Raw genomic sequence first — 72,089 nt, 5'->3', positions numbered from 1 at the left:
ATGCTATCATCAAAATAAATTTTCCCATCAAAACTTGGGGGACAAAAAATATTATCTTCATCAAACATAGCATCCCCAAGCTTGTGGCTTTGCATATCATTAGCATCATGGATATTCAAGTAATTCATACTAACAACATTGCAATCATGCTCATCATTCAAATATTTAGTGCCAAACATTCTAATGCATTCTTCTTCTAGCACTTGAGCACAATTATCGGAATCCTTATTCTCACAAAAGACATTAAAAATATGAAGCATATGAGGCATCCTTAATTCCATTTTTTTGTAGTTTTCTTTTATAAACTAAACTAGTGATAAAACAAGAAACAAAAAGATTCGATTGCAAGATCTAAAGATATACCTTCAAGCGCTAACCTCCCCGGCAACGGCGCCAGAAAAGAGCTTGATGTCTACTACACAACCTTCTTCTTGTAGACGTTGTTGGGCCTCCAAGTGCAGAGGTTTGTAGGACAGTAGCAAATTTCCCTCAAGTGGATGACCTAAGGTTTATCAATCCGTAGGAGGCGTAGGATGAAGATGGTCTCTCTCAAGCAACCCTGCAACCAAATAACAAAGAGTCTCTTGTGTCCCCAACACACCCAATACAATGGTAAATTGTGTAGGTGCACTAGTTCGGCGAAGAGATGGTGATACAAGTGGTATATGGATGGTAGATAAAGGTTTTTGTAATCTGAAAATATAAAACAGCAAGGTAACTAATGATAAAAGTGAGCACAAATGGTATTGCAATGCGTTGAAACAAGGCCAAGGGTTCATACTTTCGCTAGTGAGAGTTCCCTCAACAATAATAACATAATTGGATCACATAACTATCCCTCAACATGCAACAAAGAGTCACTCCAAAGTCACTAATAGCGGAGAACAAATGAAGAGATTATGGTAGGGTACGAAACCACCTCAAAGTTATTCTTTCCAATCAATCCGTTGGGCTATTCCTATAAGTGTCACAAACAGCCCTAGAGTTCATACTAGAATAACACCTTAAGACACAAATCAACCAAAACCCTAATGTCACCTAGATACTCCAATGTCACCTCAAGTATCCGTGGGTATGATTATACAATATGCATCACACAATCTTAGATTCATCTATTCAAACCAACACAAAGTACTTCAAAGAGTGCCCCAAAGTTTCTACCGGAGAGTCAAGACGAAGACGTGTGCCAACCCCTATGCATAGATTCATGGGCGGAACCCGCAAGTTGATCACCAAAACATACATCAAGTGGATCACGTGATATCCCATTGTCACCACAGATAAGCACGGCAAGACATACATCAAGTGTTCTCAAATCCTTAAAGACTCAATCCGATAAGATAACTTTAAAGGGAAAACTCAATCCATTACAAGAGAGTAGAGGGGGAGAAACATCATAAGATCCAACTATAATAGCAAAGCTCGCGATACATCAAGATCGTATCACCTCAAGAACACGAGAGAGAGAGAGAGAGAGAGAGAGATCAAACACATAGCTACTGGTACATACCCTCGGCCCTGAGGGAGAACTACTCCCTCCTCGTCATGGAGAGCACCGGGATGATGAAGATGGCCACCGGAGAGGGATTACCCCTCCGGCAGGGTGCCGGAATGGTTCTAGATTGGTTTTTGGTGGCTACGGAGGCTTCTGGCGGCGGAACTCCCGATCTATTGTGCTCTCCGATGGTTTTAGGGTATATTGGTATATATAGGAGGAAGAAATACATCAGGGGAGCCACGAGGGGCCCATGAGGGTGGAGGGCGCGCCCAGGGGGGTGGGCGTGCCCCCCTGCCTCGGGCCTTCCTCGATGCTTCCCTTACATACACCCCAAGTCTTCGGGATTGCTTCCTTTCCAAAAATAAGTTCCGTGAAGTTTCAGGTCAATTGGACTCCGTTTGATTTTCCTTTTCTGCGATACTCTAAAACAAGGAAAAAAACAGAAACTGGCACTGGGCTCTAGGTTAATAGGTTAGTCCCAAAAATCATATAAAATAGCATATAAATGCATATAAAACATCTAAGGTTGATAATATAATAGCATGGAACAATCAAAAATTATAGATACATTGGAGACGTATCATCCATCACCACAGGTGTCGCCCGCATTGCGCAGGCTTCGCAAAGGCCCCAGGCCACAGGTCACCATGTCGAGCATTCCAGAAGGGGAAGTGTACCAAAGCTCAGTAGCACGTCAAGTGTTTCCTGAAGCCACCCCTACTGTGAATGTCTTGGAGTCTGAAGCCAAAGCCGCTGAAGACATTCCGGCTGCATCAGCCAATGAAGATCAAGAAGAGAAGAAGAACGAGTTGCCACACCCCCAGCTGTTGATCCAGTCATTCTCGAGGAGAATGTGATAGTGCCCGACCCTCCTGTTGTTGAACAAATGGAGGTTGAAACCACTGAGGCTGCCACAATGACTGCAACTGAAGCCAATGACATTGTCATGGCCGAAGACAATGTGGAGCCTAAAGCAAATGTGGTGCCTGAAGCTCATATGCAACCTGAAGCCAATATAAATGCTGAAGCCACTGTTCCACATCCTAGGCCTCACACCATTGAACAGGCCTTTGATCATGGCCAGGTGGTCACCGTGAAATGGCCTATCCTAGTTCCTCCAACTGTTCCAGGACCACAGTATGACTACCATGTGGAGCAGAGGCCTCGGGTTCAGAGGCCAAAGCCAAGGCTGCCAAAGCTTCTAAGTGCTACAACTTCGCCAGGATCTTTCAGCGTGAACAGCTTCAGAGCCCACAACACCTTATTTGATAGTGCTAAGAATCCATACTCGAGCCAAAGATCTCTTCTAATCACTTCTGGAGCCATCAGCAGCGAAGCTATTACTCCTGCATTATATACAATCAAGAGCAAATCTTTCCGCACATGCGTCTTGATTGTGAAGATATTACTGGGCTAGCATGTCTGGAAGAAGCTCTTGACTGCTTCTGGGAGGTTGGTCTTCTGTCGTTCGTTATGGATAAGGAGCACTGGAATGAAGAACTGCTGCTAAAATTCTATGCCACACTTCATATTCGCGGCTACAACAGGGATCTGAAGACATGGATTCTTGAGTGGATGACAGGAGATGTGTGTCATGAAGCCAAAGCTCAAGACATCATCGAGCTTACTTCCCTGCCCACTCCACGCGAGTTCCATGAGCCTGGTTGTCAGCGTCATTGCGATGAACTGCAGAGTATCTTCCAGAGGCCAGAGCCAAATATGAGTGAGATGCTCAGCATGATGAAGCCACTGCCCCAAGATGATGAATACCCCAAAGAGTTCTTCGTTAAAGACCTCGAGTACCTGCCCCACACTGTTTATCATATTCTGAGGCGTACTCTCTGTCCAATCAAAGGACACTCTTATGAAGCCAAACTGGAAGGAGCCATGAAGACTTTGGTATTCTATATCATCCATGGCATCAGATTCAATACCCAGGACTTCTTCATCAGACAACTTGTTGCATCCGGGATTGATCTGTTTGGCTTGAAGCTCTATGCTCCATGGGTGATGCACCTGATCAAGCTCCATTTTTTCGTTGATTATTAGCCCTCAGCGAGCAACCATCTTGTCTTCCTGCCTGAGGTTGAGCTATCCATTTAAGCCACCTACCCAGAGCCTGCCAAGCAACCTCTACATCTTCACAACACTACGAGAGAAACCCCTAGCAGTAGCGCGGGTATTTTCCCTATCAGTAGCGCGGGACGACGCGCTACTGATAAGGCACTACAACTAACATGTAGCAGTAGCGCCTATCGTCCCACACTATTGCTATACATGGCTAGCAGTAGCGCGCTTTAGTGCAGAGCGCTGCTGCTAATATCTGTAGCGCTTTTTAGCAGGAAGCGCTACTGGTAAGGGAGCGCTACTGCTAACTTTGTTCCCCTCGCTACTGCTAGTTTTATTAGTTTCTAGTTTTTTTCTGCATATTTGTTTTGTATTTGAATAGGCTTTATACAATAATATTTAGCATATCATACACATGCAAATGTAATCATAGCATATACATACAAATAGTCTCATCAAATCATGTCATCATCATAATCATCATCCAACACAAAGTGGTCTCTCGTCATCATCTCGAAAATAGCGATACAAGTCTTGGTTACTTGCAACTACATCATCATCCATCTAAACAATGATATATGCGAGAAGAGCTATCACTTTGAGTGAGAGTGGAACTATGCAGTACATGAGTTCGTATCCCTCTCTCGCATTAGCGTGAACCTAAACTAACTACTGCTGTCGCTCGGAAACCAGAAACCGGTACACCTGGGCCTGACATTCCGGCCACTCGTCGTATACTCCTGGCATAGCACTTCTTCGCCATCGATGATCTATACACCCGCATCGTCACATGAGTCGATCATATGCAACATATATAGTTGAGCAACAAAAAGAGACAGACTTGGCAAAAATAGAAGCAACATATCATAAGCATAAACAACAAAGTTCATCGTACCCAAAATGCCCTAACTAGAGTGATCTTCGCTAGTCGAGGAGGACAGTTTAATTACATCACAAATAAAGTTTCGTCGTGCATAATTCAAAGTTTTGTCATACAGATAGTATGGACTAAACAGACACATTGACATATATCGACAATCACTCCATGTCGCGCCATCCATCCAAGTCAGGGAGATAGTCCCCGAGCTTAGTGAAAGGCTTCAGGTCGAGACGCCGAGCGGCTATGCGTGTCGGACATCTTGCCGTGACATTTGTCCTTCTTCATAGAACATCCCTATTTTTCTGACGACCTCCTTCATGATGATTTGGGCAAGTTCGCGATGGATGTGATAGAACTCAGCTCGAAGTCGATGATCCTCGATATCTCCTAAGTTCTTTGCCCATTGCAGAATATGGGCATCACCAGATCTAGGTGACATGTGAAGGTTCTGGTGATCCCATCTGTACTCCAGCATGTGGTGTAGGACATAGAATCCATCATTAAGAGAATCACTCGGTTGCTGGATGCAGCAGAAGACGGTCTTATGGCTGAAGGCGGGCCTGTCGTCCCTTTTCTTCTTGTTCTTGACCTCTCCACCCCGTGCGCGTAGTAAAACATAGCACTGTCGAGAACAGACTTGATGTGGGTGTAATCCTTTTTGTTAATGTTCTTCGACGAGTCCAAGTAAAGAGCGTGGGAGTATCGGGGGTAGAGGATGATGAGGACGGCGCGCCCGCCGTTGTGCAAAATAAGTACACCTCAAATTAATTAGCCTCCACCATGCAAATGAATGATTGAAATCAAAGGAAGGATATCCACGCGGATGACTTACAGGGGATGAAAAGGCACGAGAATCGCCTCCTTGTCCTTATTGGCGAGCATGAAATTGGCGATGTATTCCCTCGCGTATTCACGGTGCTCTGCGCAGACTCCCAAGAAGCCCTCGTGCATGAAGTACGGGTCAGCGACATAGATATGAGGTATCTGCTCAACCCCGATGAGGTAGTTCATGTGCAAGGCATAAAGGCGGGCAAACGTAAAATCCAACTTCTTCAAGTGAAACATGTCGAAGATGTAATCGAATCAAAGGAAGAACTTCTCCACGGGGAATGTGTCAACGTACGATAATTGCCGCGGCACGTTAACCACGTAGAGTGGGTATCCTGGATTTTTTGAGGCGATGAGGCCGTTCTCTATCCGCAGCACATCGTCATGAAGTCTCCTTAAATCGCCGAATCTGGCCCCTAGCGCTCCTTCAGATAGGATTGGTTGACCGAGGATATGCCATTTTGCCGCACCGGGGATATATATACGGTCTTGAACCCGAGGCTGCTGAGGCGGTTGGATCATAGAAGTAGCTTTTTTGCCTTTCCTCGGTCTCTTCCTAGACTTCTTTACTACCGGAAGGTTGTCCATAATACGTTCACACTCTGGAGACGGCAATTCAGGCACTGACTCATGACGCTCAAACCCTAAGTAGGCGCCAGTATTGACATACTCTTGAGTGTCATCGTCATCCTCATCTATGGTAATGTCACTAGCGACTAATGGAGCCTCTTCCTCACCCCCTCCGCTATCACCCAGCATGACAACCGATGCTAATTGGGTAGGTGAGGTGTTGATGTTCATACCTAACTGCGTGCTCGTGGTTGTGCTCCCGGCCGCCTCCAGATGAAGCAGACTCTTTGGCCACAACAAGACCCACCCATTGCAACAATCACCAAGCCGCCGCGGGGTCTCGTTGTCATCCCCCACTAGTACCGGTGGAGCCAAATTCTTGTGGCCCGGTTTGACACTGGCCACGAAAACCTTGAAGACGTCCAGGGGGATCGGCCGGCTATGGAACAAATCGAGAACCTGAAATTTGCTAGAACAGAAATGAATCAACATTCCGGCAAAACATAGGCCACTCGGCTTCATTCCCTGGAAACAACAAAGCCACTTCGGCACAATCGAAACATGTGCAAACACAATTAAGGAATTTTCATATATCCTGACCACTTCAAATTTGCATCTCCTAGCGTTTGACACTTCAAGAAAATCTACACAAATCTCATGCTCTCTCAAACTAAATTCAAAAACCAAATATAGATTATATTTAGTTAACTACTGAACTAAACTTTACTCTAAACTAAACCCTACTGCCCTAATTAACATCTAGTTTGACAAACTCAGTTCAAAAACTAAACCCTACTGAACTAATTAACATCTACATTATCTACTACTTAACATCTAGTATTACCCTAACTAAAAAATATCTACTATTAACCATACTGCCCTAGTTAACTAGTACCATCACTACTACTAATTAACATCTACTACTACTAAAAATCATTATCTATGAACCCTAGTACTAATTAACATCTACTACTGCGGCTAATTAACATGGCAGAGGAAGAAAAAGCAGAGAGGGGGTGGGGGAGGGGTGGGGGCTTATAGAGAGGGGAGAGACGATGGTGGGGAGGTGCTCGGCGACGGAGGTAGGGTCAGCGAGGGCGGGCTCGGGATCGGGAGACGGCGGTCCTGGGCGGGCTCGGGCAGCGGCGGTGAGGTCGAGAGTAGCGGCGGTGAGGGCAGGCTCGGGCTCGGGCGGCGGCGGTGAGGGCAGACTTGGGCTCGGGCGGCGGCGACAGAGGAGTTAGGGGAACAAGGGGGAGAGGGGGGAAAGGAGGACTTAGCAAAATTTTGAGCCCGCGCGTGGTTAAGTCGAACTAGCAGTAGTGCTGTTTCGGAAACGCGCTAGCTAAGTTAGCTATAACGCGTTTAGCAAAACATGCTACTGCTATAGGAAGCAGTTATTTCTTTTGTTTATCCTTATATTTTCTTTTTTTTCATTTCTCTCTTTCCTACTTCTTTCATTTTCATTTACTTTCCTATTTTTTTTCATTTTTCTTTTCTTTCTTAGCAATAGCGCTCTACGTAGGAAACACACTGCAACAACGACCATAGTGGTAGCGCGCTTTGCGCGGAACCGCTACTACTATTCCTAGCCTACTGCCAACACGGTGGGATTTATAGTGGTAGCGCTTTTTGCTGCACACGCGCTACTGCTATAGTTGTAGCTATAGCGCGCTTTCCTGGAACGCGCTACTACAAAGTAGCAGTAGCGCCCTATTTTAACCAGCGCTACTGCTATACCTGTGTGTATAGGCTTTTCCGTAGTAGTGCAATGTTGATCATCAAAGCTTCTCTCAACCAATGGAGGGAATTCTTGTCCCCAATGCTGCAACTCCAACTTATCCTCTTGCTGGCAATATCCGTATGCCCCATCGTGCAAACACCGAAGCCACTGACAGTATAATTGCTCAAAGGCCTCAGAAGCATTCTCGTGTACTCAATGACCGAGAGCTTCTTGTGGCCCTGAACCAGAAACAAGATAAGCATCATGACTGGCTTAAGCGTCAGATGCAGAGTATCTTGGTGGGTGTCAATCACATTCGAAACTTGGCCACCAAGAACTCATCCGTTGCCCATGAAGCCTATCGGCGGTCCTGGAAGAGTCTCACACTGCTATGCTCTGAAGACGATCTTCGCGAAGATGGCTTCACTGAGGGCTTCAAGTTTGATTCCAGGCCTCCACAAAATGCAAGCTAGTGTCGCACACCCTCAATTGAAGATTCTGAGCGTTCATCTTCGGCTGCAACTGTTGTTGCGAGAGTCGTCGATGAAGAAGACGATGCCACTTCACCAACCATGGCTTCACTGCATCTCGACACTGCACTAGGCCCGTCTGCACCATCGAACTCCAACGTTGACCCTGCTCCTTCATCTACTCCTGGTGGGAACGAGTAGATACTCTATGTCTTCGAACCTTTTTGGTCATTACTGACAAAAAGGGGAGAAGCATATGAATTGATAGTCTTCAAGCGGGTCCTTATGAGTGGTTGCTTTATTTTGCTAAGTCTTTACAACTCTCGTCTTTTGAAACATTTGCTTCTTTGAGTTGTAACACTTAAACTCGATGGTCCTCTGCTACTTTATTCTGCTACCTTGTGATGCGATGATAAATTCCTCATGAAGCCATTCCGCAGACGTCCATTTTTCATTATGCATATCATTATCTTCGTTATCTCTTTATATGCATGATGAATTGTCTTCATAAGTTGAAGAGGATCTCCACAAAGTAAAACCTGCCATGTGCATTTGCATTCAAAAGCAAACTACTTATATGCACATCTTCAGGGGGAGCCTTTGCTACTTATGAAGACAATACCTCAATCCTTAAACTTTCACATACTTTTATCCCCGTTGAAAACTTCAACCGGTTTGTCATCAATCACCAAAAAGGGGGAGATTGTAAGTGCATCTAGTGCCACCCTTAGTTGGTTTTGGAGTATTGACGACAAACTTGGTTGAGGTACTAATGTGTTTGTGAGAATTGCAGGATAACACAGGTAGTAGTCCCATATTGATTCAGTTTACCTACCAGAGATGACCCCTAAAATGTGTGAAGACATTGAAGACAATGGTGGTCTGTGAAGATATTCATAGTGAAGATTATGACATGAGAAGACATCGCATGAAGACTATGGAGTGCGAAGACATAGTTGTTTCGTAGTTTCCTTTTCTTCTTTGTTGAGTCATAGGAACCACCGTACTGTTAAGTGGGGTCCAAGTGAACAAAGTCAGAGTGACTGATGTGATGCTCAACCAAATCCTATGTCTTCGAGCGAAGACAATGAGAGCAAATCTTATGCAGAGCTGGATGAGTCAGCTTTACTTGTATCCCAAGTCAAGTTGTCGCGTGTGTTTAAAATCTAACCGTTGGACACATGTCAGTTCCTTAGTGACCTAGGGTCATTTTGGAAAAATCAGGCCGGGTTGCCTCCTGGCTATAAATAGCCCACCCCCTATACCATAAATCGGTGGCTGCTCAGAGTTAGTGCACGGCTTTTGTCGTTTGAGAGCAACCCACCTCCGAAACTTTTGAGAGAGAGAGATCCTTGCAAGGACAAATCCCTATACCCAAAGCCAAAGACTGTTAGGCATCACTGAAGTCTTTCTGTCCGCGTGATCTGAAGACTTGTTACACTTGAGGACTGTGAATCCTCCAGACGGTTAGGCGTCACGTTCTGAGCATCCAAGAGTCATTGTGGATTGCCGATGAACGAAGTCTATGAAGGTTTGGAAGTCTACCTTGAAGACTTACCAGAGTGATTGGGTGAGGACTGTGTGTCCTTAACTCAAGGGGAATAAGGTGAAGACACAGTCTTCTGAGTTAAATCTCAGCCTCCCTAACCAGACGTACAGTTGTCACAGCAACTAGAACTGGTCTACCAAATCCTTGTCTTCACCAAGCTGTTGGTTCTATTCTTCACTTCCCTTTACTTTACAGTTTGTCTTCGTGAAGTCATTGCTTGCATGTATGATCTAGTTGACTTCACTGGGTGAAGACTGTTTACTGTTTGGCTTCATACTGTCTTCCATCCTGATCCTTACTACCTAGCTGCTGATAATCTTCGTGCTTTCACTTCATTACTCACCTGACTATGGCATGTCTAGTGTAGTCTACCTTCCGCTGCATATCAATAGGTTCATTTCTATCGTTTGCCTTCAAAGCCCCCGTGTTTTCAAGACTTTCATAAAAATCGCCTATTCACCCCCCTCTAGTCGATAACTAGCACTTTCAGATAGCAATCTACTCTGCAATGTAGATGATAATCTTTTGAGTTTATAGCAAAATCCTCATAACTCTAGGGACCTAATTTCTCTGCATGCACTAGCAACATATTAGTTCCTTATTATTTATGTCAACAATCTCCAAAACACAAGGAGACAAATTATTGCACCAACAGTTAGTCTGACCGCCATGTCATAGGAATATGCAAATTGTCTGCACATGCGCTTGCCGGTCAACTTGTAACACCCCGGATATGATTTTCCCAATATGTAATCCAACTCTTGCCGTTTCCGGCGTTAAGTTATTTTATTTTCTCGGGTTTGGGTTTTTGTCTCCGTGTGTTGTTGTCATTGTCATGCATCTCATATCATGTCATCATGTGCATTGCATTTGCATACGTGTTCGTCTCATGCATTCGAGCATTTTCCCCGTTGTCCGTTTTGCATTCCGGCGCTCCGTTCTCCTCCGGTGGTCATTTCTACCTTTCTTTCATGTGTGGGGTTTAAACATTTCCGGATTGGACCGAGACTTGCCAAGCGGCCTTGATTTACTACCGGTAGACCGCCTGTCAAGTTTCGTACCATTTGAACTTCGTTTGATGCTCCAACGGTTAACCGAGGGACCGAAAAGGCCTCGTGTGTGTTGCAGCCCAACACCCCTCCAAGTTGGCCCAAAACCCACCAAAACCCTCTCCATCATCTAGAGCGTTCGATCATGATTGCGTGGTCGAAAACCGCACCTCATTTAGACTCTCCTAGCTCCCTCTATGCCTATATAAAGACCCCTCCTCGAAAATCCCGGATCCCCTCTTCCAAACCCTAGCCCCGCTCCATCCGCACGGCCGGACAACGTCCGGATCGCACCGGACATCCCGCCGCCGCCTACCAGCGACCGCCACGTGGCGGCTGCGCGCCCACATCGCCGCCACACCGCCGTGGCCTGCCTGGCCCGCGGGAGGCCCTCCCGGGCCCAGCTGCCCCGCGCCTCGTCTTCTACCTCCGCCGCCGTCCGACGACGCTTCGCCGCCTCGCCGTCCCATCGCTGGCGGCCGCCACGCACCATCGCCGGCCGCTGCCACCGAACCTCGCCGCCGCCACGGGAGCTTGCCGGAGCCGCCTCCCCGCGCCGAGTTGCCTCCCCTCCGACCGGATCCGGGCAGGGACCGGCCTGATCCGGCCATCCCTCGATGACCCCGGCCACCACCTGCCTCGCCGGAGTGCGTGCGCCACCGCCTCGGTTCGCTTGCACACCGAACCCTAGATCTGGATCCTATTCACTCGGTTGACTTCTCCCTCTCTCCTATTTTTTTGCATTATTCACAGCATCGTAACTCCGCATCCGTAGCTCCATTTTGGGCATATAGCATATCAAAATGTTCGTCTTAGAGAGCACATAATTTCATCCCATTACATCATTTTCATTTGAGTTCATCTTGATGCCCGAAATGCTATTAGAAGAATGCTATTTGAGATAATTATCAGATCTGCTGCTCCAATTAGATATTTGTCATTTTTGCCACGATTATTGTGTGCATGATATGCCCCTGAGCTCTACATGTGTTTTGTTATATGCTTTGCCATCTTTCCAAAGATGCAACCCATGTATTTTTGTGATGTGTGTGGTGACTAGCACAAGCTTGCAAAGTGAAGCATTCGTTAATGCTGATTTCAGGGACTTAGCATTTCCACTAAGTCCTTGACCTGTTTATCTCAATATGCCATATGTTCATGTTGTTTCCTAGTGATCCGTGCCTCTTTTGAGGATGATCAGTAAGGATGTTTTGTTAATCTTGTAGTGCTCTATCCATCCATGTCTTTGTTTGAAATTATGGAGCACCCTAGCTTGAGTCAATCGATCTCTACTTTTGTCATTTCGTGAATCTGGGCAGATTGTCTACTTGTTAGCGATTTTGCCGAGGTTGTTGTAGTTGATCCGTGCATGCTATGTTATTGTTCTTGCCATGTCTAGCTTGTATTTTGTGTATTCTTGATGGGTGTATGCTTAGATTGTCATGACTTGCTCTGTAGTGAGTGCATCGAGCTCGTAAACATGCCTACTTGATATCTGATTTTGCATGCTCCAGTTTTCACTAAGTCTGAGAACTGATTATGTTTTTGCCATGTTCACATGCTTGCAAATGTATTTTCTGATCCCTTTTGGCTCAAGGTCATTGAGGGACTTTTGTTAAGCTCTTTGATTAGCTCCATGACATGCTTTACTTTGCCATGTTCAGGTCCTGTAGCATATAGTTTTCATGCTCCATAATGGGCTACCTGATCTGAAATTCCAGACAAGTGTTTCACTAAGAGGGGCTGAGCAAAGCGGTAACATAGCCAAGAGTCTGAAATCTGTTTACCAAATGCATTTTTGCCATGCTTGTTTGAACCTGTTAATGGATGAATTGGCCATAACTCAGTGCTAGTATTTTGTTAAGCATCATGAATGGATCCCTTCCATGTATTTTGATGCCATGTTTGGGTGCTGTAGCATGTTCATCTTGTTGCATTTAGTTGGCTACTTGCTGTAAATCGCAGACCGGTGCCATATTTGAATTGCTTGCCATTTCCAAACCGTAACTCCGATTCCGGTGTTCTTTATATCATTTTCAAGCGATTTCATCTCACCTTTTCAGTGGCACACTTGGATTTCCAAGTTGAGGCCAGGTTCATGCATTCCTTGTCAAATCTTGCATATGCATCACATATTGCATCCCAAATAGCATATCATCTTTGCATCATATTGTTTGAGCCTTGCACGTGGTTGATTGTGTCCTTGTTGCTTGTTTGTCTTGTTTGGGTAGAGCCGGGAGACGAGTTCGCTAACGAGGAGCCCATTGAGTTTGCTTTCGAGGATCCAGTCAACTCTGACAACTTTGCAGGCAAGATGATCATACCCTCGAAATCACTACTATCTTTGCTTTGCTAGATGCTCACTCTTTTTGCTATGCCTATGCTACGATGCCTACCACTTGCTTATCATGCCTCCCAAATTGTCATGTTCTACCTCTAACCCACCATGTCCTAGCAAACCGTTCATTGGCTATGTTATCGCTTTGCTCAGCCCCTCTTATAGCGTTGCTAGTTGCAGGTGAAGATTGGAGACCGTTCCTTGTTGGAACATTATTTACTTGTTGGGATATCATTATATTATCTTGTTATCTTAATGCATCTATATACTTGGTAAAGGGTGGAAGGCTCGGCCTCTCGCCTAGTGTTTTGTTCCACTCTTGCCGCCCTAGTTTCCGTCATATCGGTGTTATGTTCCCGGATTTTTGCGTTCCTTACGCGGTTGGGTGATAATGGGAACCCCTTGATAGTTCGCCTTGATTAAAGCTTTTCCAGCAATGCCCAACCTTGGTTTTACCATTTGCCACCTAGCCTCTTTTTCCCTTGGGTTTCCGGAGCCCGAGGGTCATCTTATTTAAACCCCCCCGGGCCAGTGCTCCTCTGAGTGTTGGTCCAACCGAGCGATGTCCGGGGCTACCAGGGGCAACTCTGGGCTGGCCTACCCGACGTCTAGCTCATCTGAGTGTGCCCTGAGAACGAGATATGTGCAGCTCCTATCGGGATTTGTCGGCACATTCGGGCGGTGTTGCTGGACTTGTTTTAACTTGTCGAGGTGTCTTGTAGAACCGGGATACCGAGTCTGATCGGAATGTCTCGGGAGGAGGTCTATTGCTTCGTTGACCGTGAGAGCTTGTCATGGGCTAAGTTGGGACTCCCCTGCAGGGATTTGAACTTTCGAAGGTCGTGCCCGCGGTTATGGGCAGATGGGAATTTGTTAATGTCCGGTTGTAGATAACTTCAACCTTAACTTAATTAAAATGAATCCACAGTGTGAGTTACCGTGATGGTCTCTTCTCGGCGGAGTCCGGGAAGCGAACACGGTGTTGGAGTAATGCTTGCCGCAGGATGCCCTCTAGATACTCGATCGCGCTTTGCCTCCTCTTCTCGCTCTCTTTTGCGAACAGGATAGCCACCATATTATGCTAGTCGCTTGCTGCAGCTCCACATAATTACCTTGCCTTACCTATAAGCTTGAATAGTCTTGATCGCGAGGGTGCGAGATTGCTGAGTCCCTGTGGCTCACAGATTACTTCCAAACCAGATGCAGGGCCTGATGATTCCGTTTCAAATGACGCGCTTGAGCTCAAGTAGGAGTTCGACGAGGACTCACGCCGTTACTACGTGTCTTTCCCTGATGATCAGTAGTGGTGCCCAGTTGGGGTGATCGGGACCGTGTCGCATGTTGGGTTGTTCTTTTATTTTGGCGCCGTAGTCGGGCCATGAGTGTTTGATTGATGTAATGTTATTTATGTACTTTGATTGACGTGGCGAGTGTAAGCCAACTTTGTATCTCCCCTTTTATTATCTATATTACATGGGATGTTGTGAAGATTGCCTAACTTGCGACATTGCTTTCAATGCAGTTATGTCTCTAAGTCGTGTCTCGACACGTCAGAGCTATAGACGCATCGAGGGCGTTACACAACTATCCGCATTCATGGCATGGAGAACGGTGCTTCGTCCAAGGAACCTGCACTCGAAGATTTATGCCGAATGGAAATGGCCAAATCTTATCCTCCTACTCCTCATTTTTCCTCCCGTCAGCACCGTCCTAATCCCATCCACACCGTTGTTGTCCCCATCCCCGTGCAGTCCCATCCACCATGGTCCGCCAGAAGATCACCTACTATAAAATGCTCACTCGGAGCGGCGGGCGAAGATCGCAATGGATATGTGAGTCATCGAGGCACGGCTTGAGGCCCGCATTGCGGAGACATTCAATTGGATAAATAGGAAGGACAAACTACAACCGACGAAGAAGGTGGCCAGCCGTCGCGTGAGGTGCCAATAGTTCTTCCCATCGTTGCGTGCCTATATATAAACATCCACTCAAAATTAAGTAAACATCATGTTGTAAATTGTCATGTCATGAACTAGGACCATACTTTTCATATAATTCATGAAAAAATGTCTTTTCACTTGTTCACCTAACTTCCCCGCTGCAATTGGTTTTTGCATCATGAATACAACAGAGTCCACTAGTTTACAAGCCAGAAGCCATACATAAACTAGACTGTCAGGCAAACATCTGTAGCTAACAAAGAAAATATAGGCATTACTTCCAGTTGACCTATGTTTTGGTAAGATTAATAGAAAAAATTGTAACCTTTTTTTAACACAATACAATCGCAGATAACTCACATATATGCACATACACTCATCCGTATAAACATATGCACACACACTCTATCTTTATGAGCACCTCCGGGATCCGGCACAACATCTTATGATTGTCGAAGTCATCATAGGCATCTCGTAATTGAGGGGAACGTCTCCTTTCATAGAACTTGAATTTTGGTGGGTCAGTTCTACCACAAAAAACCTAACTATCTGACAAATGTAAAAATTATCGCATAGCCTGGAACATATAAAAAAAGAGATCGGAGGTACGACCAACTAGCAATGGTGGCGTGTATGACACCTAAGTACCAACGTCAGTTTTTTTTTTGCGAGAAACCTTTCAATCTACTCCCTCTGTCCCAAAATAAGTGATGGAGGATGGAGGAAGTATTCATCTCCAATTATAACAGGAAACTTTGTACTATTGAGGCACTTATTTTAGATAGGAAGAAGTATTCATCTTCAATGATAATAGTACAACGAACGTCCGAAGTAATAAACTTTACAGTAACTTTAATATAAAATTAGTATAAAGTTGAGACACTTATTTTAGTACACAGGAAGTATTCATCTTCAAATCGTAACAGTACAGCGACCATCAGAAATAATAAAAATTACACCTCGATCTTTAGTACACAGAAGTACAACCCCAGCCCGGCCTGGTCGGCCCGACCCGGCCCGGTCCGACCTTGTCCACGGGCCAGGCTCAGGCCTAGGTTTTGAGCCCGATGGCCAGGCTGGGCCCGGGCCCGTCATTTTTGTCGTTTAAGGAAGAGGCCCGGCCCGTGGCCTGAGGCCCGACAGGCTTTTAGTATGATGGGCCGGGCTCGGGCACGATTTTTAGACCGGACAACTGGGCTCGGGCCTAGGTTTTTTGCATCGGGCTTTGGTTAGCCCGGCCTGGCCCGAGGGATGGCCAGGTATAGTTGTCATCGATGAAGAAAAGAAAAGTACATATTCATAAGAAAAAAATGAATAAGGACAAAAGAAAATACATATATGAACAATTAGGCAAAAAAGGTATAAATACGAACGATAAGAAAAAATCGAATGAGAAAAAAAGAATACAAATACGAACGATAAGAAAAAAATAAAAGAGAAAAAAATATAAATACAAATGATAAGAAAAAAATGAATGAGAAAAAAAATACAGATACAAACGATAAGAAAAGAAATCGCATAGCCTGGGACACCAGAAACCTAACTATCTGACAAATGTAAAAATTACCGCATAGCCTGGAACACATAAAAAAAGAGATTGAAGGTACGACCAACTAGCAATGATGGCGTGTATGACACCTAAGTACCAACGTCAGTTTTTTTTTTCTTTTGCGAGAAACCTTTCAATCTACTCTCTCTATTCTAAAATAAGTGACGAAAGACGGAGAAAGTATTCATCTCCAATTATAACAGGAAACTTTGTACTATAAAGGCACTTATTCTAGGTAGGAAGAAATATTCATCTCCAATTATAATAGTACAACGAACATAAAAAATAATAAACTTTACAGTAACTTTAATATAAAGTTAGTATAAAGTTGAAACACTTATTTTAGTACATAAAAAGTATTCATTTTCAATCATAATAATACAAAAAACATCAGAAATAATAAAAATTACACCTCGATCTTTAGTGCACATAAGTACAACACCTGGACATCAGTTGTTGTCACCAATGGAGAAAAGAAAAGTACAGATTCGACAAATAAGAAAAAAAATTGAATAAGGACAAAAGAAAGTACATATACGAACAATAAGGCAAAAAAAGGTACAAACACGAACGATAAGAAAAAAATCGAATGAGAAAAAAAAAGTACAGATACAAACGATAAGGGAAAAATGAAAGAGAAAAAAAAGTACAGATACGAACGAGTAAAAGGTGCTCCCGGCGGGGCTCGAACCCGCGACCTTCGGCTCATAAGACCAACGCTCTAACCAACTGAGCTACGGGGGCTGTTATGCTGAAGTTACTGATTAACCTTAGTTATTTATAATTTACACCTGTATATATACACCTCCAATAACACTCCCTCCGTTCCTAAATATTTGTCTTTCTAGGCATTTCAACAAATGACTACATACGGAGCAAAATGAGTGAATCTACATTCTAAAGTATGTCTACATACATCCGTATATAGTAGTCATTTAAAATGTCTAAAAAACAATTATTTAGGAACGGATGGAGTAATTTTGAAGGATCACGATTTTCATAGCTCCTTTTATACTATCTGTTTCCTTCACGCGCTTAATTTACACTATAACTCATTTGAATACTTTTGTTGACTCAAATCTCTTGAAAACTAATCTTTGTTTAACTTTGCCATAGTTGGACAATCTTCCACGCAAGTTCATGCAGTATTCAATAGTATACCATTTGATTTAAGATGACATGACTTGCAATACCATGCTTGTTCTATTTGTGCAATTTCGCCAACCTAAGAGGTCATATGCATGTTTTCAACATCCTTTACTTTTCTTTTAGTGAGAGTACATCTTATTACTTTTCAAATACATCCACTCCTTTTAATTTTATAATTTTTCTTATAAACTGGAAACCGCGTAATCCATTTAGCCATCTCTTTGTACAGTATGTCATTCAACTTGAGGTCATCAAAATTTTGGAATCGAATTCTAGGACACCCAACGAAGCAATGTATTCGGTCCTTAGAGTTAGCATTCCCATTGAACTAGCCATCCTTTGCATAGAGATTTAGCGTCAATTCCATTTTTACCTTCAAGTTTCAAGTTTCTTGACAAAACTTACTCCATTTAATTAACTACTCCTTTTGTCCGGAAAAACTTGTCATCAAAATGAATAAAAGGAGATGTATCTAGACGTATTTTAGTTCTAGATGCATCCCTTTTATGCATTTTGATTACAAGTATTTTCGGACGGAGGGAGTATTTGCTAGTTTTATCTTCATAAAAATAATTAGCTTTCTCACAAGGAATAAAAACCGGCAAATAATTGGCATAAAATGAATGAATTTATCTTAAATGAGGTAAATCCTGTGAAAAGCGTGAAACTTAAGGGTAAAATTGTCGGTAAAAAAAAGGGAGAGATCGTGATGTCCAACCGACGTCATGAAATCCCTGGCCTCCTGAATCAAGTTCCTTGGGCGGCCCGTTCCAGCCTCAACCGGTTCGTGCACGCCAAGTCGTCAATCAAGGCCCACGTGACAGTGTGCCAGGATAAACCCTAGTCCTCCTTCCATCCGCAGCCTCCTCCTCCCCCGTCTCCGTCGCCGTCGCATTCTGCTGGCTCCCGGTTTGCTCCCCACCCTGCGGCTGCTGCGGCTCCCTGCCTCGCGCGCCTTCGTCAGGTACCCATCCTGTTCCGCCCCCCTGTCCATCCGCGCGATTGATTGCTAGGACAGTAGAAAAGTGCCGCCGCGGAGTCGACGGGTTAGTGATGCGATGACGAATTTCGTACTGGTTGAGTGCACGGGGAAACTGTGAGCTTTAGCTGTCCTGTGATTTAGCTTCGGGGCAGGCAGATCGATGTTGATTCTTATGTTTTGTACTATAATCTGGCGGCGTTCTTCTAGTTTGTGGGTTCGTAGTTGGCCCAAGTGATGCGTAGCTTCTGTTCCTGGCTCTGCAAGTCCTGCAATCCAGCTTCATAATCCGGCCTGCAAAATTTAACAGAAATAAGGTCATGAATATCAATCTTTCTAGCACAGGGCGAATTTCGAGGGACTTTTGGTTTCTAACTGGTCAGCACAGTCAGCACTTTGCTGAATTTTAAGCTTACGTTCCTTTCGATTATGTTTCGATCCTTACATATTGTCTCCAGACATATTATCTGCAGAAAGTGAATTCAGTTAGCCAGCGTTGTCCAGGGTGACAAAGGACAGAAATGTACCAAATGCACAAAAGCAAATTAATTATACTAACCCACAAACTGTCTGTGCCGTGACTGTATTATGTTAACTTTCATCCACGTGAATCAATTTTAGCTCAAGATACTTAATAGGAAAGGTCAAAGAACCATGTCCACTGTGATTTCAAATGTTAATTGCCTTGCAGTTCTCTCCAGCCATCTCCATTAGCATATATCTTCTTTCTCTTGTGCTGTCTGTTGCATCAAATATACCAACCTACACAGTACACACAATATCAGTGTCAGAAGAAACATTACATTGTTAGAAGACTATGCAACATAACACCAGCTTACCTGATCCTCCATAATTAGCTTGTTAGAAGGCCAATTTTGTTTGATATCTTGATGATGTTTGCTTATGGCTTATTATGATTCTGTTACATAATTAGCTTCATCACATGGCTTTCCTATCCATGAGTTTGTCAGCTATGTTTGAAAAGAGATATTCAAGGAGATTGCACTACTACAATTCGTCCAAAAACAATGTTTCGTCGATGTATCTAAGATATTTATTAATTTATTCCTGAGTTAGATTAAATTCAGATGCTTGCCCTTTTGACACCTTTTCTTTTTGTTGATCATTCAGGAAAATGTCGTCAAATACTGAAGGACCCAAGAGTCATGCACGTAGAGACCTTTTGCTCAAGATCCAATCAGATGCTCAAACTTGCTGGGAGGAGAGCAAGGTTTTTCAGGCTGAACCTGGCAATGGACCTCCTGGCCCTGGTGAAAAATTCTTTGGCAATTTTCCGTACCCTTACATGAATGGATTGCTACATCTGGGTCACGCCTTCTCACTGTCCAAGCTTGAGTTCGGTGCTGCATACCACAGACTCCGTGGCTCGAATGTCCTTTTGCCGTTTGCTTTTCATTGTACTGGGATGCCCATCAAGGCCTCAGCTGATAAACTTGCTAGGGAGATTCAACAGTATGGAAATCCTCCAGTGTTCCCTGCAGCAGAGGATGATTCAAGTGCTGAAGTGGCAGATGATAGCCAGGCTGACCAGGCTGCTCTTGCCCCAGGGCAATTTAAGAGTAAGAAATCTAAGGCTGCTGCAAAGACCGGCATGCAGAAGTTCCAGTGGGAGATCATGAAGGGCTTTGAACTGACAGATGAAAAAATCGCCAAATTTCAGGATCCGTCTCACTGGTTGACCCACTTCCCTCCGCTGGCAAAGGAGGATCTTAAGGAGTTTGGCCTGGGTTGTGATTGGAGGCGCTCATTCATAACCACTGATATGAATCCTTTCTATGATGCTTTTGTTCGCTGGCAGATGAGGAAGCTGAAGAAAATGGGCAAAGTTGTCAAGGATATGAGGTACACGATCTACTCACCACTGGATGGCCAACCTTGTGCTGATCATGATAGGGCATCAGGTGAAGGTGTGCAGCCACAAGAATATGTGTTGATTAAAATGATGGTGATCCCACCTTTTCCCCCCAAGTTGAAGGTCTTGGAAGGAAAGAATGTTTATCTGGCAGCTGCTACATTAAGACCTGAGACAATGTATGGGCAAACAAACTGTTGGGTATTGCCTGATGGGAATTATGGGGCTTTTGAGATCAATGAAACTGATGTCTTCATTGTGACAGCAAGGTCAGCCCTTAATCTTGCATATCAGCATCTATCCAGGGTCCCAGAAAAGCCCACCTGCTTAGCTGAGCTTACTGGCAATGATTTGATTGGGTTGCCATTAAAGTCTCCTCTTTCATTCAATGAAATCATATATGCACTTCCCATGCTCACTATCTTGACAGATAAAGGTACTGGCATCGTGACTAGTGTGCCAAGTGATTCCCCAGATGATTACATGGCACTGCAAGATTTAATCACAAAGCCTGCTTTGAGACAGAAGTATGGGGTCCAAGATGAGTGGGTTCTTCCATTTAATATCATACCAATAATCAACATACCTGAGTTTGGGGATAAATCAGCTGAGAAGGTGTGCCTTGATCTTAAGATTAAGAGCCAGAATGACAAGGAGAAGCTTGCTGAAGCAAAAAGGATGACATACCTTAAAGGATTTACTGATGGAGTGATGATTGCAGGGGAGTTTGATGGTAGAAAGGTTCAAGAAGCGAAGCCACTGATAAAGAACAAGCTTGTTGGAGAAGGCTCTGCTGTGTTGTATAGTGAGCCTGAGAAGAAAGTCATGTCAAGATCCGGCGATGAGTGTGTCGTTGCTCTTACAGATCAGTGGTACATAACTTACGGTGAAACTGAATGGAAGCAGAAGGCAGTCAAATGTTTGGAAAATATGAATACATTCTCAGCTGAAACCCGTAACGGATTCGAACACACGTTGGGCTGGCTGAACCAGTGGGCATGTTCTCGCTCTTTTGGCCTAGGTACTCGCATTCCATGGGACGAGCAGTTCCTGGTAGAATCTCTTTCAGATTCAACCCTGTACATGGCTTATTACACCATTGCACATCATTTACAAAATGGTAACATGTATGGAGAAGAAATATCTTCTATCAAACCTGAAGAAATGACAGATGAAGTATGGGAATATGTGTTCTGTGATGGTCCAGCACCCAATAGCAGCATCTCTCCTGCCCTCTTGAGCAAAATGAAGCAAGAGTTCAAGTATTGGTACCCCTTTGATATTCGGGTATCTGGGAAGGACCTTATCCAGAACCACCTGACATTCAGCATCTACAATCATACAGCACTTCTTCCAGAGCATCATTGGCCTCGTGGTTTTCGTTGCAATGGGCATCTTATGCTTAACTCTGAGAAGATGTCCAAGTCCACAGGGAACTTCCTGACTCTCAAGGAGGCTATTCTAAGATATTCCTCGGATGCCACTAGGTTTGCCCTTGCTGATGCTGGTGATGGTATGGACGATGCAAACTTTGTTACTGAAACTGCAAATGCTGCTATTTTGAGGCTTACAAAGGAAATCGCATGGATGGAAGAAGTTATAGCTGCTGAATCTTCTTTGAGAGGCGGTCCTCCCTCTACTTATGCTGACCATGTGTTTGCTAATGAGATCAACATTGCTGTAAAAGAAACTGAGAAGAGCTACAATGCCTTCATGTTCAGAGATGCCCTGAAGTCTGGTTTCTATGACCTACAACTGGCTAGAGATGAGTACAGACTCTCTTGTGGAGCGGCGGGCATGAACCGTGAGTTGTTGGGGCGGTTTATGGAAATCCAGACCAAGCTTATCACCCCGATCTGTCCCCACTATGCTGAGCATGTGTGGCAAAAGATTCTGAAGAAGGAAGGTTTTGCAATAAAAGCTGGCTGGCCAGTTGCAGGCACCCCGGATCCTACTCTAAGAAGTGCAAACAAATACTTGCAGGACTCCATTGTTTTAATGAGGAAGTTGCTTCAGAAGCAGGAGTCTGGTTCCAAGAAACCCAAGAAGGGAGCTGCACCTACTCCATCAGCAGAAAACAAGCTCACAGTTGGTCTGATATATGTCAATGAGCACTATGATGGATGGAAAGAGCAATGTTTGAGGGTGCTTCAATCAAATTTTGATAGCCAAGCACGCTCCTTTGCCCCTGACGAGGAGATTAGCGAAGCATTGAGGAACTGCTTCATCGACCGCGAAACAAGTTTCAAACAAGTACAGAAGCTCTGCATGCCTTTCATCAGGTTCAAGAAAGATGAAGCAAGGAATGTTGGTCCCCAGGCTCTAAATTTGAAGCTTCCTTTTGGTGAAATAAATGTGCTTGAGGAGAACCTGGAGCTGATCAGAAGGCAGTTGGGTCTTGAGCATGTTGAGGTCCTGTCGGCATTTGATGGAGCTGCTCGTGCCAAAGCTGGAAAGCATGCTTCTCTGCTGGACAAGAATCCGCCTTCCCCTGGTGAGCCGGTTGCAATATTCATGAGCAAGCAGGAGTTTGAAGCGCAGAATTAAGCCCAGATTAATCTTCTCACAGAACTTTGTTGAGGTACTTGATTTTTGTCTACTTCTCACTGCATAGTATTGGTTTTCTACCATCTCTTGCTTTATGTAGGAGACTAGAACTGGCTCCTTTTATTCTTCACATTAGATTCTGTTGTAGTTTTTGTGCCTGGGGAAATATTTTTTAGCAAATTTTTATCATGATGGTGTCAGGTAAAGCATGCTGGTATTGTTCCATTGTGCAGTTGTAGCCTTGCAGAAAGAATTAGTGAAGCAGACTGGCCTATGAAATGTTTGCAGCCTTTTGCCCTGTGATACCATTTCCTTGTTTCTGTTAATCTTTTGCTGAGTTGTAAATCTGTGCTAGTTGCTAATGTCATTGTAGTCTATTATGGAGGGCCATGCATGTCTTATCTTATTTGAGGTTGCCTGTGCTTGCCTGCTTGACAGTTTAGTCAATAATGTTGGAAAATATTATGTTAAACCCGAGGTTGTAAACCTTTTACTTGAGATGATGACCATCTAGATGACAAATATTACCCCCGTTTCCTTTTTTTTATGAGATGATTCTGATTTTGACATCCTAATGATCTCGGTTCCTCTCTTGGTTGTTCTCCTACAGGTGTTTTGCAAGGTGTAGTATCGACTGGTTGTTCCTCCTGTTGATTCAAGCATGAGGCACCTATATCAGGAACAGGGAAAGGAACGTTTTCTCCAGCTTGACTGCAGATGATTGAGAAGGAACTTGGTTTCCAAGCTTTTGCCAATTTTGTCTCTTTTTAGATGTGGATGCAGAGATGGAGTATTCTTGCTTTTATATACAGCAATGTCTAGTTTGCTTACTTACCAAAGTTGTGACATATTCCTGGCACTTGATCACATACTCCCATGATATACTGCTGAAATGTTCAGTGACCATAGTAATGCTGTTATGCTGTCAGTTTTTTTAGATGTGTCATTGTCGATGTGGAATCTATTTCTCAGTTATGTCATGTTCCCCCTCTGTAAGAGTTTTTAGAATACTATTTTAGTCATCTAAGAGCAACTCCAATGGGGCGACCCAAATGGACGGCGATTTCGTCCGCTTTTTGTCCGTTTGGGTCGGCCGTCCGCCTTGTTTTAGATATGGGTCGGCAGCGCGTCCAACGTGCCGACCCATATGTGTCGGCTGGCCGCCCTATTTTGCACTGATGAATTTGCATTTAAACATATAGTCAAATAACATAGTTTGAATTGAATAAAATAGCATAGTTTTACAAGCTGAATAAAAATAAAAATGTGATGTAGGGTAGGAACCCTAGGGGCCGATCTTTCACGAAAGGAGTGGATCCTGTGATGAACACGAGGAGGAAAACGAGGGAAAACACAAGAGGAACACTCAAACTAACAAGAACAAGTCTCAAAAGTGTTAGATCCTCGGAAACATGGAACGATACATGGTACACGATCAATTAGGGATGATGCAATGGTAACGGTCTTCTTCGTGAGGAGGTCTTGAGTTCTTCCCTAAAAAGGGGTCTTGAATCTGCTCGGGGGATCTTCTCCGGTGGAGGCTTGAATCTCCGTGGAGAAGGTAATCAAGTGGATGAGCAAAGCTCTCACGCAAACATGAGCTAAACCTTTGCTAACCCTAGCTAGAAGGAATAGGTGGAGTATTTATAGTCTTAGTGCAAAAGAGTGGGGCAAAGGGGTACATGGGCTGCGGCCCAACACGAATCAGCACACAGGCGTCGGACGTCCGGGGGTCACCGGTCGTCCGGAGGCTCGCGAGGGTCCGGACGTCCGGTGCCTGTCGGACGTCTGTAATTTCGGCTCGGGTGTGCTTCGGTCGGACGTACGGTCGGGGTCGGACGTCCGGGCGTCGTCGGTCGTTCGAGGGGCTCCGGAAATCCGTAGATTTGGCTCGGGTGCGGGGGCGTCGGTCGTCCGGAGCCTGGAGGTCGTCAGACGTCCGATCCAGGCCGGTCGTCCGGAGCCTGTAGCTTCCTCTTCATCACTTCTTCTCCGTCTTCACGTCCATCTTTCTCTTCTTCTTCTCCTTGCTCCTTAGCTTCTCCATGGTACCTGAGCATGCACAAAGTATCCGTATGAGGTAGTAGCCATGTCTCATGTGTATCAAAGTGGAAATGTGAGAGGAGAGATGTCACCTCGGTTTCAAGAGCTCTTGCACGTGCTCGTGTCATGGGTCCAAGAGGTGTCGAAGGAGATGTAGTTGGGTCCACGGGGATGGCCTTGGGATGCTCCGCATCATCTCCCCTCCCTTGAGGAAGATCCGTCCTCGGATCGAATTCTTCATCACCATGGAAGGAAGAGAGATCTTTGACGTTGAAAATGTCGTTCACGTTGTACTTGTCATGTGGGAGGTCGATCTTGTAAGCATTGTCGTTGTATCGTGCGAGCACCTTGAAAGGTCCATCCGCTCGTGGTCGAAGCTTGGACTTGCGTTCTTGTGGGAAGCGATCCTTGCGAAGGTGTTACCACACGAGATCACCAATGTTGAAGACCATAGGTTGCTTGTTGAAGTTGAGCTTGGTCGCAAGGCGTTGAACTTGTCGCTCGGTGGTGTTTCTTATATCTTCATGCACCTTCTTGAGATGTGTCGCTCATGCACTTGCGTCCAAATTGATGCGCTCTTGGAGTGGTATCGGAAGAACGTCCAATGGTGACAATGGGTTGAATCCATAGACGACCTCGAAGGGGGACTTGTCGGTTGTTGAGTGTCTGGCTCGGTTGTAGGCGAACTCGGCGATTGGTAGGCACTCCTCCCACTCCTTGATGTTCTTCTTGATGAGTACTCGAAGTAGAGCGAAGAGTGTGCGGTTGGTCACCTCCGTTTGGCCGTCAGTTTGAGGGTGGTAAGTCGTGGAGAAGAGTAGCTTGATTCCGAGCTTGCCGCATAGGGTCTTCCAAAAGAAGCTTAGAAACTTGACGTCGCGGTCCGAGACGATCGTCTTTGGCACTCCATGTAGACGCAATATTTCCCTACAAAAGAGAGTAGCAACATGTGAAGCATCGTCTATCTTGTTGCAAGGAATAAAATGTGCCATTTTTGAGAAACGGTCCAGAACGACAAATACCGAATCTTTCCCATTTCGAGTCCTAGGCAAACCAAGTACAAAGTCCATGCTAATGTCTTCCCATGGTTGATATGGAATTGGTAGAGGCATATAAAGGCCATGAGATTGAACTTTGGACTTAGCTTTGCGACATGTAGAGCATCGGTTGGTGAAGCGGTTGACGTCCCGAAATATCTTGGGCCAAAAGCAGTTCTTCGAGAGCGTAGCGAACGTCTTGTCGCGTCTGAAATGTCCCATTAACCCTCCTCCATGAGATTCCTGCAAAAGCAACAAACGAAGAGAAGACTCGGGGATGCAAAGTTTGTTAGCTCTCATAAGATATCCATATTTGATGTAATAGCATTTCCAAGAAGTGTGCATCAAACACTTGGCATAAGGAGTAGCAAAAGTAGGGTCATGCTCATACAAGTCTTTGATATGCTCGAAGCCAATGACATCTAACTCAAGTTGGGTAACAAGCATGCATATGCGGGAAAGAGCATCTGCTACAATGTTTTCCTTACCTTTGATGTACTTGATGACATAAGAAAAAGACTCAATAAATTCACTCCATTTAGCATGACGCTTGTTCAACTTGGTTTGGCCCTTAAGATACTTGAGAGTCTCATGATCGGTATGAATGATAAACTCATGGGGACGAAGGTAATGTTCCCATTCATGCAAGACTCGCACTAAAGCATATAGCTCTTTGTCATAGATGGGGTAATTGAGTTGTGCGCCGGAGAGTTTCTCACTAAAGTAAACTATGGGACGCTTCTCTTGTGTTAACACACCTTGTAACATCCCAAATTTTCAATTTGGAATATTATACACTAGATCATCATTGCATATCATATTTATTGCATTTTGGTTGATCCTAGAAATTTCACGCAACTCAAGGACCTTCAGAGAGAGTTGGGGATTTTGTTATTTTCATATTTGAGTTGTCTCAAATTTTGAAAAATAGGATCATTTGATTTTATTTATTTTATATTCAATTATTTCTATTACAAAAATATGAGAGAGGGAATAAAATGACTTTCCCAAAATAAAGAAATATTGAGGATTTAATAAAAAAATCAAATAAGATTTATTCTGGTTTTATTTGCTATTTTATTTGAATTTAGGAAAAATGCGCGTTTTTCAAAATTGCATTTAGGCCCTAAATAAATGTTCATCCTATGCGACTTGATATTAGGAGCCGGGGAAAATTTATTTCAGGATTTTTGGAGCCCGTTTAGTATTTCTTTTGTTTTTTCGGAGCGTAACTATTTAAAAAAAACTGAACCGACCTACGGGCCGTGTTAGGCCCGGACTCCTCCGGCCTCAGCCTTTATAAGCCGCCGGCCCGCCCCGGGCCGAAACCCTAGCACCCAGCCCCAGCCCCGCCGCCCTAGCGCCGCCGCCACCGCCGTCGCCGCCCCGCGCCGCCGCCGGAGCACCGCCGCTGCCCGCCGGATCCGTTGCCGGAGGTAGACCTCGCCGCCGCCGGTTTTTCCGACGGTTTTGTTTGTTTTTTAGTTTCGGTTTTTTTAAATAGATCGGTTTTTCTGGTTTATTTAATTAGCGAGCGTTCGCTCGTTCGTTCGTTTTTCTTTTTCTTGGAATAAATCCGCGATTTTCCAGATCACGATTTCTGATCCGATTTTCATTTTAGTCTAACTTTTCGCTCGTTTATCGGAATCAGACGATTCAAGCGCCTGGAGTTTCATCTCGAAACCCTCTTTCCGTTTAACCAACTTAAACAAGTTTTTGCCATTGTAAAAATTACCCTAGATCCAGAATAGTAAACGAAGCTTGTTTCTTTTGCCGTTTGTTTTTCGTTGCTTCGTTCGATTCGATTCTTTTTGCCAACCGGAGTTCTTAAGTTGAACTTTCTGGTTAGAACTCTTATTTGAGTTTTACTTGTGCATTAGTTGAGTACTTATTGTATGCTTGTTTGTTTGCGATAGAGTACCCGGAGTGCGCCATTTGCTACTTCGAATCGCTAGGTTTCCCGGATCATCAGCAAGGCAAGTAACACTTTGATCATGCTTTCCAACTACCCACTTTTATTGCATTAGATCTATCCTCACACATTGCATGATTAGGATCTAATTAAATTGTGGGTTTGGGAAGTAGTTGAGGTAGTACCTATTACCTGTTATTATCAAACCCTGGGAGTTTCTTTTACATTTGCTTATTATGCCATGCTATGCTAGTAGACGTGGATTGGGTGAGTGTATCCATGACAGATGTGAGTTTGTTAATTAATTGTTTACTTAAGGTGGCAACTTAAATACACATCTGGGTGGATTGAGGCACCTGGGTATTCCAGCGATTGCCTGTTTTTCTTTATGGACCGCCACCCAGGCTCAAAGGGATCATGAGATTATTCATGCTAGAAACTTCCGTGTGCAGCCACAAGCTATTATGGGCTCTAGCGTAGTTGACTAAGTTGTGCGAACTCTTACAGTGGTAGACTAGCAGATGTAGGGGATGTAGGTTGGTACGGTCTACCCGTTCGTAAGGTGCTAGCGCTTCTAAAAGACTATGTCTCGGTCATCCGTTTCTCAAACACCATGTAGTGTGAGAATCCCAACGGAGGAGATCGAGTCTTGTGGGGAAAAGTGCGCAAACCTCTGCAGAGTGTATAAACTAATCATGGTTAGCCGTGTCCCCGGTTATGGACATCTTGAGTATCTAGTACCTGGATTATCATGTGAATCTCTATGTGTTTTGTTTAATGATGATGCTTAATTGGGATTGAGAATGTTGTCAACCATTCTCAATGTTTAACAACCACCATGATAGTTAAATAAAATTTATTCCTTTGCAGTAGGGAAAAATTGGCTTTACGCAAAACTGTAACCATAGAGCTTTCCACCAGTCAAATATGCATATAGAATAGCCTGATTATTCCATTAATCTCTGTGTGTTACTTTGCCAGCATATTCCATGTGCTGACCCGTTTCGGGCTGCAACGTTAATGTTGCAGACTTTTCAGACGACGATTAAGGAGTTTTTAGGTCGTGGTTCTATACTCAGTGATGCCGTTGGAGTTGATGGACTCACTTATCTTCCAAGCCTTCCGCTGTTATCGTCATTAGATGGCCTTAAGCCATATTTATTGTAATAAGCTCTCTTTTGAGACACTCGGTGTAATAAGTGTGTGATTGCTACTCTGTTATAAATCCTTCAAGTACTGTGTGGTGTCAGCATTACTGATCCAGGGATGACACCTGAGCATAGAGATTGGACCGTTTGAGGTCTTCGCTACACACCTCCTATGCCATTACCATTAGCATCGCAATGAATCTCAAAAGGCTTGTCGAAGTTTGGTAAAGCAAGTACGGGAGCATGAGTAAGCAATTTTTAAGCTCATTGAATGAGGTGTCTTGGGATGGTCCCCAAACAAAAGGCGCATTCTTCTTGCTCAAAGCATGCAAAGGCGAAGCAATGGTGCTAAAATCCTTCACAAAGCGACGATAAAAACCCGCAAGGCCAAGAAAACTATGCACTTGATGCAAATTGGTTGGTTGTGGCCAAGTCTTGATAGCATTGATCTTGGACTCATCAACATGAACACCCTTAGAAGAAACAACAAAACCCAAGAAAACGAGCTTGTCAACACCAAAAAGGCATTTCTCCATATTAGCATAGAGTTGCTCTTTTCGAAGAGTTTGCAAAACGGTTCGAACATGGGTGACATGATCTCTAAGAGATTTGCTATAAACAAGGATATCATCAAAGTAGACCACAACAAATATACCAATGTAAGGGCGAAAGACATGATTCATAAGACACATAAAAGTGCCCGGTGCTTCCGAGAGACCCATAGGCATGACTAACCACTCATACAAGCCAAACTTGGTTTTGAAAGCGGTTTTCCATTCATCACCCTCTTGTATGCGGATTTGATAGTAACCACTCTTAAGATCAATCTTCGAAAAGATAGTGGCACTACTAAGTTCATCAAGCATATCGTCAAGGCGTGGAATGGGATACCTATATCGAATGGTGATAGCATTGATAGGTCTACAATCGGAGCACGTGCGAAAGCTACCGTCTCGTTTTGGCACAAGAATGACCGGGACGGCACAAGGGCTCAAACTTTCACGCACATGTCCATGGTCTATGAGATGCTTTACTTTCCTTTGTATTTCTTTGGTTTCTTCGGGGTTGACGCGGTAGGGAGCTTTGTTCGGAAGCGGTGCTCCGGGGATGAGGTCGATGCGGTGCTCAATGACTCGTAGTGGAGGTAGTCCCGGAGGTAGCTCGTCGGGGAAAACATCGTGAAAATCCTGCAAAGAGAAGACAACACTAGGGGAAGAGGGTGAGAAGTGTTAGTTTGTGGTGCATTGTCCTTGCACACAAGGACGTAGTGTAGGACACTAGATGGGTTCTCACACACTCCTCTTATCTCACTTTTGGTGGCAAATAGGACCAAGTTCTTCTTGTCGCTCATCGTGGAGGTGTTCGATTTGGGCTTGTGGCGCTCACTCTCGTTTTGGTGGCTCGCTCTCTCACTATGATCTCCACGATGGGTGGCTTGCTTGTCGGCGATCACTTGACTTGGCGACATTGGACGAAGGACGTACTCCTTGTCCTTCATCTTGAAGATGTGGTGGTTCGTTCGGCCGTTGTGGATGACTCCTCTATCGAACTGCCATGGGCATCCAAGGAGAAGATGGCAAACGGTCATTGGAATGACGTCACACTCCAAGGTGTCTTCGTAGGCGCCAATTTTGAAGGAGACTTGTACTTGGTGCTCGACTTGGATGGTGCCGGAGTCGCTAAGCCATTGCACTTTGTATGGATGTGGATGCTTCGTCTTGGGCAATTGGAGCTTGGAGCAAAGTTCTTCACTTACGAGATTATGACAACTTCCTCCATCAATGAGGACCTTGACGGATCGTCCATTGATGCCGGCTTTGGTATGAAAGATATGGCATCTTTGGTATTCTTCTTGATGATGTTGGAGAGTCAAGACCTTGGAGACAACAAGGGCGGGACTTGAATCTTCATCGCAAAAGACTTGTTCCTCTTCATTGTTCACTTGCCGGTGCATGGCGACTTGCTCCATGGCGTCCATTTCTTCTTCACTCATTGAGTCGTAAGTGTCGTCGTCATTGAGGATCATGGTCCGCTTGTTGGTGCACTCGAAGGATTTGTGGCCTCGGGCTCCGCAAGTGAAACACTTGAAGGAACTCGTCTTGACGGTCTCATCGGGTGGAGTTGATGATGATGAAGCTCTCGGCTTGAAGTTGCTCGTAGTAGGAGGATGACTTGGAGTTGATGAAGCTTTCTTGGAACTCGACTTGTCGATGGTGCTAGTAGAAGGCTTGGTAGTCGGTGTTGGAGTCGTTGAAGCTTGGTTGTTGGAGAAGCCGTATGACTTGGATGAGAACTTGGCATACTTGAAATCATCTTGCACTTGGCGTTCCGCTTTGGTAGCTTGGTGCACTAGCTCGATGAGGTTCGAGTATGGTTGGAAGTCGGCGATCTTCTTGATAGGATGGTTGAGTCCATTCAAGAAAAGTGCCATTGTTTGTTCATTGATACGTCTCCAATGTATCTATAATTTTTGATTGTTCCATGCTATTATATTATTAACCTTGGATGTTTTATATGCATTTATATGCTATTTTATATGATTTTTGGGACTAACCTATTAACCTAGAGCCCAGGGCCAGTTTCTGTTTTTCCCTTGTTTCAGTGTTCCGCAAAAAAGGAATATCAAACGGAGTCCAAACGGAATGAAACCTTCGGAAAAGTTATTTTTGGAAAGAAAGCAATACAGGAGACTTGGAGTGCACGTCAGGGGATCAACGAGGAAGCCACGAGGCAGGGGGGTGCGCCCACCCCCCTGGGCGCGCCCTCCACCCTCGTGGGTCCCTCGTGGCTCCCCTGATGTATTTCTTCCTCCCATGTATACCCATATACCCTAAAAACTTCGAGGAGCACAATAGATCGGGAGTTCCGCCGCCAGAAGCCTCCGTAGCCACCGAAAACCAATCTAGACCCTGATGACCTACAAGTATAGGGGATCTATCGTAGTCCTTTCGATAAGTAAGAGTGTCGAACCCAACGAGGAGCAGAAGGAAATGATAAGCGGTTTCCAGCAAGGTATTCTCTGCAAGTACTGAAATAAGTGGTAACAGATAGTTTTGTGATAGGATAATTTGTAACGAGCAACAAGTAACAAAAGTAATTAAGTGCAGCAAGGTGTCCCAATCCTTTTTGTAGCAAAGGACAAGCCTGGACAAACTCTTATATAGAGAAAAGCGCTCCCGAGGACACATGGGAATATCGTCAAGCTAGTTTTCATCACGTTCATATGATTCGCGTTCGGTACTTTGATAATTTGGTATGTGGGTGAACCAGTGCTTGGGTACTGTCCTTACTTGGACAAGCATCCCACTTATGATTAACCTCTATTGCAAGCATCCGCAACTACAACAAAATTATTAAGGTAAACCTAACCATAGCATGAAACATATGGATCCAAATCAGCCCCTTACGAAGCAACGCATAAACTAGGGTTTAAGCTTCTGTCACTCTAGCAACCCATCATCTACTTATTACTTCCCAATGCCTTCCTCTAGGCCCAAATAATGGTGAAGTGTCATGTAGTCGACGTTCACATAACACCACTAGAGAAGAAACAACATACATCTCATCAAAATATCGAAAGAATACCAAATTCACATGACTACTAATAGCAAGACTTCTCCCATGTCCTCAGGAACAAAAGTAACTACTCACAAAGCATAAACATGTTCATAATAGAGGGGTATTAATATGCATATAGGATCTGAACATATGATCTTCCACCAATTAAACCAACTAGCATCAACTACAAGGAGTAATTAACACTACTAGCAACCTACTAGCACCAACCCCGGACTTGGAGACAAGAATTGGATACAAGAGATGAACTAGGGTTTTGAGAGGAGATGATGTTGTTGAAGATGTTAATGGAGATTGCCCTCTCCCGATGAGAGGAGCGTTGGTGATGACGATGGCGATGATTTCCCCCTCCCGGAGGGAAGTTTCCCCGGCAGAACAGCTCTGCCGGAGCCCTAGATTGATTCCGCCAAGGTTCCGCCTCGTGGCGGCAGAGTTTCGTCCGAGAAGATGGCTTCTTATTTTTTTCCATCGAAAGACTTCATATAGCAGAAGATGGCCACCGGACAGCCACCAGGGGGCCCATGAGGTAGGGGGGCGTGCCCAGGGGGTAGGGCACGCTCCCACCCTCGTGGGTAGGGTGTGGCCCCCCTGGTGAATCTCTTCCGCTGAGTATTTTTTATATATTCTGAAAACGTCTTTTGTGAAGTTTCAGGACTTTTGGAGCTGTGCAGAATAGGTCTCTAATATTTGCTCCTTTTCCAGCCCAGAATCCCAGCTGCCGGCACTCTCCCTCTTAATGTAAACCTTGTAAAATAAGAGAGAATAGGCATAAGTATTGTGACATAATGTGTAATAACAGCCTATAATGCAATAAATATCGATATAAAAACATGATGCAAAATGGACGTATCAACTCCCCCAAGCTTAGACCTCGCTTGTCCTCAAGCGAAAGCAGAAATCGAAAAATATGTCCACATGTTTAGAGATAGAGGTGTCGATAAAAATAAAATACGGACATGAGAGCATCATGATGGTTCTTAGAACAACAACTTATATAATTCTTGTCATATAATCTCTTATGCTAGAGTAATAATTCAATCACAATTTCAAGTATGAATCATTGTTGAGGAAATCGTTAACTGGTAACTGCTCGGTTGGCTAGCGAGTAGGGGATTAATAGGCTAATTGGCAAGTTAATCGGCTATTTAATCAATTAATCGGACGATTTATCAGTTTATCGGCTACTCGGTGACCCTATGAGTAGGGATTAATCAGCAAGTTAACTGGTTAATCGGATGAATTCTTGAACAGGGGTATGAATCGTAAACTTCATTGAAAACTAACAAACTATAATCTCAGTCATTGGAGCAATTGCAATTTATCATAACATAGGAAAGAGTCAATGTATAAGAGCTTTTCAGCAAGTCCACACACTCAGCTATCATATAATCTTTCACAATTGCTGACACTCACGCAATACTTATGGGTATGGAGTTTTAATCGGACACAGAGAAAGATAGGGGCTTATAGTTTTGCCTCCCAACGTTTTACCTCAAGGGTAGTGTCAACAATAATAGTTTATGAAAACTCACATCCAATTAGCCATATATACCAGGATCTTTCCAACATATCGTGCTTGCCAAAGGATAAAATGTAAAAAGGAAGGGTGAAGATCACCATGACTCTTATGCAAGTTAGGAAGTGAAAGTAAAAGATAGGCCCTTCACAGAGGGAAGCAGAGATTGTCATGCGCTTTTATGGTTGGATGCACAAAATCTTAATGCGAAAGAACGTCACTTTATATTGCCACTTGTGATATGGACCTTTATTATGCAGTCTGTCACTTTTATTTCTTCCATATCACACGATCGTATAAAGCTTATTTTCTCCCACACTAATAAGTCATACATATTTAGAGAGCAATTTTTATTGCTTGCACCGATGACAACTTACTTGGAGGATCTTACTCAATCCATAGGTAGGTATGGTGGACTCTTATGGCAAAACTGGTTTAAGGGTATTTGGAAGCACAACTAGTATTTCTCCTTGGTGTAATGAATTTGGCTAGCATGAGGGGGAAAGGCAAGCTCAACATGTTGGAGGATCCAAGACAATATAATTTATCTCAGATGTAAGAAAACATAACCCATTATGTTGTCTTCCTTGTCCAACGTCAACTCTTTAGCATGTCATATTTTAATGAGTGCTAACAATCATAAAAGATGTCCAAGATAGTATATTTATATGTGAATACCTCTCTTTCTTTATTACTTCCTATTAATTGCAACGATGACCAAAAGTATGTTTGTCAACCCTCAACAAGTTTTATTCATCATACCTTTTCTATGTGATCTCATTACTCTCCATAAGGTTCACATGATCTCTTTGTTTCTTTTTATTCTTTCTCTTTTCTTTTATTCACTTAGGATCATGGCAAAATAATCAAGCCCTTGACTCAACACTAATCTTTATTATATATAGCTCACGGACTTTATTACATAGAGGGATCATAAAGCAAAACTCAAAACTAGATCATGCCATAAAAGCTTTTATTCTAATAGGTCAAGATATTATCAAAAGGATCGAACTAAGAAAAATGGTAAAGATAAAAGTGATGGTGATACGATACCGGGGCACTCCCCCAAGCTTGGCAGTTGCCAAGGGGAGTGCCCATACCCGATGCTCAATTCTTCTTTGTTGGTGAAGAAGGGGGAGTTGTTGATGCTGGATAGTCGCACATCGAGCGTAGGAGGTCTTCTAACTTGCGGATAATGCCCTTGAGTGCGATGATATGCTCCTTTAACAAAATATTTTCACATGTGAGATACTTATTTTGTATACGAGCTAGCTCAATCATCTTGAAAGCTTCGATCTCAGTTGGGGTAAGAAGATTGTGATCAGGTTGAAGGATGTCTTCTGTTGCCAGAGCTTGGTCCTCCGTGGCTTCCTTGATCCCTTCATCCTTGTTGATCTCCATGGGTTCTTCCCTCTTCAGCTCTATCTTCAGTAGCCAAGCATCATTTCCCTCATGGTTGGAGGAGGAGGGAGAAGACATAGTGCCTAGCCTTGACAACCTTGACAGGAAACAGCTCGAAACAAAGACAAGAGATATTTGTGTGATACGGGAGTCAAAACCCCCGGGAGATTATATAATGAATTTTTGCCAACCAAAATACGTTTTGTGTATGAAAACGGAGTCCGGAGAGCACACGAGGTGCCCACGAGGTAGGGGGCGCGCCCAGGGGGGTAGGGCGCTCCCTCCACCCTCGTGGAGCCCTCGTGTCCTTCCCGGACTGCTTCTTATTTTTCTAAATATTCCAAAACGGAGAAATATTGCCTTAAAAACTGTTTTGGAGTTGGTTTACTTACCGTACCATATACCTATTCCTTTTCGGAGTCTAAAATGTTCTGGAAAGTGTCCCTTATGTATTCCTCCTGGGTTACGGTTTCAATAATATTGGTTTCAACATTTATGGGATTACCTGAGATATAATGTTTGATTCTTTGACCGTTCACCACCTTCGGATTTGTGCCTTTGAAGTTGTTGATTTTTATGGCACCGGAACGATAGACCTCCTCGATAACGTAAGGACCTTCCCATTTAGAGAGAAGTTTTCCTGCAAAAAAAAAATCTTAAACGAGAGTTGTATAGCAATACATAATCACCTACATTAAACTCACGCTTTTGTATCCTTTTATCATGCCATCTTTTAACTTTTTCTTTAAACAACTTGGCATTTTCGTAGGCTTGGGTTCTCCATTCATCGAGTGAGCTAATATCAAATAACCTCTTCTCACCAGCAAGTTTAAAATCATAATTGAGTTCTTTAATAGCCCAATATGCCTTGTGTTCTAGTTCGAGAGGTCAGTGACATGCTTTTCCATAGACCATTTTATACGGAGACATACCCATAGGATTTTTATATGCAGTTCTATAGGCCCATGATGCATCATCAAGTTTCTTGGACCAATTCTTTCTAGACCTATTGACAGTCTTTTGCAAAATTAATTTGAGTTCTCTATTACTCAATTCTACTTGACCACTAGACTGAGGGTGATAAGGGAATGCAATTCTATGATTAATGTCATATTTAGCAAGCATTTTACGGAACGCACCATGAATAAAATGTGAACCACCATCAGTCATTAAATATCTAGGGACTCCAAACCTTGGAAAAAATAACTTCTTTAAGCATTTTAATAGAATTGTTATGATCAACACTACTAGTTGGAATAGCTTCTACCCACTTAGTAACGTAATCAACAGCAACTAAAATATGTGTATAACCATTAGAGGAAGGAAAAGGTTCCATATAGTCAAAGCCCCAAACATCAAATGGTTCAATAACGAGTGAATAGTTCATGGGCACTTCTTGACGTCTACTAATATTACCAATTCTTTGACATTCATCACAAGATAAGACAAACTTACGGGCATCCTTGAAGAGAGTAGGCCAATAAAAACCAGATTGCAATACCTTATGTGCAGTCCTATCTCCAGCATGGTGTCTTCCATAAGCTTCGGAGTGACACTTGCGTAAGATCTGTTCCTGTTCATGCTCAGGTACTGATACGTCTCCAACGTATCTATAATTTTTGATTGCTCCATGCTATATTATCTACTGTTTTGGACATTATTGGGCTTTATTATCCACTTTTATATTATTTGTGGGACTAACCTATTAACCGGAGGCCCAGCCCAGAATTGTTGTTTTTTGCCTGTTTTAGGGTTTCAAAGAAAAGGTGTATCAAACGGAGTCCAAACAGAATGAAACCTTCGGGAACATGATTTTCTCACTGAATACAACTCATGAGACTTGGACCCTACGTCAAGCCAACTAACAGGAGGCCACGAGGTAGGGGGGCGCGTCTGCCCCCCCCCCCCCAGGCGCGCCCTCCACCCTCATGGGCCCCCTGTTACTCCACCGACATACTTCTTCCTCCTATATATACCCACATACCCCCAAACGATCAGATACGGAGCCAAAACCCTAATTCCATCGCCGTAACTTTCTGTATCCATGAGATCCCATCTTGGGGCCTGTTCCGGAGCTCCGCCGGAGGGGGCATCGATCACGGAGGGCTTCTACATCAACACCATAGCCTCTTCGATGAAGTGTGAGTAGTTTACTTCAGACCTATGGGTCCATAGTTAGTAGCTAGATGGCTTCTTATCTCTTTTTGGATCTCAATACAATGTCCCCCCTCTCTTGTGGAGATCTATTCGATGTAATCTTCTTTTTGCGGTGTGTTTGTTGAGATAGATGAATTGTGGGTTTATGATCAAGTCTATCTATGAATAATATTTGAATCTTCTCTGAATTATTTTATGTATGATTGGTTATCTTTGCAAGTCTATTCGAATTATCAGTTTGGTTTGGCCTACTAGATTGATCTTTCTTGCAATGGGAGAAGTGCTTAGCTTTGGGTTCAATCTTGCGGTGTCCTTTCCCGGTGACAGTAAGGGCATCAAGGCACGTATTGTATTGTTGCCATCGAGGATAACAAGATGGGGTTTTCTTCATATTGCATGAGTCTATCCCTCTACATCATGTCATTTTGCTTAAGGCGTTACTCTGTTTTTAACTTAATACTCTAGATGCATGCTGGATAGCGGTCGATGAGTGGAGTAATAGTAGTAGATGCAGGCAGGAGTCGATCTACTTGTCTCGGACGTGATGCCTATATACATGATCATACCTAGATATTCTCATAACTATGCTCAATTCTGTCAATTGCTCAACAGTAATTTGTTCACCCACCATAGAATACTTATGCTCTCGAGAGAAGCCACTAGTGAGACCTATGGCCCCCGGGTCTATCTTTATCATATCAATCTCCTACTACTTAGTTATTTACTTAGTTATTTACTTAGCCTTTATTTTACTTTGCATCTTTATCATAAAAATACCAAAAATATTATCTTTATCATATCTATCAGATCTCACTCTCGTAAGTGGTCCTATAGGGATTGACAACCCCTATTTGCGTTGCTTGTGAGGATTTATTTGTTTGTGCAGGTAAGAGGGACTTGCGTGTAGCCTCCTACTGGATTGATACCTTGGTTCTCAAAAACTGAGGGAAATACTTATGCTACTTTGCTGCATCATGCCTTCCTCTTCGGGGAAAACCAACACAGTGCTAAAAGAGGTAGCAAGAAGGATTTCTGGCGCCGTTGCCGGGGAGGTCTACGCAAAAGTCAACATACCAAGTACCCATCACATACCCTTATCTCCTGCATTACATTATTTACCATTTGCCTCTTGTTTTCCTCTCCTCCACTTCACCCTTGCCGTTTTATTCGCCCTCTCTCTCTCTATCCTCCCTCTCTTTCTTTATTTGCCTCTTTTTGCCTGTTGTTTGTTTGCTTGTGTTACCATGTGCCTTCCATTTGCTTGCATCTTTGCTTGCTAATAATCTATTAATATGGATCCACTTAAAGTGTTCTACTTGGATCATCTTCGATCCTTATGCGCTCGTGCTGAAACCCCAACTAGCCTAGTTGATGGGAAATCTTTAGATGAGCATGCTCATTTTGTGCGTCATCGTTTTTCTGAAAAAGGGAAGCTCTTATGGTATCATATAAATATTTTGCTATGCTATGCTTGGAATCTTTGTGAAATTTGTGATTTTACTTGTTGCTCTAAGAACCCTAAAAAACACCTTCCCTAATGAAATCTTATCTTCTTATGCAAAGGGTGTTTATAGTTACTATGCTATCGAACAAATTGAAGAATTTGTCGTTTTTAAGGGTGCTCATGAAGTTGCTTCTTTGATTGAAAAGTATGATTTTACTCTCAATAAATCTGAAAATTCCGTCATACTTAAATATTGCAATGAAAACTTTGCTCATAATGTCTATGTCCAAGAATTTATTGAAAGAATGACCGCTGCTTTGGAAGAAAATAATGATATGCATGAATCTATAGATAATGATGATTCCGATGATTTGGTTGAAATATCCCTTGATGAACATGATGCTTTCTATTCTTGTGGCCATGATGCCAATATTTATGAAGATGAATTTGCTATAGTTCCTTATGTTAAACATGAGATCGTTGCTATTGCACCCATACTTAATAGTTCCTTTGATGAAAAGCATGATTGCAATGATGTTATTATAAATTCTCTTAATGTCAATTGTGTTAATGATATGCAAAACCCTAAGCTTGGGGATGCTAGTTTTGCTACGACTACTATTTGTTGCAATGATCATGATTGGGGTGATTCATCTTTTGATCTTGAAAATTTATTTACTCCCCATGATGATTATGAGATTGATAATAGTGTTCGCAATAATACTGAAAGTGGGTTCGGAAGAGTGTCAACTTTAGATCCCACATATTTGGATAATGTTCAATCTTATGAAGTTTTTAATAAAAGTGGGTTTGAAGAGGGCATGACTTTAGTTAATGTTAATCCCACTATTTTGGAAGAGCATCAACTTTGCATGCATGTGGATCATGTTGAAAATATTTTATGTGATAGCTATTTTGTTGAATTTTCTTATGATCCTACATGTAATTATTACGAGAGAGGAAAATATGGTGGTAGAAATTATTATATTACTAAATTCCCTCTCGTTATGTTGAGATTGCTATTGTTTCTTTCCACTTCCTTGCATATGCTAGTTTTTGCTTGCCTTGATAATTTGTTTTCCTATAAGATGCATATGCCTAGGAAGTATGTTAGACTTATATGTGTTTGTCACGTGTTTTATGATGCTCTCTTTGTGCTTCAATTCTTGTCTTTCATGTGAGCATCATTGAAATATTATGCCTAGCTATAAGGCTTTAAAGAAAAGCGCTTGTTGGGAGACAACCCAATATTTATCCTTACTGTTATTTAATAAATAATTTATCTAGCCTCTGTTTTGGTTGTGTTTTTTGTGTTTAATTAGTGTTTGTGCCAAGTAGAACCGTTGGGAAGACTTGGGGAAAGTCTTGTTGAACTTGCTGTAAAAAACAGAAACTTTAGCGCTCATGAGAACTACTGCCATTTTTATTTGGAAAGTTCTATTTAGTTAATTATTTTTGAATATGATTAATAGATAAATTCCTCACGTCTAGAAATTTATTTTAGAATTTTTGGGGTTCCAGATCTTGAGCTAGCTACAGATTACTACAGACTGTTCTGTTTTTGACAGATTCTGTTTTTCGTGTGTTGTTTGCTTATTTTGATGAATCTATGGCTAGTAAATTAGTTTATAAACCATAGAGAAGTTGGAATGCAGTAGGTATAACACCCATATAAATAAATAATGAGTTCATTACAGTACCTTGAAGTGGTCTTTTGTTTTCTTTCGCTAAAGGAGCTCACGAGATTTTCTACTTTAAGTTTTGTGTTGTGAAGTTTTCAAGTTTTGGGTAAAGACTTGATGGATTATGGAACAAGGAGTGGAAAGAGACTAATCTTGGGGATGCCCATGGCACCCCCAAGATAATCTAAGGACACCTAAAAGCCAAAGCTTGGGGATGCCCCGGAAGGCATCCCCTCTTTCGTCTACTTCTATCGGTAACTTTACTTGGAGCTATATTTTTATTTACCACATGATATGTGTTTTGCTTGGAGCGTCTTGTATGATTTGAGTCTTTTCTTATTAGTTTACCACAATCATCCTTGCTTTACACACCTTTTTAGAGAGCCATATATGATTTGGAATTTGTTAGAATACTCTATGTGCTTCGCTTATATCTTTTGAGTTATATAATTTTACTCTAGTGCTTCACTTATATCTTTTAGAACATGCTGGTGGATTTGTTTTATAGAAACTATTGATCTCTCATGCTTCACTTAGATTATTTTGATAGTCTTAAATAGCATGTAATTTGCTTAAAATCTTAGTATGCTTGGTATGCAAGATTAATAATAAAAATTCTCGTATGAGTGTGTTGAATACTATGATAAGTTTGATACTTGATAATTGTTTTGAGACATGGAGATGGTGATATTAAAGTCTTGCTAGTTGAGTAGTTGTGAATTTGAGAAATACTTGTGTTGAAGCTTGTGATTCCCGTAGCATGCACGTATGGTGAACCGTTATGTGATGAAGTCGGAGCATGATTTATTTATTGATTGTCTTCCTTATGAGTGGCGGTCGGGGACGAGCGATGGTCTTTTCCTACCAATCTATCCCCCTAGGAGCATGCACGTAATACTTTGCTTTGATAACTTGTAGATTTTTGCAATAAGTATATGAGTTTTTTATGACTAATGTTGAGTCCATGGATTATATGCACTCTCACCCTTCCACCTTTGCTAGCCTCTCTAATACCGCGCATCTTTCGCCGGTATCATACACCTACCATATACCTTCCTCAAAACAGCCACCATACCTACCTATTATGGCATTTCCATAGCCATTCCGAGATATATTGCCATGCAACTTTCCACCGTTCCGTTTATGACACACTCCATCATTGTCATATTGCTTAGCATGATCATGTAGTTGACATAGTATTTGTGGCAAAGCCACCGTTCATAATTCTTTCATACTTGTCACTCATGCATCATTGCATATCCCGGTACACCGCCGGAGGCATTCATATAGAGGCATATCTTGTTCTAAGTATCGAGTTGTAATTATTGAGTTGTAAGAAAAATAAAAGTGTGATGATCATCATTATTGGAGGATTGTCCCAAGTGAGGAAAGGATGATGGAGACTATGATTCCCCCACAAGTCGGGATGAGACTCCAGACAAAAATAAAAAAAAGAGAAAGAAAAGAGGCCATAAAAAAAGGCCCAAATAAAAAAATGAGAGAAAAAGAGAAAAGGGACAATGTTACTATCCTTTTACCACACTTGTGCTTCAAAGTAGCACCATGATCTTCATAGTAGAGAGTCTCTCATGTTATCACTTTCATATACTAGTGGGAATTTTTCATTATAGAACTTGGCTTGTATATTCCAATGATGGGCTTCCTCAAAATTGCCCTAGGTCTTCATGAGCAAGCAAGTTGGATGCACACCCACTTAGTTTCTTTTTGAGCTTTCATATACTTATAGCTCTAGTGCATCCGTTGCATGACAATCCCTACTCACTCACATTGATATCTATTGATGGGCATCTCCATAGCCCGTTGATACGCCTAGTTGATGTGATACTATCTTCCTCTTTTTGTATTCTCCACAGCCACCACTCTATTCCACCTATAGTGCTATATCCATGGCTCACGCTCATGTATTGCGTGAAGATTGAAAAGGTTTTGAGAATGTCAAAAGTATGAAACAATTGCTTGGCTTGTCATCGGGGTTGTGCATGATTTAAATATTTTGTGTGGTGAAGATATAGCATAGCCGGACTATATGATTTTGTAGGGATAAACTTTCTTTAGCCATGTTATTTTGAGAAGACATAATTGCTTTGTTAGTATGCTTGAAGTATTATTATTTTCTATGTCAATATGAACTTTTGTCTTGAATCTTTCGGATCTGAATATTCATACCACAATTAAGAAGAATTACATTAAAATTATGCCAAGTAGCACTCCGCATCAAAAATTCTATTTTTATCATTTACCTACTCGAGGATGAGCAGGAATTAAGCTTGGGGATGCTTGATACGTCTCCAACATATCTATAATTTTTGATTGCTCCATGCTATATTATCTACTGTTTTGGACATTATTGGGCTTTATTATCCACTTTTATATTATTTTTGGGACTAACCTATTAACCGGAGGCCCAGCCTAGAATTGTCGTTTTTTGCCTGTTTTAGGGTTTCGAAGAAAAGGAATATCAAACGGACTCCAAACGGAATGAAACCTTCAGGAACGTGATTTTCTCACCGAATACAACTCAGGAAACTTGGACCCTACGTCAAGCCAACTAACAGGAGGCCACGAGGTAGGGGGCGCGCCTGACCCCCTCCCCAGGCGCGCCCTCCACCCTCGTGGGCCCCCTGTTGCTCCACCGGCGTACTTCTTCCTCCTATATATACCCACATACCCCAAACGATCATATACAGAGACAAAACCCTAATTCCATCGCCGTAACTTTCTGTATCCACGAGATCCCATCTTGGGGCCTCTTCCGGAGCTCCGCCTGAGGGGGCATCGATCACAGAGGGCTTCTACATCAACACCATAGCCTCTCCGATGAAGTGTGAGTAGTTTACTTTAGACCTACGGGTCCATAGTTAGTAGCTAGATGGCTTCTTCTCTCTTTTTGGATCTCAATACAATGTTCTCCCCCTCTCTTGTGGAGATCTATTCGATGTAATCTTCTTTTTGCGGTGTGTTTGTTGAGATCGATGAATTGTGGGTTTATGATCAAGTCTATCTATGAATAATATTTGAATCTTCTCTGAATTCTTTTATGTATGATTGGTTATCTTTGCAAGTCTCTTTGAATTATCAGTTTGGTTTGGCCTACTAGATTGATCTTTCTTGCAATGGGGGAAGTGCTTAGCTTTGGGTTCAATCTTGCGGTGTCCTTTCCCGGTGACAGTAAGGGCAGCAAGGCACGTATTGTATTGTTGCCATCGAGGATAACAAGATGGGGTTTTCTTCATATTGCATGAGTCTATCCCTCTACATCATGTCATCTTGCTTAAGGCGTTACTCTGTTTTTAACTTAATACTCTAGATGCATGCTGGATAGCGGTCGATGAGTGGAGTAATTGTAGTAGATGCAGGCAGGAGTCGGTCTACTTGTCTCGTACGTGATGCCTATATACATGATCATACCTAGATATTCTCATAACTATGCTCAATTCTGTCAATTGCTCAACAGTAATTTGTTCACCCACCGTAGAATACTTACGCTCTCGAGAGAAGCCACTAGTGAAACCTATGGCCCCCGGGTCTATCTTTATCATATGAATCTCCTACTACTTAGTTATTTACTTAGTTATTTACTTTGCCTTTATTTTACTTTGCATCTTTATCATAAAAATACCAAAAATATTATCTTTATCATATCTATCAGATCTCACTCTCGTAAGTGGCCCTATAGGGATTGACAACCCATATTTGCGTTGCTTGCGAGGATTTATTTGTTTTTGCAGGTACGAGGGACTTGCGTGTAGCCTCCTACTGGATTGATACCTTGGTTCTCAAAAACTGAGGGAAATACTTACGCTACTTTGCTGCATCATGCCTTCCTCTTCGGGGAAAACCAACGCAGTGCTAAAAGAGGTAGCAGGTACACAACGTCTAATAACACCATCTACTCCTTCTTTATAAAGATGTGGGTCATCCCAAAAGTAATGCCTCAAATCATAGAAGAACTTTTTCTTTTGCTGGTATGTGAAACTAGGTGGTATAAACTTAGCAACAATGTAATTATCATAATCAACATACCATGGAGCAGTATGACAAGCATTTATAACATTTAATTGCTCATCGGGAAAGCTATCATCAATAGGTGGTGGGTCATCAAGCACATTTTCTAACCTAGACAAGTTGTCTGCAGCGGGGTTCTCAGCTCCCTTTCTATCAACAATATGTAAGTCAAATTCTTGTAGCAAGAGAACCCATCTAATAAGTCTAGGTTTAGCATCTTTATTTTCCATAAGATATTTAATAGTAGCATGATCAGTGTGAATAGTTACTTTAGAATCAACAATATAAGGTCTGAACTTATCACAAGCAAATACAACCGCTAAGAATTCTTTTTCAGTGGTAGCATAATTTCTTTGAGCATTGTCTAGGGTTTTACTAGCATATTGAATAACATTTAGTTTCCTATCAACTCTTTGCCCTAAAACAGCTCCTACAGCATAATCACTAGCATCACACATAATTTCAAAGGGTAAATTCCAATCAGGTGGCTGAACAATAGGTGCAGAGATCAATGCTTTCTTAAGTATTTCAAATTCTTCTACACAATCATTATCAAAGACAAATGGTATATCTTTTTGTAATAAATTAGTCAGAGGCCGAGAGATTTTTGAGAAGTCCTTAATGAACCTCCTATAAAAACCGGCATGACCAAGGAAACTTCTTATACCTTTGATGTCCTTGGGACATGGCATCTTTTCAATAGCATCAACCTTGGCTTTATCAACTTCAATACCTCTTTCAGAAACTTTATGCCCCAAGACAATGCCTTCATTAACCATAAAGTGGCACTTTTCCCAATTCAAGACAAGATTAGTTTCTTCACATCTCTGCAAAACTCGATCAAGGTTGCTTAAGCAATCATCAAAAGAAGATCCATAGATGGAGAAATCGTCCATGAAAACCTCACAAATCTTTTCACAAAAGTCAGAGAATATAGCCATCATGCATCTTTGAAAGGTAGCAGGTGCATTACATAAACCAAAAGGCATACGTCTATAAGCAAAAGTACCAAAAGGGCAAGTAAAAGTAGTCTTTGATTGTTCCTTAGCTGACACAGGTATTTGAGAGAAACCAGAATAACCATCTAGAAAGCAAAATGTGTATGTTTAGATAATCTTTCTAGCATTTGATCAATAAAGGGTAAGGGGTAATGATCCTTTTTAGTGGCCTTATTTAATTTGCGGAAATCAATTACCATCCTATAACCTGTAATAATTCTTTGAGGAATTGATTCATCTTTATCATTAGGAACAACAGTAATACCTCCCTTCTAAGGGACACAATGGACATGACTTACCCACTGACTATCAGCAACGGGATAAATTATACCTGCCGCAAGGAGCTTTAGTATTTCCTTTCTTACCACTTCTTTCATTTTAGGGTTCAGCCGTCATTGATGATCACAAACTGGTTTAGCATCTTCTTCCAAATTAATTTTATGTTGAGATAGAGTGGGACTAATGCCCTTAAGATCATCGAGAGTATACCCAATAGCAGTGCGGTGCTTCTTCAGAGTTTTCAATAATCTCCCTTCCTCATGCTCTGAAAGGTTAGCAGTAATAATAACAGAATATATCTTTTTCTCATCAAGATAAGCATATTTAAGAGTATCGGGTAACGGTTTAAGCTCAAACACGGGATCACCCTTGGGTGGAGGAGGATCCCCTAGGATTTCAACAGGCAAATTGTGTTTCGGAATAGGTTCCTGTTTAAAGAATACTTCATCTATTTCCCTTCTTTCATTCATAAACATATCATTTTCATGGTCTAGCAAATATTGTTCTAAAGGATCACTAGGAGGTACGACAATAGAAGCAAGACCAATAATTTCATCCTTACTAGGTAATTCTTCTTCACGGTGTTGTCCACTAAATTTAGAGAAATTAAATTCATGAGTCATATCATCTAAACCGATAGTAACAACATCCCTTTTGCAATCTATGGTAGCATTAACAGTATTTAAGTAGGGTCTACCAAATATAATGGGACAATAGCTATCTTGTGGGGAACCAAGAACAAGAAAATCGGAAGGATATTTAGTTTTCCCACACAAGACTTCAACATCTCTAACAATTCCCATTGGTGAAATAGTATCTCTATTGGCAAGTTTAATTGTGACATCAATATCTTCTAACTCAACAGGTGCAATATCATGCATGATTTCTTTATAAAGGCTAATAGGTATTGCACTAGCACTCGCACCCATATCACATAAGCCATGATAACAATGATCTCCTATTTTAACAGAAATAACAGGCATGCCTACTACAGGTCTAGGTTTATCTTTAGCACAAGGTTTAGCAATTCTAGCAGTTTCATCACAGAAATAAATAACATGCCCATCAATATTATCAGACAAGAGATCTTTAACAATAGCAATATTAGGTTCAACTTTAACTTGGTCATGAGGTGTATAAGTTTTAATATTGCTTTTACGAACCACAGTTGAAGCTTTAGCATGATCCTTTATCCTAACAGGGAAAGGTGGTTTCTCAACATAAGAAGTAGGAACAACGGGATCATTATAAGTGACAATCTTTTCTTAAACTTTAATAGGTGCAGCTACTTTTACTTCTATGGGACGATGATATTTAAACCACTTCTCCTTGGAGAGATCAACATAAGTAGCAAAAGATTCACAGAAAGAAGCTACTATCTCAGAGTCAAGTCCATATTTAGTGCTAAATTTATGGAAAACATCGATATCCGTAAAAGATTTAACACAATCAAACCTAGGTGTCATACCTGACTCCTTACCTTTGTCGAGGTCCCAATCTTCAGAGTCGCATTTAATTATTTCCAACAAATCCCATTTGAATTCAATAGTCTTCATCATAAAAGAGCCAGCACAAGAAGTATCAAGCATGGTGCGATTGTTATTAGAAAGCTGAGCATAAAAATTTTGAATAATCATTTCTCTTGAGAGCTCATGATTGGGGCATGAATATAACATTGATTTAAGCCTCCCCCAAGCTTGAGCGATGCTTTCTCCTTCGCGAGGCCAAAAATTATATATATAATTGCGATCATGATGAACATGATGCATAGGATAAAACTTCTGATGAAATTCCAATTTCAACCGTTTGTAATTCCAAGACCCCATATCATCACATAGCCTATACCATGTCGATGCATCTCCCTTCAAAGATAAAGGGAAGACCTTCTTCTTAACAACATCTCCGGGTACACCTGCAAGCTTAAATAATCCACAAACTTCATCCACATATATCAGATGCTCATCAGGATGTTTTGTTCCATCTCCTAAAAACGATTAGCTAGCAGTTTTTCTATCATACCCGAAGGAATTTCAAAGCAGACATTTTCATTTTCAGTAGGTTGAGTAGGTTGAGGAGCAACTCTTTGCTCTACTGGTTGGGGTGAAGATACCCCAAACAAGCCCCTTAGAGGATTACTTTCCATAGTAACAAGTGACAGTAAATTTCAGCACACTATATAAATTTTTCCTTACCAAAATCCACCTACCAGAGGCGCTTCACTCCCAGCAATGGCGCCAGAAAAGAGTCTGGATGACCCACAAGTATAGGGGATCTATTGTAGTCCTTTCGATAAGTAAGAGTGTCGAACCCAATGAGGAGCAGAAGGAAATGATAAGCGGTTTCCAGCAAGGTAGTCTCTGCAAGTACTGAAATAAGTGGTAACAGATAGTTTTGTGATAGGATAATTTGTAACGAGCAACAAGTAACAAAAGTAAATAAAGTGCAGCAAGGTGGCCCAATCCTTTTTGTAGCAAAGGACAAGCCTGGACAAACTCTTATATAGAGAAAAGTGCTCCCGAGGACACATGGGAATATCGTCAAGCTAGTTTTCATCACGTTCATATGATTCACGTTTGGTACTTTGATAATTTGGTATGTGGGTGGACCGGTGCTTGGGTACTGTCCTTACTTGGACAAGCATCCCACTTATGATTAACCTCTATTGCAAGCATCTGCAACTACAACAAAAGTATTAAGGTAAACCTAACCATAGCATGAAACATATGGATCCAAATCAGCCCCTTACGAAGCAACGCATAAACTAGGGTTTAAGCTTATGTCACTCTAGCAACCCATCATCTACTTATTACTTCCCAATGCCTTCCTCTAGGCCCAAATAATGGTGAAGTGTCATGTAGTCAACGTTCACATAACACCACTAGAGGAGAAACAACATACATCTCATCAAAATATCGAACGAATACCAAATTCACATGACTACTAATAGCAAGACTCTCCCATGTCCTCAGGAACAAAAGTAACTACTCACAAAGCATAAACATGTTCATAATCAGAGGGGTATTAATATGCATATAGGATCTGAACATATGATCTTCCACCAATTAAAACAACTAGCATCAACTACAAGGAGTAATTAACACTACTAGCAACCTACTAGCACCAACCCCGGACTTGGAGACAAGAATTGGATACAAGAGATGAACTAGGGTTTTGAGAGGAGATGGTGCCGATGAAGATGTTGATGGAGATTGCCCTCTCCCGATGAGAGGAGCATTGGTGATGACGATGGCGATGATTTCCCCCTCCCGGAGGGAAGTTTCCCCGGCAGAATAGCTCTCCCGGAGCCCTAGATTGATTCCGCCAAGGTTCCGCCTCGTGGCGGCGGAGTTTCGTCCGAGAAGATGGCTTCTTATTTTTTTTCATCGAAAGACTTCATATAGCAGAAGATGGCCACCGGAGGGCCACCAGGAGGCCCACGAGGTAGGGGGCGTGCCCAGGGGGTAGGGCGTGCCCCCACCCTCGTGGGCAGGGTGTGGCCCCCCTGGTGAATCTCTTCCGCTGAGTATTTTTTATATATTCTGAAAATGTCTTTCGTGAAGTTTCAGGACTTTTGGAGCTGTGCAGAATAGGTCTCTAATATTTGCTCCTTTTCCAACCCAGAATCCCATCTGCCGGCATTCTCCCTCTTAATGTAAACCTTGTAAAATAAGAGAGAATAGGCATAAGTATTGTGATATAATGTGTAATAATAGCCCATAATGCAATAAATATCGATATAAAAACATGATGCAAAATGGACGTATCAGACCCGTTCCGGCACCCTGCCGGAGGGGGAATCCCTCTCCGGTGGCCATCTTTATCATCCCGGTGCTCTCCATGATGAGGAGGGAGTAGTTCTCCCTCGGGGCTGAGGGTATGTACCAGTAGCTATGTGTTTGATCTCTCTCTCTCTCTCTCTCGTGTTCTTCAGGTGATACAATATTGATGTATCACGACTTTGCTATTATAGTTGGATCTTATGATGTTTCTCCCCCTCTACTCTCTTGTAATGGATTGAGTTTTCCCTTTGAAGTTATCTTATCGGATTGAGTCTTTAAGGATTTGAGAACACTTGATGTATGTCTTGCCGTGCTTATCTGTGGTGACAATGGGATATCACGTGATCCTGTTTTGGTGATCAACTTGCGGGTTCCTCCCATGAACCTATGCATAGGGGTTGGCACACATTTTCGTCTTGACTCTCCGGTAGAAACTTTGGGGCACTCTTTGAGGTTCTATGTGTTGGTTGAATGGATGAATCTGAGATTGTGTGATGCATATCGTATAATCATACCCACGGATACTTGAGGTGACATTGGAGTATCTAGGTGACATTAGGGTTTTGGTTGATTTGTGTCTTAAGGTGTTATTCTAGTATGAACTCTAGGGCTGTTTGTGACACTTATAGGAATAGCCCAACAGATTGATTGGAAAGAATAACTTTGAGGTGGTTTCGTACCCTACCATAATCTCTTCGTTTGTTCTCCGCTATTAGTGACTTTGGAGTGACTCTTTGTTGCATGTTGAGGGATAGTTATGTGATCCAATTATGTTATTATTGTTGAGAGAACTTTGCACTAGTGAAAGTATGAACCCTAGGCCTTGTTTCCTAGCATTGCAATATCGTTCACGCTCACTTGTATCATTAGTTACCTTGTTGTTTTTATATTTTCAGATTACAAAAACCATTATCTACCATCCATATACCACTTGTATCACCATCTCTTCATCGAACTAGTGCACCTATACAATTTACCATTGTATTGGGTGTGTTGGGGACACAAGAGACTCTTTGTTATTTGGTTGCAGGGTTGCTTGAGAGATACCATCTTCATCCTACGCCTCCTACGGATTGATAAACCTTAGGTTATCCACTTGAGGGAAATTTGCTACTGTCCTACAAACCTCTGCACTTGGAGGCCCAACAACGTCTACAAAAAGAAGGTTGTGTAGTAGACATCAAGCTCTTTTCTAGCGTCGTTTCCGGGGAGGCGAGGAAAGCGGAACTAACACCCTGTCAACTAAGCTCTTTTCTGGCACCGTTGCCGGGGAGGTGAGTGATTGAAGGTATATCTTTAGATCTTGCAATCGAGTCTTTTAGTTTCTTGTTTTATCACTAACTTACTTCATAAAAGAAAATTACAAAAAATGGAATTAAGTTTGCCTCATACGCTTCATATTTTTAATATCTTTCATGAGTATGATGGGAAGGAAAATTGTGCTGAAGTGTTAGAAGAAGAATGCATTAAAATGTTTGGCACTAAATATTTGAATGATGAGCATGATTTTAATGTTGTTAGTATGAATTCCTTGAATATCCATGATGCTAATGATATGCAAAGCCACAAGCTTGGGGATGCTATGTTTGATGAATATGATATTTTTAGTCCCCCAAGTTTTGATGTGCAAATTTATTATGATGATAGCATGCCTCCTATTTATGATGATTATGTTGATGAAAGTGGTTTCGGAGAGGTCATGACTTTATTTTGTGATGAATCCACTATTTCGGAAGAGGTTCCAATTGATTATGAGAACAAAGTTGCTATCTATGATGATTATTGTGATGACTTGTATGCTATAAAGAATAATAATATCCATGAATATTGTCATCATGATTTCAGTTTTCAATTGGATTATGCCTCACATGATAATTAATTTGTTGAGTTTGCTCCCACTATTATTCATGAGAAGAATTTTGCTTGTGTGGAGAGTAGTAAATTTTCTATGCTTGTAGATCATGAAAAGAATGTTTTATGTGATGGTTATATTGTTGAATTCATTCATGATCCTACTGAAAATTATTATGAGGGAGGAATATATGCTTGTAGGAATTGCAATAATATCAAGTTTCCTCTCTATGTGCTTAAAGTTTTGAAGTTATGCTTGTTTTACCTTCCTATGCTAGTTGATTATTGTTCCCACAAGTTGTTTGCTCACAAAATCCCTATTCATAGAAAGTGGGTTAGACTTAAATGTGCTAGTCATATTCTTTATGATTCTCTCTTTATGTTTCAATTCTTATCTTTTATGTGAGCATCATCGAAATCATCGTGCCTAGCTAGGGGCGTTAAACGATAGCGCTTGTTGGGAGGCAACCCAATTTTATTTTTGTTCCTTGATTTTTGCTCCTGTTTAGAAATAAATAATTTATCTAGCCTCTGTTGTGATTGAGTTTTTATGTTTTAATTAGTGTTTGTGCCAAGTAGAACCGTTGGGAAGACTTGGGGAAAGTCTTTTTGATCTTGCTGTAAAAAACAGAAACTTTAGCGCTCACGAGAATTTCTACCATTTTTATTTGGAATGTGCTATTTAGTTAATTCTTTTTGAAGATGATTAATAGATAAATTCCTCACGTCCATCAATTTATTTTAGAATTTTTGGGGTTTTAGAAGTTTGCGTTAGTTACAGATTACTACAGACTGTTCTGTTTTTGACAGATTCTGTTTTTCGTGTGTTGTTTGCTTATTTTGATGAATCTATGGCTAGTAAAATAGTTTATAAATCATAGAGAAGTTGGAATACAGTATGTTTAACACCAATATAAATAAAGAATGAGTTCATTACAGTACCTTGAAGTGGTGTTTTGTTTTCTTTCGCTAACGGAGCTTACGAGTTTTCTGTTAAGTTTTGTGTTGTGAAGTTTTCAAGTTTTGGGTAAAGATTCGATGGGCTATGGAATAAGGAGTGGAAATATCCTAAGATTGGGGATGCCCAAGGCACCCCAAGGTAATATTAAAGGATGACCAAGAGCCTAAGCTTGGGGATGCCCCGGAAGGCATCCCCTCTTTCGTCTTCGTTCATCGGTAACTTTACTTGGAGCTATATTTTTATTTACCACATGATATGTGTTTTGCTTGGAGCGTCATTTTATTTTCTTTTGTTTTGCTTGCTGTTTGAATAAAATACCAAGATCTTAAATTCTTAAATGTTAGAGAGTCTTCACATAGTTGTATAATTATTCGACTACTCATTGAGCTTCACTTATATCTTTCGGAGTAGTTTGTTGTTGCTCTAGTGCTTCACTTATATCTTTTTAGAGCACGGCGGTGGATTTATTTTGTAGAAATAGATGAACTCGCATGCTTCACTTATATTATTTTGAGAGTCCTAAACAGCATGGTAATTTGCTTTGGTTATGAATTTAGTCCTAATATGATGGGCATCCAAGAGGGGTATAATAAAAACTTTCATATAAGTGCATTGAATACTAAGAGAAGTTTGATACTTGATGATTGTTTTGAGATATGGAGATAGTGATATCAAAGTTGTGCTAGTTGGCTAGTTGTGAATTTGAGGAATACTTGTGTTGAAGTTTGCAAGTCCTGTAGCATGCACGTATGGTAAACGTTGTGTAACAAATTTGAAACATGAGGTGTTATTTGATTGTCTTCCTTATGAGTGGCGGTCGGGGCGAGCGATGGTCTTTTCCTACCAATCTATCCCCCTAGGAGCATGCGCGTAATGCTTGGTTTTTGATGACTTGTAGATTTTTGCAATAAGTATGTGAGTTCTTTATGACTAACTAGTACAAATGCCCATGCGTTGCACCGGGCGATAAATGTGGCAGAACTTGCTTCATGGGTATTTTTTTGCCATTTTCTATATCTAATTTAAATAAATTTTGAACATGAAAATTTCTTTATTTCTATTAAAAAATAATTTTCCTATTTAAAATGCAAAATTGAAGAGTAGTTTAAGAAATTATGTAAATCGGAACATTTCTCTATAAAATATTTTTATGTAAATTAATTATTTCTGTTGTACATTTTGAAATGGTTTTTGTAGTTAGTAGTTTTTTGGTGGGAATTTTTAAGTGTTTTTAAAAGTACGAACATATTTTGTTCAAATATTTTTTAACTATTTTTATGTGTTGGAAACATTAGAAATAAGGTTACATCGAGTATTTCTTTTTGGACTTTGTAATTTGGATGTACCCTAACAATGTTTGTCATGACCTATTTCAGATCCTCATTTTCATTTCATCCTATTAAAAAGTAATAATTATATATTTTTTATTGTCCAGTAAAACACAATTATTATTTTTACTTTGAGTAGTTGTTTTTATATTTTCGAGAATATTTTTTAAAATGGAATTATTTTTATGGCGACGGACATTATTTTAATATTATATTTCATGTCTTATTTATTTTGCACTATTTTTTGTGTTTGGTCCATCGAGAGTGGATGTGTTATTTTGGTACTCCCTCCGTCCGGAAATACTTGTCCTAAAAATGGATAAAATTTCTAGAAGAAATTTTCCGGACGGAGGGAGTAGCAGCTAGCTCTGTGTCGTTTGCTACAATAAAAAAAAAGCTACTCCTACTTCAGAGTGGTCGCTATTCTCCATGGGGGAGCTCACCTTCTCGCCCCTCCCCCTCCTACACCTGGATGTTAGTCGCCGCTTCAGACACTTGTGCATTTATCCAGCAAACAGAGGAAAAAACACCATCGTCTCTTACCTCTCCCTACTCAGCTTCTAATCCCCATTCTCCAACCATGGCAGGCGCTCACCTTCTCGCCCCTCCCCCTCCACCTCCGAGCGCCTCACCCAGCGGTTCCTCAACAGCCCGCAGCTGTCGCTCAAGTTGCTTCCGCTTCTTTCCTCCTGCCTCCCCCCTTGCAGTCGTCCGCCGCCGACCGGACCTGGATGAACGAGCACGTCCTCAACGCCAAGCAGGCGCAGTGCTCCAGCAGTCTGGCCTCCTCGGCGTCGACGCAGTCTGCATCCATGTAACGCCCCGAGACCGATGTGCCAGGTGTCGTGCAGTTATTCGCTGTTGTTGCCTTGTCATTTCTTGCATGTCATGCATCTCATATCATGTCATCATGTGCATTTCTTTTGCATATATGTTCGTCTCATGCATCCGAGCATTTTTCCCGTTGTCCGTTTTGCAATCCGGCGCTCCGTTCTCCTCCGGTGGTCATTTCTACCTTTCTTTCAGGTGGGGATTAAACATTTCCAGATTCGACCGACATTTGCCATGCGGCCTTGGTTTACCACCGGTAGACCGCCTGTCAAGTTTCGTATCATTTGGACTTCGTTTGATACTCCAACGGTTAACCGAGGGACCGAAAAGGCCTCGTGTGTGTTGCAGCCCAACACCCCTTCATTTTGGCCCAAAACCCACCAAACCCTTCTCCATCATCTAGAGCGTTCGATCACGATTGCGTGGCCGAAAACCGCACCTCATTTGGACTCTCCTAGCTCCCTCTACCTATAAATATGTGTTCCTCCCGGAATTTTCGCGCAGATGAACCCTAACCTCCTCCTCCGCGCGCCGCCGGACAATTTCCCACCGCGCCCGGACATGTCCGCTCGCCCTCCACCTCACCCCGCCCAATGGGCAGCCGCCACATCAGCCGCACCACCGCTCCGGGCCAACCGCGGCGCGCCACCTCAGCCCAGCCGCTCCCTCTCTCTCCTCACCGCGCCGCCGCCGGCCCGCGGGGCCCGTGGCAGGCCCGCGCGGGCCCAGATCCCGCCGCCGCCCAGCGCGCCTCTCCCTGCCGCGCGCCGCCCGAGTCCCCGCCGCCTTCGCCGCTCTCCCCGCCACCGGCGAGCTCCCTCGCCGCCTCGTGCCGCCCGCCGGCGACCGGCGCCTCGTCGGGACACCGCCGCGCCGCCCCGAATCGCCACCGGCCGCCGCCTTCGCCACACCACCTCGACGCCGGCGCCATGACTCCGGCGAGCCCCGCGGCGCCCCGGCCGGCCAGACTCAGCCATCCCCACTGCTGCACGCCTACTCCGGCGATCTCCTCCAAGTCCGGCCATCTCCATCGTCTCCGGCGAGATCCCGTGGATCGGGATCAGATCCACCACTCCCCGAACCAAACACCCATCTCAGATCTGCACCGCTCCGTCCCGGATCCGTCCCGTCCCGGTTTGACTTTTCCGGAGGTATAATTTTCACCAAGTCCCCGAAATTCCAGATCCATATGCACATGTTCGTCAGGCCGTAACTTTGCATCCGTAGCTCCGATTCATGCATATAGCATATCAAAATGTTCATCTCAGAGAGTACATCATTTCATTACAATGCATCATTTTGATTTGAGTTCATCTTGATGCCCGAAATGCTGTTAGAAGAGGGCTACTTGAGTTAATTGTCAGATCTGTTACTCCGTTTAGCACTTTTGTCATTTTTGCCATGATTATTGTGTGCATGTTATGCCCGTGAGTTCTACATGTGTTTTGTTAGGGGTTTTGTCATCTTTCCAGAGGTGCAACCCATGCATTTTTAGGATGTGTGTGGTGACTTGTGCAAGCTTGCAAAGTGGTGCACTTGCTAAGTCTGTTTTCAGGGACTTCATGATTTCACTGTCCTGGAGCTGTTTATCTCATGATGCCACATGTTCTTGTTGTTTCCTAGTGATACGTGCCTCTTTTGAGGATGATCAGTAAGGAAGTTTTGTTAATATTGTAGTGCTGTATCCATCCATGTCTTTGTTCGCAATTATGGAGCACCCTAGCTTGAGTCAATCGAGCTCTACTTTTGCTACTTTGTGAATCTGGGCAGATTGTCAACTTGTTTGCAATTTTGCCGGTGATGTTGTAGTTGATCCGTGCATGCTATGCTATTGTTCTTGCCATGTCTAGCTTGCATTTTGTGCCTTCTTGATGGGTGTATGCTTGCCTTGCCATGACTTGCACCGTAGTGAGTGCATCGAGCTCGTAAACATGCCTACTTGAGTTATATTTCAGCATGTGCCAGTTTTTCACCAAGTATAAAAACTGATTATGTTTTTGCTATGTTCACATGCTTGCAATTGTATTTTCTGATCCCTTTTGTCTCAAGGTCACTAAGGGCCTTTTGTTAAGCTCTTTGAGTAGCTCCATGCCATGCTTTACTTTGCCATGATCAGGTCCTGTAGCATGTAGTTTTGTTGCTCCGAAGTGGGCTACCTGACCTGAAATTCCAGACAAGTGTTAATTTCACTAAGTCTGAGATCTGTTTGTCATATGCATTTTTGCCATGCTTGTTTGAACCTGTTAATGGATGAATTGGCCGTAGCTCAGTGCCAGACTTTTGTTAAGCATCTTGAATGCATCCCTGCCATGTATTTTTTTGTCATGTTTGGGTGCTGTAGCATGTTCATCTCATTGCATTTAGATGGCTACTTGCTGTAAATCGCACACCGGTGTCATTTTGAATCACTTGCCATTTCCAAACCGTAACTCCGATTCCGGCGTTCTTTATATCGTTTTCAAGAGATTTCATCTCACCTTTCCAGTGGCACACTTGGATTTCCAAGTTGAGGCCAGGTTCTTTCATCTCTTGTCAAATCATGCATATGCATCGCATACCGCATCCCGCATATCATATCATGTTCATGTGTTGGTTGTTTACTATGTTGTGTGCTACTTTTCCGGTGTTGCTTCTTCGGGTTGGTTCCGATAACGTCGTGTTGTGAGGATTCGTTCGACCATGTCCGTTTGTCTTCGTCATGGATGCGTTCTTCTTCCTTGCGAGATTTCAGGCAAGATGACCATACCCTCGAAATCACTTCTATCTTTGCTTGCTAGATGCTCGCTCTTTTGCTATGCCTATGCTGCGATACCTACCACTTTCTTATCATGCCTCCCATATTGTTGAACCAAGCCTCTAACCCACCTTGTCCTAGCAAACCGTTGATTTGCTATGTTACCGCTTCGCTCAGCCCCTCTTATAGCGTTGTTAGTTGCAAGTTAAGATTGAAGTTTGTTCCTTGTTGGAACGTGGAGATGTTGTTCTTTGTTGGACCATGTTTACTTGTTGGGATATCACTATATATCTTATTTAATTAATGCATCTATATACTTGGTAAAGGGTGGAAGGCTCGGCCTTATGCCTGGTGTTTTGTTCCACTCTTGCCGCCCTAGTTTCTGTCATGTTGGTGTTATGTTCCCGGATTTTGCGTCCCTTACGCGGTTGGGCTATTATGGGAACCCCTTGACAGTTCGCCTTAAGTAAAGCTCTTCCAGCAATGCCCAACATTGGTTTTACCATTCGCCACCTAGCCTTTTTCTTTCCCTTGGGTCGGCCAGCCCAAGGGTCATCTTTATTTTACCCCCCCCCGGGCCAGTGCTCCTCTGAGTGTTGGTCCAACTGAGCGATGTCCGAGGCTAGCAGGGGCAACTCTGGGCTGGCTTACCCGACGTCTGGCTCATCTGAGTGTGCCCTGAGAAAGAGATATGTGCAGCTCCTATCGGGATTTGTCGGCACATTCGGGCGGTGTTGCTGGTTTAGTTTTACCCTGTCGAAATGTCTTGTTGTACCGGGATACCGAGTCTGATCGGAATGTCTCGGGTGGAGGTCTATTCCTTCGTTGACCGTGAGAGCTTGTCATGGGCTAAGTTGGGACACCCCTGTAGGGATTTGAACTTTTGAAAGCCGTGCCCGCGGTTATGGGCAGATGGGAATTTGTTAACACCCGGTTGTAGAAAACCTAAAGTCGACCTTAGTTAAAATGAATCAACCGCGTGTGTAACCGTGATGGTCTCTTTCCGGTGGGGGCCGGGAAGTGAACACGGTTGTTGGAGTTATGCTTGACGTAGGTTGCTCTAGGATCACTTCTTGATCATAGATTCTCGACCGTGCTTTGCTTTCTCTTCTCGCTCTCTTTTGCGTATGTTAGCCACCATATATGCTAGTTGCTTGCTGCAGCTCCACCTCATACCTTTACCTTACCCATAAGCTTAAATAGTCTTGACCGTGAGGGTGCAAGATTGCTGAGTCCCCGTGGCTCACAGATACTTCCAAAACCAGCTTGCAGGTGCCGATGAGACCGTGCAGTTGACGCAACCAAGCTCAGGAGGAGCTCGATGAAGATCTTGTCCTTTGTGTTGTTCCGTTCTAGTTGATCAGTAGTGGAGCCCAGTTGGGGTCGATCGGGGACCTTTGTCGCATTTGGGGTTCTTATTTTATTTTGGTTCCGTAGTCGGACCTTGATTGTATTTGGATGATGTAATGCTTTATTCATGTAATTGTGTGAAGTGGCGATTGTAAGCCAACTATGTATCTCTTTCCCTGATTATATTACATGGGTTGTGTGAAGATTACCTCACTTGCGACATATGCCTTCAATGCGATTATGCCTCTAAGTCGTGCCTCGACACGTGGGAGATATAGTCGCATCGTGGGTGTTACAAGTTGGTATCAGAGCCTTCCCCGACCTTAGGAGCCCCATTGCTTGATCGTTTTTAGCGGCCGAGTTGTGTCTAGAAAAATGTTTTGAGTCATTTAGGAATTATATATCGGAGAGTTTAGGAATTCTTTTTACTTCCCAGTCTCCTCATCGCTCTGGTAAGGCATTCTGACGTAGAGTTTTGACTCTTCTCTTCTCAAATTTCACTAAAAAAAATTTTAGGATCACGCGGGTATCTTGGAATCATTCCGATGGTTTTATGATGAGAACATTGTCTTGGTGCCTCCTGTCAGGGGTTTTGTGGAAGTGTCCCGGGGAGTTGAGCTCTGAGGTGTTGCCATCATAATTTTATCGTTGTAGTTCTGGAATACCTGAGTTTAGTACGCCGACATCGAAAATCTCTTTTATGCAGTTCGTTGGTGAGATAACCTCGACGCCACCCAGTACTGGGGCGGGAGTTCGGGAGTATCGCCATAACTTGTATAACAGATGCTTTTGAAAGGTTGAGGTAGATGATTTCCGAAGGTTTCTTGGTTATGTGTTGAAGGATGGATACAGCTGGATGTAGGATTTGTTAGTTTGGGTGAGATATTATGCTTCCCCTGTATCCCCAACACCTAATTGCATAACCGGAAAGGTTCGGGAGTTTCATAGGTGGGAATTCAAGTAGCTCGTAGGATATCTTTCCGACAGATGTATGATATTAAATTGGGGTTCGACGTCTAGTGGTCCGCCTATTCACGGTCGGTTTTACAGTGGTCTCGTTGTGTCTTAAAGAGTCCTTGGCTATGCCGACTCGGGGACGCTTCGTATGTCATGTGCACTGCCTTGTACATGATGGTGCTGTACGATCGAGCCCGTGTAGGCCCCACCACGAAAACTTCGGACGAAATCTCTATCATATGTTTGTTCCGGCTTATTCTGCAAGCCAATCCCTTTGTTTTTGTTTTGAGTTGTGGTATTCGAGTTGCTTCGAAGTCAAATGTTGATTCCATACCTTCCCCAAATGGTGTTCTCATATTCCTATGTGAATACTAATCCTTCTCGATCATCGAGTTTCTCATTTCAATTTCTTTTCGACCGGTGTGTCTCTCCTCAAGTGGATCCGATCATTTCAACATCTGCAAAATCAAGTATCAGCTCTCTCAACGGCGTTCGTTTCATCCATCTCCAAGTTGTCTTTCTTTTTCCCACCCTCCCTCCCTTTTTGTTTTTTCGAGGACCCAGTTTTCTTCATCGGGTATCCATTCAATTCATGTGAAGTCACTCCATTCTTTTTCGTCAATATTCTTACCCGATGGTTCTCAAGGAGATGTTCTACTAGTTCGTCATTCTTCATTCTTTTCTTCTCCGGTGGAACCAATTCAAGCTTTCGGTGTTGATCATATCTTTTTCTTTGTTTCAAATATCTTCTCATGCCGGTGCACCTCATATTCATTCACTTCTCGCCATTTAATTGTTCCGGAGTGCTCAAAATATCTCGAAGATTCGTGTTTCCACTCTGCATTCGTTCAAGCTCTTTCGAGGTTGTTATCTCATTCAAGTCATTTAATTCAACCGGTGCAACCTCTCTTTTAAATCATTTCAACAGTGCTTCTTTTGAGTGGGCCCTAACCCACATGTCTTTTCCCAGGATCTTACCTGACTCTTCTTATTTCCCGGAGCTATCCTAAATTACTTTTAAAGTTTGACGTAAGAATGAGTTATCATCAGTCAAATGTCTTCTCCAAGATCTTCCAAATTCTTTTCATCGTTGGTTCAACCTCTTCGTTTTGATTCTTCCAGTGTGCCTCAATAACTCTTGGTGGTGTTTCTCGTCGTCATTTGAAGACCGAAGAAGATTTTTTCTCTCAATCTTTCTCCATTCTCTTCAAGATTCGCGATTCTATCTTGTTGCCATCCTCTCATAATTATTTGCGATTGTGAGATATTATTTTCAAACAACGGAGTAATTTAGGAGCCTTTTCAGTTTGTTTATCCAGAGTCCATCAATTCAGGTATATTCATTCTCAGCTGTCAGTTATCATTCTCCTATCTTGCCGGTGCATCATTCAAATATCCTCTATTCAACTCGTGATTTTTCGTTCACTTGCATCTAAATTCTCTCAAGCTTCTTCATTCATTTGCTAATTATTACCCGGTGTTTCTTTTTCTTCTCATCGTCCTTTTCAACTTTTACGGTGGTTCGCTCAAGATCTCTTCCTTGGTTGTCATACTAATTCTTTCGTTCTTTCAAATCCTACTGGTGGATCATCGAAGACCTCTTCAAGTTGGCGCGATATCTATCTTAATCCTTTCTTCGGGAATAAGTAGTATGCCAAATCCGTTGTTTGTCATCGATTCAAATTGGTGAAGGATACGCATAACGTAATTCTTATTCTTGTTCTTTCAAGTGATTAATTCCTTATTCCGGAGGCTCATCAAATTCTTGTTTTTCTTTTGTTCATCTTGTCTTTCCCGGAGTTCCAAGCGCTAATTATCACGGAGATCCATCTAAATCGGTACAAGGATTCACTTTGTGTTTTCAACTTCTCTTTACTTCCGTTTGATCATTCTTTTGTTTAACGGAGTTCTTCATGGAGGTTCTACATGATGGTTCATCAAGGATTTATTTCCTTCTCGAAGTTTTCAGCAAGATTCTTTTAAGGAGCTCAAGCAGTCTTCTTCTTGTAATCCGGGGTGCAATTCTTCCTTCCGTATCAATAGAGGCGGTATTATGTCATTCTTGATAATTTGATTTCATGTTCCATGTTTCACATGTTGTTAAAAATGAGATATTTTAAATCCATCAATTTCGTCATTTGGAGTTATCTGGAGTTATATTTCACCTAAAGCTTTTCCTAAGGATTAATGCTATTAATGGTGATAATATATGATCCAAGTTCTTCATCTATCCTTTCCGGTGAAATTAGCGTCTCATCTCCTTGTTGATATCAATCTAATCTATCGTTTCTGTTAGTGGCAGAATTTCACCTCATAATTTCGAGATGTTTTCTATAAGCCCACTACAAGCTTATTCTTTTCGTCATTGGTTTTCAACAACTCCATTCTAGCATTTGTTGTAACCGTGCTCTCTCAAGATTTTGTTTTCCCTTCGTTCCGGAGGCAGTGTTTTGTAATGTCATCAAGTATCTTCTCATCTTATCAAGTTATTATTTAACTCTTTTTATTTTCAATCGGAGTGCTTTCAACCTTGTTCTGCCTTGTTCCTCTTTTCTAACGGAGTGTTTCCACCTTCGATCATCTCCGTTGTATTCTTTTCTCGATTTGGCTTAACCTTTTCAAGGTTCATGGTTTCACTCGTTTGTCAAAGAAGCAACTTAGTTTTACCTCTCCTCTCTTCCTTCCGTTGTTTCCCCGGTGCCGTTCTAGATCTCGGGACGAGATCCTTTCGTAGTGGTGGAGTGTTGTAACACCCCGAGACCGATGTGCCAGGTGTCGTGCAGTTATTCGCTGTTGTTGCCTTGTCATTGCTTGCATGTCATGCATCTCATATCATGTCATCATGTGCATTTCTTTTGCATACATGTTCGTCTCATGCATCCGAGCATTTTTCCCGTTGTCCGTTTTGCAATCCGGCGCTCCGTTCTCCTCCGGTGGTCATTTCTACCTTTCTTTTAGGTGTGGGGATTAAACATTTCTGGATTGGACCGAGATTTGCCATGCGGCCTTGGTTTACCACCGGTAGACCGCCTGTCAAGTTTCGTATCATTTGGACTTCGTTTGATACTCCAACGGTTAACCGAGGGACCGAAAAGGCCTCATGTGTGTTGCAGCCCAACACCCCTTCATTTTGGCCCAAACCCACCAAACCCTTGTCCATCATCTAGAGTGTTCGATCACGATCGCGTGGCCGAAAACCGCACCTCATTTGGACTCTCCTAGCTCCCTCTACCTATAAATATGTGTTCCTCCCGGAATTTTCGCGCAGATGAACCCTAACCTCCTCCTCCGCGCGCCGCCGGACAATTTCCCACCGTGCCCGGACATGTCCGCTCGCCCTCCACCTCACCCCGCCCAATGGGCAGCCGCCACATCAGCCGCACCACCGCTCCGGGCCAACCGCGGCGCGCCACCTCAGCCCAGCCGCTCCCTCTCTCTCCTCACCGCGCCGCCGCCGGCCCGCGGGGCCCGAGGCAGGCCCGCGGGGGCCCAAATCCCGCCGCCGCCCAGCGCGCCTCTCCCTGCCGCGCGCCGCCCGAGTCCCCGCCGCCTTCGCCACTCTCCCCGCCGCCGGCGAGCTCCCTCGCCGCCTTGTGCCGCCCGCCGGCGACCGGCGCCTCGCCGGGACACCACCGCGCCGCCCCGAATCGCCACCGGCCGCCGCCCTCGCCACACCACCTCGACGCCGGCGCCATGACTCCGGCGAGCCCCGCGGCGCCCCGGCCGGCCGGACTCGGCCATCCCCACCGCCGCACGCCTACTCCGGCGATCTCCTCCAAGTCCGGCCATCTCCATCGTCTCCGGCGAGATCTCGTGGATCGGTATCAGATCCACCACTCCCCGAACCAAACACCCGTCTCAGATCTGCACCGCTCCGTCCCGGTTTGACTTTTCCGGAGGTATAATTTTCACCAAGTCCCCGAAATTCCAGATCCATATGCACATGTTCGTCAGGCCGTAACTTTGCATCCGTAGCTCCGATTCATGCATATAGCATATCAAAATGTTCATCTCAGAGAGTACATCATTTCATTACAATGCATCATTTTGATTTGAGTTCATCTTGATGCCCGAAATGCTGTTAGAAGAGGGCTACTTGAGTTAATTGTCAGATCTGTTACTCCGTTTAGCACTTTTGTCATTTTTGCCATGATTATTGTGTGCATGTTATGCCCGTGAGTTCTACATGTGTTTTGTTAGGGGTTTTTTCATCTTTCCAGAGGTGCAACCCATGCATTTTTAGGATGTGTGTGGTGACTTGTGCAAGCTTGCAAAGTGGTGCACTTGCTAAGTCTGTTTTCAGGGACTTCATGATTTCACTGTCCTGGAGCTGTTTATCTCATGATGCCACATGTTCTTGTTGTTTCCTAGTGATACGTGCCTCTTTTGAGGATGATCAGTAAGGAAGTTTTGTTAATATTGTAGTGCTGTATCCATCCATGTCTTTGTTCGCAATTATGGAGCACCCTAGCTTGAGTCAATCGAGCTCTACTTTTGCTACTTTGTGAATCTGGGCAGATTGTCAACTTGTTTGCAATTTTGCCGGTGATGTTGTAGTTGATCCGTGCATGCTATGCTATTGTTCTTGCCATGTCTAGCTTGCATTTTGTGCCTTCTTGATGGGTGTATGCTTGCCTTGCCATGACTTGCACCGTAGTGAGTGCATCGAGCTCGTAAACATGCCTACTTGAGTTATATTTTAGCATGTGCCAGTTTTTCACCAAGTATAAAAACTGATTATGTTTTTGCTATGTTCACATGCTTGCAATTGTATTTTCTGATCCCTTTTGTCTCAAGGTCACTAAGGGCCTTTTGTTAAGCTCTTTGAGTAGCTCCATGCCATGCTTTACTTTGCCATGATCAGGTCCTGTAGCATGTAGTTTTGTTGCTCCGAAGTGGGCTACCTGACCTGAAATTCCAGACAAGTGTTAATTTCACTAAGTCTGAGATCTGTTTGTCATATGCATTTTTGCCATGCTTGTTTGAACCTGTTAATGGATGAATTGGCCGTAGCTCAGTGCCAGACTTTTGTTAAGCATCTTGAATGCATCCCTGCCATGTATTTTTTTGTCATGTTTGGGTGCTGTAGCATGTTCATCTCATTGCATTTAGATGGCTACTTGCTGTAAATCGCACACCGGTGTCATTTTGAATCACTTGCCATTTCCAAACCGTAACTCCGATTCCGGCGTTCTTTATATCGTTTTCAAGAGATTTCATCTCACCTTTCCAGTGGCACACTTGGATTTCCAAGTTGAGGCCAGGTTCTTTCATCTCTTGTCAAATCATGCATATGCATCGCATACCGCATCCCGCATATCATATCATGTTCATGTGTTGGTTGTTTACTATGTTGTGTGCTACTTTTCCGGTGTTGCTTCTTTGGGTTGGTTCCGATAACGTCGTGTTGTGAGGATTCGTTCGACCATGTCCGTTTGTCTTCGTCATGGATGCGTTCTTCTTCCTTGCGAGATTTCAGGCAAGATGACCATACCCTCGAAATCACTTCTATCTTTGCTTGCTAGATGCTCGCTCTTTTGCTATGCCTATGCTGCGATACCTACCACTTTCTTATCATGCCTCCCATATTGTTGAACCAAGCCTCTAACCCACCTTGTCCTAGCAAACCGTTGATTTGCTATGTTACCGCTTCGCTCAGCCCCTCTTATAGCGTTGTTAGTTGCAAGTTAAGATTGAAGTTTGTTCCTTGTTGGAACGTGGAGATGTTGTTCTTTGTTGGACCATGTTTACTTGTTGGGATATCACTATATATCTTATTTAATTAATGCATCTATATACTTGGTAAAGGGTGGAAGGCTCGGCCTTATGCCTGGTGTTTTGTTCCACTCTTGCCGCCCTAGTTTCTGTCATGTTGGTGTTATGTTCCCGGATTTTGCGTCCCTTACGCGGTTGGGCTATTATGGGAACCCCTTGACAGTTCGCCTTAAGTAAAGCTCTTCCAGCAATGCCCAACATTGGTTTTACCATTCGCCACCTAGCCTTTTTCTTTCCCTTGGGTCGGCCAGCCCAAGGGTCATCTTTATTTTACCCCCCCCCCCCGGGCCAGTGCTCCTCTGAGTGTTGGTCCAACTGAGCGATGTCCGAGGCTAGCAGGGGCAACTCTGGGCTGGCTTACCCGACGTCTGGCTCATCTGAGTGTGCCCTGAGAAAGAGATATGTGCAGCTCCTATCGGGATTTGTCGGCACATTCGGGCGGTGTTGCTGGTTTAGTTTTACCCTGTCGAAATGTCTTGTTGTACCGGGATACCGAGTCTGATCGGAATGTCTCGGGTGGAGGTCTATTCCTTCATTGACCGTGAGAGCTTGTCATGGGCTAAGTTGGGACACCCCTGCAGGGATTTGAACTTTTGAAAGCCGTGCCCGCGGTTATGGGCAGATGGGAATTTGTTAACGCCCGGTTGTAGAAAACCTAAAGTCGACCTTAGTTAAAATGAATCAACCGCGTGTGTAACCGTGATGGTCTCTTTCCGGTGGGGGCCGGGAAGTGAACACGGTTGTTGGTGTTGTAAACATGGTTGTGCAATTATGATTGAAATCACATCAACAGAATGTCTACGCCTAATTATTATTGGAATTACCTTAACACTTGTTTCACAATACATAGCAATCTTGCGGCTACTCCTGAACCCAAAACCGGCCATCCACTTGATTACCTGTATCAAACCATGGTAGGAAGTTGTTGATTTTGTCGAAAGCAGCAATCAAAGGCATGCCTGGCTACCCCGATGAACGCCAAGGGGTTCAGAGATATGGGGATGCAGACCATGTCCATCACCAGGCGCCGCTGATGCATTCTCTGGCAGGTGCACCCGCTTCCACTTGGGCAGTAGCTGCTTCTCCCTGACGCCCACCACTGCTACGGGCTGCCGCTGCTACTGCTCTTGCTCGTCGGCGCCGCATGTTGCTGCTCGCCGAAGCCCTCGTGCTGCCGTCGTCCTGGACCTGGTCGCGAGTCGTGACTCACACCATGGTTGCCGCCACAAACTGTTGTGTTCTCTGAAGAACGCAACATCAAAGTAGCAAAAGCTTCACCACCGCTGGCTCCCATGACATTGCTTTTTCTCCGACGATTCCAATTGTACTACCCCGCCATTGTTGCCATCCTCTTGGGGCCACTTTAGCCAGGAATGGGTGTACTCTCGCCCGGCGACGTCAATGGCGATGGAGGTGTGGATAGAGTCGGAGGCGGCAAGCAGGGCGAGCGGGGCGGGCAAAGAGCAGGCCGAGGCCAAGGCGACACGGGAGTGCCAGCCTTGAGGCCCGCCTCCACCTGCAAGAACTTCGAGACGCAACGCTGGATCCCTCTGTCTCCCACGCCCGTCCTCCGTCTCCCGCGCCCGTCCTCTGTCACCCAGCTCCGGCGAGCTCCTACCTAGGTCGCCACACCACCCCTCCTTTCTCCCTTCTTCTCTTCCTCATGGCCTCACCTCTCTGTCTTCTTTCTCCCCAGGACCCGCTGATGCCATGGGTGCGCCTGGGAAGCCTCGCCGCCGGCCTTGCTCATCGTCACCGGTGACCCCCGCCTCGCTGCCGGCCTCTGGATCCGCCTCCCAAGCGCCTTCCGTGCATGGATCCGTCCCCTTCAAGCTCCATCCGCCGCCGCCTTCTGCATCGAGCCGCCGCCAGCCGCTCGTGCCAAGCGCGTTGACCCGATCCTGAACCAGACGTATGGACTACGGGTTGAATATACTAAACAACAGGGTCCTTTTTGTAAAAATGAAGCATTTTCTCATAACCACTTATAAAGGGATTGCGGGTTGCATTACCAAAAAGTAGAAGGACTTTTTTGCAAAACAGCCGCGACGATGGACGACCAGAAGCACTCGGTGCTTTATTAGTAGGGAGAGATGTTGAGTCCATGGATTATACGCACTCTTACCCTTCCATCATTGCTAGCCTCTTCGGTACCATGCATTGCCCTTTCTCACATTGAGAGTTGATGCAAACTTCGCCGGTGCATCCAAACCCTGTGATATGATACGCTCTGTCACACATAAACCTCCTTATATCTTCCTCAAAACAGCCACCATACCTACCTATTATGGCATTTCCATAGTCATTCCGAGATATATTGCCATGCAACTTTCCACCGTTCCGTTTATTATGACACGCATCATTATTGTCATATTGCTTTGCATGATCATGTAGTTGACATCGTATTTGTGGCAAAGCCACCGTTCATAATTTTTCATACATGTCACACTTGATTCATCGCAATCCCGGTACACCGCCGGAGGCATTCATATAGAGTCATGCTTTGTTCTAGTATCGAGTTTTAATCATTGAGTTGTAAACAAATAGAAGTGTGATGATCATCATTAATAGAGCATTTTCCCAAAAAATAAAAAAAGAGAGAAATTCCAAATAAAAAAAGAAAGGCCAAATAAAAAAATAAAAAAATAAAAGGGACAATGCTACTATCTTTTTTTTCCACACTTGTGCTTCAAAATAGCACCATGATCTTCATGATAGAGAGTCTCTTGTTTTGTCACTTTCATATACTAGTGGGAAATTTTCATTATAGAACTTGGCTTGTATATTCCAACAATGGGCCTCCTCGAGTGCCCTAGGTCTTCGTGAGCAAGCAAGTTGGATGCACACCCACTTAGTTTCTTTTGTTGAGCTTTCATGCATTTATAGCTATAGTGCATCCGTTGCATGGCAATCCCTACTCCTTGCATTGACATCAATTGATGGGCATCTCCCTAGCCATTGATTAGCCGCGTCGATGTGAGACTTTCTCCTTTTTGTCTTCTCCACATAACCCCCTCATTATATTCTATTCCACCCATAGTGCTATATCCATGGCTCACGCTCATGTATTGCGTGAAAGTTGAAAAAAGTTTGAGATTACTAAAGTATGAAACAATTGCTTGGCTTATCATCGGGGTTGTGCATGATGAGAGCATTTTTGTGTGACGAAAATGGAGCATGACCAAACTATATGATTTTGTAGGGACGAACTTTTTTTGGCCATGTTATTTTGAGAAGACATGATTGCTTAGTTAGTATGCTTGAAGTATTGTTGTTTTTATGTCAATATTAACCTTTTGTCTTGAATCTTATGGATCTGAATATTCTTGCCACAATAAAGAAGATTACATGGATAAATATGTTAGGTAGCATTCCACATCAAAAATTCTGTTTTTATCATTTACCTACTCGAGGACGAGCAGGAATTAAGCTTGGGGATGCTGATACGTCTCCAACGTATCTATAATTTTTGGTTGTTCCATGCTATTATATTATCAACCTTGGATGTTTTATATGCATTTATATGCTATTTTATATGATTTTTGGGAGTAACCTATTAACCTAGAGCCCAGGGCCAGTTTCTGTGTTTCCCTTGTTTCAATGTTTCACAGAAAAGGAATATCAAACGGAGTCCAAACGGAATGAAACCTTCGGAAAAGTTATTTTTGGAAAGAAAGCAATACATGAGACTTGGAGTGCACGTCAGGGGACCAATGAGGAAGCCACGAGGTAGGGGGGCGCGCCCACTCCCCCTGGGCACGCCCTCCACCCTCGTGGGCCCCTTGTGGCTCCCCTGATGTATTTCTTCCTCCCATATATACCCATATACCCTAAAAACTTCGGGGAGCACAACAGATCGGGAGTTCCACCGCCAGAAGCCTCCGTAGCCACCGAAAACCAATCTAGACCCGTTCCGGCACCCTACCAGAGGGGGAATCCCTCTCCGGTGGACATCTTCATCATCCCGGTGCTCTCCATGACGAGGAGGGAGTAGTTCTCCCTCGGGGCTAAGGGTATGTACCAGTAGCTATGTGTTTGATCTCTCTCTCTCTCGTGTTCTTGAGGTGATACGATCTTGATGTATCGTGAGCTTTACTATTATAGTTGGATCTTATGATGTTTCTTCCCCTCTACTCTCTTGTAATGGATTGAGTTTTCCCTTTGAAGTTATCTTATCGGATTGAGTCTTTAAGGATTTGAGAACACTTGATGTATGTCTTGCCGTGCTTATCTGTGGTGACAATGGGATATCACGTGATCCACTTGATGTACGTTTTGGTGATCAACTTGCGGGTTCCGCCCATGAACCTATGCATAGGGGTTGGCACACGTTTTCGTCTTGACTCTCCGGTAGAAACTTTGGGCACTCTTTGAGGTTCTATGTGTTGGTTGAATGGATGAATCTGAGATTGTGTGATGCATATCGTATAATCATACCCACGGATACTTGAGGTGACATTGGAGTATCTAGGTGACATTAGGGTTTTGGTTGATTTGTGTCTTAAGGTGTTATTCTAGTACAAACTCTAGGGCTGTTTGTGACACTTATAGGAATAGCCCAACGGATTGATTGGAAAGAATAACTTTGAGGTGGTTTCATACCCTACCATAATCTCTTCGTTTGTTCTCCACTATTAGTGACTTTGGAGTGACTCTTTGTTGCATGTTGAGGGATAGTTATGTGATCCAATTATGTTATTATTGTTGAGAGAACTTGCACTAGTGAAAGTATGAACCCTAGGCCTTGTTTCCTAGCAGTGCAATACCGTTTACGCTCACTTTTATCATTAGTTACCTTGTTGTTTTTATATTTTCAGATTACAAAAACCTTTATCTACCATCATATACCACTTGTATTTGAAGGAAATATGCCCTGGAGGCAATAATAAAGTTATTATTTATTTCCTTATATCATGATAAATGTTTATTATTCATGCTAGAATTGTATTAACCGAAAACATAATACATGTGTGTGAATACATAGACAAACAGTATGTCACTAGTATGCCTCTACTTGACTAGCTCGTTGAATCAAAGATGGTTAAGTTTCCTAGCCATAGACATGAGTTGTCATTTGATTAACGGGGTCACATCATTAGAGAATGATGTGATTGACTTGACCCATTCCGTTAGCATAGCACTTGATCGTTTAGTATGTTGATGTTGCTTTCTTCATGACTTATACATGTTCCTATGACTATGAGATTATGCAACTCCTGTTTACCGGAGGAACACTTTGTGTGCTACCAAACGTCACAATGTAACTGGGTGGTTATAAAGGTGCTCTACAGTTGTCTCCAAAGGTACTTGTTGGGTTGGCGTATTTCGAGATTAGGATTTGTCACTCCGATTGTCGGAGAGGTATCTCTGGGCCCTCTCGGTAATGCACATCACTTAAGCCTTACAAGAATTGCAACTAATGAGTTAGTTACGGGATGATGTATTACGGAACGAGTAAAGAGACTTGCCGGTAACGAGATTGAACTAGGTATTGAGATACCGACGATCGAATCTTGGGCAAGTAACATACCGATGACAAAGGGAACAACGTATGTTGTTATGCGGTTTGACCGATAAAGATCTTCGTAGAATATGTAGGAGCCAATATGAGCATCCAGGTTCCGCTATTGGTTATTGACCGGAGACATGTCTCGGTCATGTCTACATAGTTCTCGAACCCATAGGGTCCGCACGCTTAAAGTTTGATGACGGTTATATTATGAGTTTATGTGTTTTGATGTACCGAAGGAGTTCGGAGTCCCGGATGAGATCGGGGACATGACGAGGAGTCTTGAAATGGTCGAGACGTAAAGATCGATATATTGGACGACTATATTCGGACATCGGAAAGGTTCCGAGTGATTCAGGTATTTTCGGGAGTGCCGGGGAGTTACGGGAATTCGTATTGGGCTTAATGGGCCATACGGGAAAGGAGAGAAAGGCCTCAAAGGGTGGCCGCACCCCTCCCCATGGGCTGATCCGAATTGGACTAGGGAGGGGGGGCGCCCCCTTCCTTCCTTCTCCTTTTCCCTTCCCTTTCCTTCCCTCCTACTCCTACTACTTGGAAGGGCTCCTATTCTACTAGGAAAGGGGGAATCCTACTCCCGGTGGGAGTAGGACTCCCCTAGGACGCGCCATAGAGAGGGCCGGCCCTCCCCCTCCTTCACTCCTTTATATACGGGGGCAGGGGGCACCCCAAAGTGACAACAATTGATCTCTTGATCTCTTAGCCGTGTGCGGTGCCCCCTCCACCATAATCCACCTCGGTCATATTGTAGCGGTGCTTAGGCGAAGC

General features: G+C 43.2%; 1 protein-coding gene, 1 non-coding gene and 1 pseudogene across 2 annotated transcripts; 2 read left to right on the top strand and 1 right to left on the bottom strand.

Annotated features, from left to right (window-relative positions):
- Window positions 1–17,131: 17,131 nt before the first annotated feature.
- Window positions 17,132–17,205, bottom strand: TRNAI-UAU (transfer RNA isoleucine (anticodon UAU)). Its single transcript has one exon. It is a non-coding gene; the product is annotated as a tRNA-Ile (tRNA).
- Window positions 17,206–18,381: 1,176 nt separating this feature from the next.
- LOC125543488 (leucine--tRNA ligase, cytoplasmic) lies at window positions 18,382–23,946 on the top strand. Its single transcript, XM_048706853.2, has 3 exons — window positions 18,382–18,574; window positions 19,721–23,043; window positions 23,620–23,946. Exon 2 carries the CDS (start codon window positions 19,725–19,727, stop codon window positions 23,007–23,009), a length of 3,285 nt encoding a protein of 1,094 aa, XP_048562810.2. The 5' UTR covers window positions 18,382–18,574; window positions 19,721–19,724; the 3' UTR covers window positions 23,010–23,043; window positions 23,620–23,946.
- Window positions 23,947–66,765: 42,819 nt separating this feature from the next.
- Window positions 66,766–67,785, top strand: LOC147979075 (uncharacterized; annotated as a pseudogene).
- The last annotated feature ends 4,304 nt before the right edge of the window (window positions 67,786–72,089 follow it).

This window comes from Triticum urartu, chromosome 3A, assembly GCF_056163025.1.
Source record: "Triticum urartu cultivar PI428250 chromosome 3A, HENAU_Tu73, whole genome shotgun sequence".
In the NCBI taxonomy this organism is placed as follows: domain Eukaryota; kingdom Viridiplantae; phylum Streptophyta; class Magnoliopsida; order Poales; family Poaceae; genus Triticum; species Triticum urartu.
Note: the sequence above shows the minus strand (reverse complement) of the source record. Positions and strands in the feature narration are given on the sequence as shown.

Coding starts and splice junctions, on each gene's coding strand:
- LOC125543488 (XM_048706853.2), top strand. CDS start 19,725: ATGTCGTCAAATACTGAAGGACCCAAGAGTCATGCACGTAGAGACCTT.